This window comes from Perissodus microlepis, chromosome 19 (genome assembly GCF_051167445.1).
Source record: "Perissodus microlepis isolate ML-2025 ecotype Zambia chromosome 19, ASM5116744v1, whole genome shotgun sequence".
In the NCBI taxonomy this organism is placed as follows: Eukaryota; Metazoa; Chordata; class Actinopteri; order Cichliformes; family Cichlidae; genus Perissodus; species Perissodus microlepis.
This window is the reverse complement of record NC_140479.1, coordinates 2339736-2411824: the sequence shown is the minus strand read 5'-3', so window position 1 is coordinate 2411824 and position 72089 is coordinate 2339736. Positions and strand designations below refer to the sequence as shown.

Below are 72089 nucleotides of genomic sequence, written 5' to 3'. Positions count from 1 at the left end.
GACTTTACAGAGAGTTGGAGAGCTTACTTGGTACTGTTTGTTGCCAAAACCTCCTGACGGAAACAAACCAGACGAGGCGAAATCCTGGGGTGGAAACAAAACTCCTTACAGTCACCAGAAATAATCCAATGGCTCCAGCAGGCAGGGGCAGAATTACAGACCAAAAACGTCAATACTCCGACACTAGTCTTCTGTCAGGTAGCTCCTAAAGAACACTTCTGAAGAATGCATCTGATGAGTAACACTGCCCCACCTACCTATACAAAGAGGGAGGCACCAAAAAACACACACAGACAAAAACACCACATAACCAGAACCCAGCTCCTAACAGTACCCCCCCCTCAAGGGACGCCCCCTGGCGGCCTTTCAGGCTTGTCTCCTATTAAAGTCTGCAACAAGACCAGGGTCCAAAACAAGACAGCCAGGGATCCAGGCGCGTTCCTCCGGGCCGTACCCCTCCCAGTCAACCAAGAACTGGTAGCCGCGACCCCGACGACGCACGTCCAACAGTTGCCGAACCGAATAAGCAGGAGCATCATCCACCACCCTGGCGGGCAGAGGGGGTTCGGCAGGAGGGCACAGCGGGCTACGGAACACCGGTTTAAGCTGGGAGACGTGGAACGTGGGATGAACCTTCATCGACGCAGGCAGCTGCAGCCGCACTGACACAGGATTGGTGATGTGCTGAACGGCGAAGGGACCCAAAAAGCAAGGGGCCAATTTCCTGGACATGGACTTGAGAGGAATGTTCGCAGAGGATAACCACACCCGCTGTCCGTGTTGTGGTTTGGAGAAACGCTGCCCTGGCCTCACGCCAAATCCTCCTACTGCGCTGCAAGTGATCCTGCACCGCAGGAACGGCAATCTCCCCCTCTTGAGACAGAAACAGCGGCGGTTGATATCCAAGGCAAATCTCAAAAGGCGAAAATCCGGTGGCTGTCGAGGTGAGCGAGTTGTAGGCGTATTCAATCCAGGAGAGGTGGGAACTCCAAGAAGCAGAATCAGACGAAACAGCACAGTGGAGGGCAGCTTCCAGCTTTTGGTTAGCCCTTTCAGTCTGCCCATTAGATTGAGGATGATAGCCCGAAGAAAGGCTCGCCCTCACCCCCAGAGCAGAACAAAATGCCTTCCACACACAGGAAACAAACTGGAGCCCCCGATCTGATACAATGTCCTGTGGGATCCCGTGCAACCGAAAAACATGATCAACAAGCAAACGGGCAGTCTCCAGGGCTGAGGGGAGCTTAGGCAAGGGCACAAAATGCGCAGCCTTGGGGAACCTATCCACAACGGTCAAAACAACCGAGTGAGAGGCGGAGTGCGGCAGACCGGTAACAAAATCCATGGCAATGTGCGACCAGGGCCACACGGGACACAACCGCCCGGAAGAGGCCTGGTGGCGGCTCTTATTGCGCGCACAGGTCTCACAAGTGAGCACATAATCGCGGGCATCAGTCTGTAGAGAGGGCCACCAAAAGGAGCGCCGCAAAAGAGAAACCATACGCCGAACGGCAGGGTGACAGGCAAAACGGGCTGTGTGGAGCCAGTGCAAGACGCACGCACGCACAGAGGATGGAACATACAACCTGCCGGGCGGGCCCAAACCCGGGTCAGGGTCACAACGTTGGGCACGGCGAATCTGGGACTCGTGACAGCCCCTAACACGCAGAAACCAGGCAAGCGTCAGTGGCCACAGAGTCAGACGAAAACAAGCGAGACAAGGCGTCAGCCTTGGTGTTACGAGAGCCGGGTCTGAAAGAGATGGTAAAAATGAACTGGCCAAAAAACAACTGCCACCTGGCCTGCCTGGGATTAAGGCGCTTAGTGCGCCGAATATAGGAGAGTTTCTTATGGTCCGTCAAAACCAAAAACAGATGTTCAGCCCCCTCCAACCAGTGGCGCCACTCCTCCAGAGCCAACTTAATCGCCAACAGCTCACGATTACCAACATCATAATTCCTCTCCACAGGACTAAACTTATGTGAAAAAAACGCGCACGGATGAAGCCACCCCTCATCGGGTGAGCGCTGAGACAACATCGCCCCTGCCCCCGACTCAGAAGCTTCAACCTCCACGACAAACTGTCGGGAGACATCAGGGTGAACGAGGACGGACGCGGAGCAGAACAGTTCCTTCAATGCAGAAATCGAACACTCAGCTTCGGGTGACCACACAAAAGCCCACGCCGCGGTGGTAAGGCTTGTGAGAGGGAGCACGACGCGACTGTAGTTCTTGATGAACCGCCGATAAAAATTAGCAAAGCGAGGAACTTTTGCAAATCCTTGCGCGACGCAGGGGTCGGCCACTCAGCAATAACCTGAATCTTGCGGGGATCCGGCCTGATCTGCCCCTTCTCCAACACATAGCCCCGAAAAGAAACTGAGTCTGCATGAAAGTCACATTTCTCAGCTTTAACAAAAAGTCTATTTTCCAGCAGCCGCTGCAACACTGCGTGGACATGACTGACATGTTCCTCCACCGATCGGGAAAAAATAAGAATGTCATCAAGATAGACAAACACAAAACTATTCAAAAAGTCCCGCAACATGTCATTGATAAAACTCTGAAACACAGCAGGCACATTAGTCAGACCAAAAGGCATTACCAAGTACTCATAATGTCCTCGCGGAGTGTTGAAAGCAGTCTTCGATTCATCGCTGTGTCGAATGCGCACCAAATGAGAAGCACTCCATAGGTCCAGCTTCGTAAAAATGGTGGCTTCCTGAAAGGTTTCAAAAGCAGAGGAAATCAAAGGCAGGGGATACTTATTTTTCACAGTAATGTCATGGAGGCCCTGATAGTCAATGCAGGGCCTGAGCGATCCGTCTTTTTTCTCCACGAAAAAAAATCCGGCCGCCAGAGGCGAGGAGGAAGGACGAATTAAACCTGCCTCCAGCGATGTACTTCTCCAAGGCCGCCCTTTCCGAAGGGTTGATGTTATACAGCCGACGGGAAGGTAACGGAGCCCCCGGTAGCAGTTCAATCACACAGTCATAAGGGCGATGAGGAGGCAGAGAGCCAGCACGTTGTTTACTAAAAACGAGCTTCAGGTCGTGATACTCCTCGGGAACAGCAGAGAGATCAATAACCACCGCCGCCGGCTCAGTAGCAGTGGCCGTCGGAGACGGAAAGGCAGAGCGCAAACAAGCAACAAGCAGTGGCTACTCCAACTCTCCACGCGGCGGGCTGCCAAGTTAATGTGCGGGTTATGGCGCTTGAACCAAGGGAAACTGAGAACAACAGGCGACTCGGGGGAGGAAAAAACAAAAAACTGGAGACGCTCGTGGGGATTTCCAGAAAGGATTAGTGACAGGGGTTCAGTCCGGTGACTGACCGAAGGAAGCGATTGCCCATTAAGGGCAGTGACGGACACGGGAACGTCTAGCGGACGCATTTGAATGCCAAGAAGGCGCACAAGGTCATAATCAATCAGATTTTGTTCCGCACCGGAATCTAAAAGTGCCTGAGTGGAATGAGATCTGGTGGGTATGTGAATGACAGCAGAGAGTAGCATGCGAGGGGCCTGGGAGGGAGAGGAAATGTCACCCATCAGTACCCCCAGAGTTACTGATGGGCACTGCCTTTTGACAAAGCTGGACAAGAGGCAACAAAATGACCCGAGCGACCGCAATACAGGCATAGCCGTCCCTCAAACGTCATACGACGCTTAACCGGGGTAAGTTTAGTGTGACCCAACTGCATGGGCTCCTCTAGATTGTCAGCGGGAGACGAGTCAGCACGAGCCGGACATTGAGGAGAATGAGAGTGAATGAGAGAGGCTAGAAACTCAGTGCGCATGGGCACACTCCCTCCCTGTTTACCACGGGTCCTGCCCCCCCTGTCTTTCTCCCTGTCTCTTTCGCGCAGCTGGTTATCGATGCAAATAGCCAGGTCCACAAGAGCCTCAAAATCTTCGGGTTCATCGCGAGTCGCAAGCTCATCCTTCATGCGTTCAGTTAAGCAGTTCACACACGCCCCGCGCAGCGCATTATCAGCCCAACCCATCTCAGCGGCTTTAACGCGAAAATTGATGGAGAATTCGGCCACTGACTGACTGCCCTGCCGCATGGCTTCAACAGTGCGCAGGGGATGATGAAAAAACAGCCTTAAAATCACGTGTAAATTGAGTATAGGAAATTGTCTCGAGTGGGTGGAGAGTGAGGTACGACTCAGCCCAACTCAGAGCACGATCGCGGAGAGAGCCTATAACATAAGATATTTTAAAGGCATCATCCGAAAATGCCTGAGGGAAACGTCGAAACAAAAGGGAGACCTGGATCAAAAACCCTCCACACCGACCCAGCTCTCCTGAGAACGGAGTCAGAGCAGGGGGAGCCGGATCGCGAACCGAACCCACAGCTGGCTGGCTGGGTGGAGTGGGAAGAAAGGACGGCTCGCTGGAAGCAGCCGGGGAAGCTAATCGAGCGAGTGTCACCTGAATGGCGGTCAAGGTGTCGTTAACCCGACCCGCCCACTGCGGTGAAGACAGTTTATTTACAGTGAAGGGGAGGTTTTACAAGGACAGAGAATGTACAACAGCATATGAATGGGGATGCGGACCCAGGATGTGCAGGTGACGAAAACACACACAGGAAGTGCACTCGATCTAATAGGAGAGGGACGTGAGAATTAGGAGAGTCTTGCCCGATAACCGACACAAGCTTAAAGTAGACTTTACAGAGAGTTGGAGAGCTTACTTGGTACTGTTTGTTGCCAAAACCTCCTGACAGAAACAAACCAGACGAGGCGAAATCCTGGGGAGGAAACAAAACTCCTTACAGTCACCAGAAATAATCCAACGGCTCCAGCAGGCAGGGGCAGAATTACAGACCAAAAACGTCAATACTCCGACACTAGTCTTCTGTCAGGTAGCTCCTGAAGAACACTTCTGAAGAATGCATCTGATGAGTAACAGGTGTGCCAGGTTCAGTGACTCACTGTCCGGCCTACCTATACAAAGAGGGAGGCACCAAAAAACACACAGACAAAAACACCACATAACCAGAACCCAGCTCCTAACAATGACGAGCGTATGTTGAGGCGAACTGAAGAGGAGGAGCGGGACAGGTGCTGCTAGGGCGAGACAGACATCTCTCATGGAGTCCTTTAGTGCTGCAGCCAGGCAACATTTTCAAATAGCGCACAACTTCAGATTTTTTATTTCTATATGATGAATTCTGCATTATTAAGTGAAAAGAACAAGTAATCTGATGTCCTGTAATTATGACGATATAATTTGAGATACAATAAAAGATACAATAAATAAAACAAGTTTTTGTACAAAGTATCAGTATCAGATCAGTATCGTCGATACCACCCTGAATTTTACTTGGTATCGGATCAGAAAGGAAATCAGTGGTATCGCACATCACTAGTGACGATGTTGTCTCTTGTTGTTGTCCCTGGCTTTCTTTCTCGCTCTCTCCCTCCTGCTCTGTTCCTGTGCTACTGCAAGTGTAACTACCGCCCCTCCCCCCTCTGCTCAGTGCAAGCACAAGGCTCATGTGCCACCTGAAGCGAAAAAAAAGTGAGAGAGAGAGAGAGAGAGAGAGAGGGTGAGAGAAAGAAGAAGAAAAAAAAAGGCGGCTCCCGTCTTTCACTTCAAAGAGCCGACTCTAACGGTGTGTTCACACCGAACGCGATAGACGCGAGCGAAAGCGCCCCAAACGCCCCTAGTTTGACGCGCGCACCTCGACGCGTGTCCAAGAAAAATCCGGAAATGTGGGAGGGATGTGGGAGGAAGTTGTGCCAGACCGGTATCTTTGCTAGATGGCAGCTGTCGAGCTAGCGTTTCTATTTACTGTGGAGAGCAGAGCAGCGGCGTTAAGGACGTCCTCGCCGTACCTGGGTCCATCAGGTCCTCCAGACGGGTGAGCAGTTTGGTGAGTTTCACCACTTGCTCCAGGAGCTGCGCCTGGATGACGGCCGATTTCAGCGATATCGCCGTCTTTCCCTCGCCCAGTTTGAGGACCTGCTGTCCCGCGTTGGTTCAAGAATCGCCCGCCTAGACACCAACTACAGGCGCTCAATCCCACCTGCAGAGCGCCTGTCCGTCTGCCTGCGGTTAGTAAAAGTGTTTAATACGGTAGTCCTTTATTGATACCTGTGCTAATATGCTAAACAATCGTTTATACACTGCTAACATGGATGTGCTATGCTATCAATGAATGCCGTTGGTGTTTACTGAAAGCAAACTGTGGTACGGAGATAGGGTTGCCAACCGTCCCTTAAAAAACGGAATCGTCCCGTATTTCGAAACAAAAGTACACGTCCCGTATTGAGCTAATGAGGGACGCACTTTGTCCCGTAATACAGTGATAATCAAAAGTAGTCTATAACTTTTAATGGAATTAACGCTTTGTTTGAAAACATAATTCCCAGCCCCTCTCCTGCTTTGTGACCAATGAGCTCACAGCACACTTATGACAATTCGAGTATGACAAGTCAGATTACCGCTTATCTCATTGGTCGAGGAAAGGTCGCTTACGGAGAAAATACCGGAAGACAACAGATGACCACAACAAGAAGCATGGCCAACAGGGAAACAAACGCCGACACTGCGGTGCAAGTCTCGGACGACAGTACACCTAAAGCTGGACATACACTGTGCGATTTTCAAACTGCACGATTGACTCGCAGGGGTTAGAAGTTGGTAGGTCACGATGCAGGGTCTCACCCGATGCTCTGATGCGACCTGAGTGCTCACACTGTGCCTCCATAAAATGAAGGTTATAACAGAAATTCTGTCGCTCTCTCCCTCTCTGTCTTTCACTCACACAGACAAGCACACCACCACCATCAACTTTGCTAAATTGCTAATGAAAAACATTAATCAGGCAGCTGTGATTGAGCAGCAATGTAAATCCAACTATTTTCACGGTTGTTGTGGTCGTGATAATTTTGTGATGCCACATCGAAAAGGCTCGGATGAGCTTTCCAAAGTTCTACAAGTTGTGCCTCCATCGCTTGTGTCCAGATCACAGGCTGCACAGCCGTGCTGCTCCGTCTTTTTCACCGACGTTTACGTGTTTGCGCGTGAGCAGCTGCGGTGACACCCTCACGAGCGATTGATGATCGGGAGCTGCTCGAGGTGTTAATCGCTTCTCGTTACCCCACGTATACTACACAATGCACGATGAAGGCCAAAATTGGGCCGATCACCAAATCGGTCGCATGACTCAAAAATCGGCTCAAAATGGGCCAAAAATCGCACAGTGTAAGCCCAGCATTAGAGCAGCAATGTTTGTTCGCTCAGAGAAAGAAAAAAAGGCTGCAAAAGTACAGGGAGGAATGGGAAAAGGAAAACACCTGGCTGGAAAAGTGCACGATAACACCTATAAAGCGCACTGCACTGTGTGCCGGCGCACTTTTTCCATAGGCATGCTTCTAGTGGTGGGCACATGAAGAACATGAGGGGCGTGAAAGCTCGGGGAACCCTTAACCAATTTCTTGTCCACCAGGCCACGGCAGAAGCAGATATGGTATGTAAACATTGGTTTGTTTTTTTAAACCCTCTGGTTAAGGTTAATATGGGCATGTGCAGTGAATATCAGCGCTATGTGGCCAGAAGTGTGATAATATAATTTATTTTGTGTAATAAACAACTGCAAGGATAGATGATTACAACAAATAGATCACTAATACATAAAAGTAATACATAGATGAATAATGATGATGAGTTAAGATGCGTAATCATGGGAACAAGTGGGTTTACAAACAGGAGCAGCTGATTAGCATTAGAAAAGCTGAAATAATACCTCAACTGAAGCCAATTGTACTAAATGCACTATATGTGCACAGTTACAAGAATATTTTTCGTTCTATTGTTTTCTATTAATTTATATAATTTTAAGTTAAGCAGGACAGAGTTCTTTTAAAGAAAGATTTACTTATATTCTCAAAAGATAAGCATGACAGGCTTCTGTTTAAGAAAGAGACCTGTTTTACTGTGTTAATGTTGTCATTTTGAGCTAAAAATAAATGGCTAAATGATCATTTGTTTCCCATGTGTTCATATCACAAAGAATATGCATCTGCTTAAATCAAATTCAAGTCAAATGGTTAAAAAATAATTACACACACAAAAAAAAGAGCTACCACACTGGGAAGGGTGAAGACAACTGGGTTGCCCGGCCCTGGCCACGAGGTGTCCCTTATTTATTTTTCAGGGAGTTGGAAACCCTATACGGAGACGACTGTTTATAATATTTCTAGTGATACTTGAAAGGTCTCATCAAGTCCCGATTTAATTCAATTTATGCTGTTATCAGTGTTTACAATGACAGTATGGCTGTGGTGTCATATCAGTGTATGCTCTCGGTGTTTGCTGATATCAAACTGGTACGAGGACCACTGAGTTAACCTTTGTTGTGATACTCACTCCTTTTTATTTAGACCTGGTTTAATTCTGGGATAGTTGAATATTTGTATATAATCCTCGCAGCTGTCAGACTCTAACAGGGGTCACCAGCCTTTATTAAAACAGAGTTAGATAAAACTGAACAGTTTGGTTCATCTTTAGTTACATGGTTCTATCTTGATAAGCTGTCTTATCACAGATTAATTTTTCAAAAATATTAATGATTTAAGCAAGGAAAGGGCTACATGTCAACATACAACTCTTTATTTCTATTAATGTCTTACTTCATTCCTACCTGATTGACATGTTTAGGAATTATGAGTGATTGGCTCACTGTAGTTGTAAAAGTTGTTACCAATCAAATTATGATATGTTAAAGTTAAAACAAAACACTGACTGTTTTATATTATATCTAATATATCTCATGTAATTATCCTTATAATTACAAAATGTTTTATGTAAGATTTAAGTTTTGTGATTTAAATCTGACATCACAAAAGTATTTTGGAATTTGAATAATGTATTTTGTAACTGCAGTACACATTATACTAATTTTGAACAATTTTGTCCAGGTTCCTTGTCACCGGGGACTCCTTCAGGACCATCGCGTTCAGTTTCAGAGTCGGTGTGTCCACGGTGAGCCAGATCACCCCCATCTGGGACTGTCTAGTGGACGACTTCATGGCTGTGCCTTCACCTGGAGACTGGCGGTCCATCTCAGGGATTCCAGGAGCGCTGGAACTTCCCTCTGTGCTGTGGAGCTCTGGATGGGAAGCACGTCCAGACAAAGGAACCCCATATATCATATAGGAGACACACACATTGATATACACTAAATATTTATTTCATTTCTTTTTTTGTGGTGCCCAAATTTATGCACCTGCTTGATTTTGTTTAAACAATTATTGCACACTTTTTTGTAAATCCAGTAAACTTCTTTTCACTTCTCAAGTATCACTGTGTGTGTCTCCTATATGATATATTTAACTGACATTTTTTTATTGTAACAGGAAAATAATGGCTATTAACAATGTTGCCCAAACTTTTGCATCCCACTGTATTAGTATATTTTGTCATTAGTATAATATGAAATAAATTCTACATGTGTCAAGTCGTGTGACACATGCTGTGTAGTAGAACTGAGACATTAGTCATTATAAAAATTTATTTGAAATAATATTAAAATTCTCACACAGAAAAACATTAAACATAAATATATAAAATATAAGTATTTACAGAGAGACAGGAATAAAAAGGACCCAGCTGCTCTCCAGAGCAGGAACAAGGCTGAGGAGGAAATGCTCCATTGGAGACTGGTGTGGCCTCTTCAGGGACTCCAGGATGGCCAGCTCCACCACCGATGGACCGTCCTGGGACCCGTCCCTCATCTGCCTCGGAGCCGTCCTCCTCTGTGGGCCTGTAAAACAGCACAAAACAAAGAAATGAGAAGGCTGCTACTAGATTTTAATTTCAACATTGAAAGAAAAAAAAAAAACAGGATATAATCAGATTGGTTGTAGATTTTTTAGTAAAGGTGATCACAAGGGAATCCCACAGAGTAAAAAGCTATCAGTGCTTGCTGTACATACCTGTGGGTGCAGCAGCAGGAGCTCAGGGACTGGGGAGCCAGGAGAAGCAACAGGGGATGCTCTGCTGCAGAATCAGTTGGCTCTATCAATACAGTATTAAATGTTAACAGGTTGAATATAATAATCATAGAGTATACAGTGGTCCTCATTTATTGCAGGGGTTCTCAGAATAACTAGCCCCTCGCCACGCACTTTATACACTGTTTTCCCCCCACACACATGAGCATTAGTCACAGTTCTCACAGGCTGATTCTCACAGTGCAAACCTTTGTAGAATGCAAAACGTAAAAGTATTATTATGCCGCGTTTTGTCGGATGAGCGGGACCACTGTGTGCTGTTTATTAATAAACAATAAAATATATTCCTATATGACAACATGCATAAAAGCAGAACGGTATTTGTACATCAGTGGGAAAATAGCGGTGGCTTGCTAGCTTTTGTGCGGCTTCCCCGGGTCAGTGAAAACTTTCAAAAGAGAAATGAATGAACTTACCAGGTTGCCCGATCTCTTCACATATCTTCCTCCAAGCTCGGTCCTTTATATTCCTGTCTCGGTACAGAAAGCAGCTGGTGTCGTACTTTACATGTAAACCTGACGCTCTGGCCGCCTCTATCGCGTTCGGTGTGAACACACCGTTAGGCTACGTTCACTCTGCAGGTCTTAATGCTCAATTACGATTTTTTGATCACATCCGATTTTTTTGTCTGCTTGTTCACACTACAAATAAAATGTGACAGCAAACGCGCTCTAGTGTGAACCCTCAAAGCGGCCGCATGCGCAAAAGAAGACGTCACACACAATGCGCTCTGTTTAGACCCAGAGCAAACAGTATTCAGGGCTCGCAAAATCGCTAGCCCGACATCCCTGAGCTAGCGATATCTCCGGTCGGGTGACCAAAATCTATCTCAGCCCTGGCTGAGATAACCCGACGGGCTATATGATAACCCGACGGGCGGGGCTGAGATAGATTTTGGTCGCCCGACCAGAGATATCGCTAGCTCCGGGATGTCGGGCTAGCGATTTTGCGAGCCTTGGTATTGTTTGACTGATGGCCTTAATATAAAGACTTCGGACTTTACGTTTCCCAATTTTGCTTTAAGTTATTTTGTTATTTACAAATGGCCTAATAATGATCCTTATTTCTGTTTTAGAGAGGAGCGGTGCTTCAAAGGATAGTTGCAGATTTCTGTCAGAATCTGCAGATTATACAGTACAAATAAAATGTTCACGTTTCTCCAACGTTGTCTTCCCAACAGTTTCACTGACATCTACACTGGATGGCCAGGAAGCGTTCACCATGTCTTCTCCGGCACTGATAATTGGCATCTGTCTTGGGGCAGTGATTTAATGTGACGTGACCATTCAAACAGCAGTCGCTTTCTAAATCATCAGATATGTATCGGATTCAGTACCACATACGAAAGTGACCAAGGTCGGATTTGAAAATACTGGATTTGTGCCGTTCACGCTGTCATACCATGATCGGATATGGGTCACATAGGGTCAAAAAAGTCGGATTTTATGCGCTTTCGCCTGCAGTGTGAACGTAGCCTAAGAGCCGCTTCGTTCGCGACCGACACAGCACTAAAAAACACCACACCACCAGCTCCTAATACTTCAACATGAAGATGTTCCCATCTTTCCCTGTCTTTGGTAGAAAAATTGAAAGGTAACTAAACTAGAGGGAAATTTTCATTTGATAGCATGATCAGTATATAGAAATACCACTTTACATGTTCCAGACTGCCAGTTTTCTTTTGATCTTGCAACACATGCATATCACAATAGGCACTAAATCTAAACCCCAGCCCAGAGTTTACATAAAGGTAACCTCTTCTGTCAGTAAAGAAGGCAGAAGACAAATATACTGCCAGCTTTGTGCAGTCTTTGATGTGATCCAAATTCATAGGCAAATCAGTGATTACAAGCTCTCTGGTCTTTGTGGCATTATGTAAAATCAAATCATAGCTTTTTAAGGGAAAAAACTAATACAATCTCTGAAGTATGGTAAGAAAAGTAATGTTTTCTTTATCCCCAACAAGGCCAACTAGTGAATATCAGGTCCTCAGGCCAAACTCATGAAGTCTAATTGTTTGGTTTGGTTTGAGATATTCACACCAGTGGACTGCTGGAGAGCTGTAGGGCTTAGCAGTGCTAATCCCGTTCCTCCTTTAACAAAGGAGCAGATACCAGTCATGCTGATGGGTTAAAGACCTTCTATGGCATGATCCAGCTCTCCTGGCTGAATTGTCCATTTCTTGGAATATCTTCTATGCCGTTGAGACTATGCTGGGAAACCCAGAAACCTTTGCAACCGCTGTAGGGTCCAGATATCACATAATGCAACCAGTAGGGACACTGACCCTAGCCAAATGCAAAAAAAAAAGTGGTAGATCAGTCAGGAAAGATGAGAATGACAAAAATATATGTGGCCTATTAAATCACTTATAAAATAATTTCTGTTTTGGGCATCGTCTCATTGATGCCAATCTAGTACAAAATTTCAGTTCAAATCAATTTCAGTTTTATTTAAATAGCACCAAATCAACAAACACCTCAAGGTGCTTTCTTTTATAAGGTAGACCCTACAATAATACAACAGCCAACTGAGTCAAATAACAGTTTAAATTCAGTGTTGAGGCTGTCATTTTTAGCATCTACATGGACTTTTAAAATCACCGACAATAATTATTTTATCTGTGCTGAGAACTAAATCAGATAAAAAGTCTGAGAAATCAGAAACTCTGATGATAACAAATAAGACTGGTTTAGAGTCTTAATTGTTGGAGCTTTCCACCTAGGTTTGACAAGGCTAACCATCAGGCATTCAAATGAATTAAAAGTCTGTCTGGGTCTTTGGTTGATTAATAGGCTGGTGTGAAAAATTGCTGCCACACCGCCCCCTCGGCCTGTGCTTCAAGGTTTCTGGTAGTTAGAATGACTCGGGGGTGTTGATTCATTTAAACTAACATAATCATCCTGCTGCAACCAGGTTTCTGTAAGGCAGAGAAAATCGATTTGTTGATCAATTATTAATTCTTGTGCTAACAGGGACTTGGAAGAGATGAACATAATGTTTAAAAATCCACATTTCACTGTTTTACTCTTTGGTTCAGATGTGGATACTATATTTTTCTTTCTTGTGATTTTTTTTAATGTTCAACTTGTTTTTGCTGATTTTTGACTTTGTCTGTTTTGGACCTGAGACAGTCTTTAAAGGGATGGGGTTTTGAGGGGATAACAGGAGGAGAGAAGCTGCAGAGAGCCGTGTAAGACATTAAGACCAAAGCTGCTGAAACTGATTAACAACCCCCTCTGCTACTTAACTGACCAGATGAGTATCTTGGAAGTTTAACTGGCCTGATCTTATACTCTGATTACAGTGTTTCTTTAATGTTCTTCGTTTCTTTATTTTCTTTATTTAAAGTTCTGAAACATGGTATCTGCTTTATATAGTGATTTGAGCCACTGCCCTCCTTTTTTTAGTTTCTTAAGGTGAACATAAAACAGATATTGTTGAAGCATTGTTCTTTACTTGTACCACTCAGCAGAGTAAAGCATATCTATATTTTATATATACAATGCTGTGCTTATGTTGTTACAGGGGAGTCCAGTTTTCTAATATATATTTATCCAGGCAGGAGGGCAGTCCAGTGTTTCCAGCATAATTTGTGATAGAAGTTTTTGAAAAACTCATCTAGACATGGACCACACAACTCCTGAAGTGTCAGGAACCAAGATGTCCACAGTACCACAATTTTGTATCCTTAAACTGAACCACAAACGTAAGGCTTAAAACAAATTGACATAATACAAGAATCTTTTTATACAGTCTGCACATATCATGTTGATTCTATACTTAGAAATTCAGTATTCGTTTTTTAATTTAATTTCTTCTGACTGTCACAGCTTTATATCTATCTAGCTATTCATTTACCATTTATCCAACTGGAAGCAACAGACTGCAACTTCTGGGGCATTCCAAAAATGCATGCAGCAGTCAGAAGGTCAGAAGTTGAGCTGCAGCTTTAAAGCGTGTGTGTGTGTGTGTGTGTGTGTGTGTGTGTGTGTGTGTGTGTGTGTGCAGACTTGCTGGGTAGACAGGATGATAGAGGAGAGATGGAACATGTTTGGTGCTGCTGTGTTGTTTTGACTGCAGTGGTCTTTGTCACACCTGCAGCAATAGCAGTCATGGAGCTGGATTTTTAATGTTGCTATTCTGTCTTTTCCATCAGACATTACAAATGGAGAGACAGCGAGATTGAAATGCAGTATTTTAATCGAGGACATTTACCAGGCGCATCTGCATTGTCAACAATAAAACTCCCTCTAAACAGTGGCATACACCTTTTATGCTTCTCCCTTCCCATCTGACCTCAATTTGTGGACTTCATAAAAAGGTGGACAGATAGCTGGGCCTGTAGTCCACAAGGTAATTATTAATGTTACCACTCTTCCTTAGGGAGGGAAGATGTGATGCCTCAGCCCGTGCTCCCATTTGGAGTCGGGCCAGTTATTTCCTGTGGAATCAGGCAGCATTAACCTCCTGGATGCAGATCCATTTGGTTGTAAATTAGTAACTAATTAGAAGGTGCCTGTCATCTTCCAGAAACACTAACATGAAAAACACATCAACAAATTACAGTGAGAACAAATACCCACATTGGTTTGTATTGTTGGCATTAGTAACATCTCTGTATTCTGTTTAACACTTTTCACCAAGAGCTCACCAAAAGTTAAGTCATCACCTTGGATAATTATCACATTCCTTTTTCCACAGACCACTGAAGATATTTAACATGATTAAAAAGGACAATGCACCAACTGACCACAACATTAAAGGCAACTTACATGGTTCATGGTCTCCAGCTGAATTCCTTTTTTACTTCTAGGTCAAGTCAAGTGGTTTTATTGTCATTTCAACCATGTGCATTGGTACAGTACAGTGAAGCGAGACAACGTTCCTCCAAGACCATGGTGCTACATATAACAGACCATCAACACAGGACCACATAAAGTGCAAGTGGGAAAAAAAGCTCAGTCACAATATCAGATTTTCACCACACTATTATTATATTTAAAACAGATAATAATATGATATCTTGAACAAATTTGGAAAAAAAAGTCCCATTTGTCCCAGTGTGTTTTGTGGCTAAAGAGTTTTGATATCTGCACAGTATGAACCAGGTGTATGCTGGGTTGTTGTTTTCTCTGTTTGTAGTTTCTGCATTAAACTGTAAGCAGACGATAAATTAGTAGTTAGAGAGGGTCTTCTATTAATCTGAAAGTTACTGTTTATTCTCCAGCTTCTCAAGTTTACCTGTTGAAGTGTTGCTGGGCAAGATACTGAATCTCAAATGGCACCTATGTATCATAAGAGTGTGTTTGTGAGCCCTCAGAGTAGAAAAGCACTAAAAGCTTCAGTTCGTTTAACAAAGCAAACAAAGTCGGTGCTTAAAGAGATAAGAAACCAAAGCGTTTCTCTCTGAAGACGTCATACATCTTGTAGGTCAGCGCTTCGTGTTTCTTTCCCAACTTCAATAAACATTTCGGTCCTTTAATATAAAGTATAGATTTTTCAGAGCTGGTTAATCAGTGTTAAAAAATGTGGAATACACATAAGAAAAGTTGAATTATTTCTAGGTCATTTTAAAGAATTACATTTTCCCAAATGCGGTAGACACCCTGCAGGCCAATCAGGGCGGGATACATTACCTCTTTAAGTTTCTCCAATTCTTTTGCCATAGCATTTCTGGCCTCTTAAAATTTGAAATTTTGACCTTTAATTAAAAGGCACCTCCTGCCAGGTCAATCAGTGAAATGTGGGAAATAGAGCAAATATACTATCAGTCCTAGTTTTGTCATAATAGAAGCAGCAGCCTGATATCATTTAGGTTAAAATGCTGACATTTAATCAGAGCGCCCTCATTAGGTCTCTCAGTGCAGTTTTGTTTTTTTGGGTTTTGTTTTGTTAAGTAGCACATTTTGTCTTCTAAGAGTTTCTAAGATTAGACTCATCATTTTTCAAAATCATCTGGAACAAAATCATGAAGACACACCAGCTCTGCCCGAAAGTACATTAATTCCAGTTAGTGGTTTCATAATACTGCAAAATAGAATCTGCTCCGAAGTATGACATTACTTGGAAGCTTGGAGGTACATGAGCTGATCATGTAACTTGTGTCTATGGGGAGCTGTGAGGTTGTAACAGACCAGAAGAACGCTGTGCAGTACTCTTGTTACTCACACATCTGGAACAGGCAGTTACGTATTCTCTCATATCTTTTTTCCAAGGTTGGCCAACAGAAACGGCACCTAAGGAGCGTGTGGAGGAGCAAGTATTTGCTTGTCTACCTTCATAGGCTTATTAACATGAGTGACATACCATTGTTAATCCAAAGGGGTAATGTGATGTCTGCCCAACCTGTATAGTTATAAGAGCTTCATCTCTGGTGGGAAGGCTTTGCTGGAAAGGACCAAGACTGTGAAACACTCTCCTGTCCCATGTTTAGCTGACTTTGTCGACTTTCTTTTTTTAGAGCAGTTAAAAATATTTCATCTAACAGGGATTTTGTTGATATTTTCAATAGATGGTGTCTACCTGACACAGAACCTAGGAGATTAATCTTGCCCTTCGGTTGATCCATCTATCATATGCTCAAGTTTATCCACAAATGGTGTAAGTCTAAGCATGGCTGTCAAGAAGCCATTGTTAAGGAAATGAGAAAAGACTGAGGCCTGCCAAATTACATGAGGACTGGACCGAAATCAGAGATCTAGGGATGAATCTAAATTTGAAAACTCTGGTTAAAATTGTCATCAGTATATACGGAGGAGATAAGGAGAAAAATGCAAGAGCAAATGTCCACAGCCATCTGTAAAACACACTGCAAGCCCTGTCACAGTTTGGGGCTCCATTTCACCCACTGGTGTTGGGGATCTTGTCAAAACTGATGGAATTATGAAAAAGTGCCATCTGATTTGGATGTACTGTGCAATACCATCTGGAAAGGATTGGAAATGGCTTCATTTTTCAGTGTGGCAGTGATCTGACTCACACTGTCAGTGTATTAAAGCTTGGATAGCATGTAGATGCATCCTCAATCATCCAGGTAAGAAAACCCTAGAAAGTTGATTCTGTTCATCTGGACGTAGCGTTTTCAGTTGGAGAAACATTTCGTCACTCATGCAAGTTACTTCTTCAGTCTCCGCTGACTGCAGGTTTCCCCAACTTTATAAACATTTGCATAAATAGTACATACACACAACTTGATCAAGCAGAGAAAGACATCTTTACAAAAGAATTGAACTTTACTGTCATGCTGAGATAAATTCTACTAGTGGAACTGATCACAGTCACAGAATCAGCTAAAGCAAAAAGGTTTTGGTCTGTATCAGCAATGCAAAGCATCCAACATAACATCAAAAAGGCACTTGTGTAATAAGGACAGTGCCATCATCGTTGCAGCAGATAAGGGTAGGTGCACAGTTTTGTTAAACCATACTGAGTATCATGAGAAATTTTTGCCACTGCGTAGTGACAACAATAGTTGAACCCCTGAAGCAAGACCAGGTGGTGGCTACAAGAAAAGGGTGATACATTGTCTGGAGCAGGTACAGGACAATGCTACTGACCAGAACTCATACCAGATTAAACCCAGGAGGCGCTATACAAGGTCAATATGATTTACCTAAGATTCATAAACACCTGTGTACCAACTTTGTTAAAATACATACAGTATCATACAATACACAGCTGGGATTGGCTCCAGCACCCCCCGCGACCCTGAAAAGGGTAAGCGGTAGCGAATGGATGGATGGATGGATCATACAATACAATAGTTTTTGCCCATTGGTAGGCAAGTCCAAACACAATGTTCAGAACACTTTGGATTTAGTGGAGAAGGTGATAGAACATGACCATTATGAAACAATGGTCTCCTATGATATTAGAACTTTCTTCACTTGTGTTCCAGTAACTAAAGGAGTTGAGTTAACTCATAAGAGATTATAGGAGGACCCACCCGCACCAACAGGACCACACTTAACACTGACCAAGTGTGTCTGCTCTCAGAACTGTGCCTTAAATCCACAGATTTCACATACAGAGCTTGTACTGCAGGCAGAATCGTGTCTTTTCTGTTTGTGGCCAAGTTGGAAAAGAGGGCTCTGTCATCCTATCCTAGAACACTACTGGTGTTCTTGGTTCTGCAACTGAATACAGTTCACTTTACTTACTTAGCACTATACCATAACAACAGTTGCCTCTATGTGCTTTATATTGTATGGTCTTTACTAGAGATGGACCGATCCGATATTACATATTGGTATCGGTCTGATACTGACATAAATGACTGGATCGGATATCGGAGAGAAATAAAACATGTAATCCGATCCATTAAATATCAAAAAAGCACCTCACAAAACTGGCAACACGGCGTAACTCGGCTCATAACCGTAGCACGTCGGAGCAGTGTGGTCACATGATAGAGCGGCTGTGTGTATTTGTAGCCTCGCTTCCAAACCAGCATTTCATCTCCGAGGAAGTGATCCCAGAGAGAAGTAAAGCAAGTGTGTAAGTTCATCTCTGAATGTTTGTAAAGCATTCCCACGTTAAGCTTAACAACCGATATATGGAGCGACTGCCTCTCTCTCTCCCTCTCCTGCTGCTACTTCAATCATGAAACTGATCAGTGATCAGCTGATCGGCTTTTCTGTCGCGAGTCTCTCTTGTTTGTTTTTGGCCCACTTTGCACCAGAAAGAGGAAACCAGCGGCTGAACAACAGCAGCACGTTTAAGCTTGATAAGCTGTTGTTAGAATTTATTTAATATTACTTTCTACACCAGGATCCTTTTCTGCGCAGCTGACGGCTGGTAACTGTGCAGGGGCGGATCTAGCAAAGTTTAGCCAGGGGGGCCGATGGGGCATTAACAGGGAAAAGGGGGCACAAAGACATACTTTTCTTTCTTATTCTCATTTAAAATGTCTAGCTTTTAATAAATAATTATCTGAATCTTACACCCAAAGTTTTAATCTGATGTTAAATGTATAGAAGTCCATTACTGTATATAGTAACTGTTAAGTCTAATATACCCTAGTAAGCTATAGTACTTTTTCCTTTGGGAAGATACCATCTGTGCAGTCTGCAGTTCTGTTGAAGAAAGATGTTGAATCTATTTAATTATTCTTGAAAAATAATTTATTTCTGTGCATTTTTTTCTTCACACTGCATCAAATTAAGGTTGATTACGTCGATTAAACATCATGAGGTGGGGGGTGGAGGGTGGTTCCCTATTTTTTTTTGCTGGGAGTTTGCAACCCTATTGGTTAGGCTGCTTAATATTTCTGCTAAGTACTCTTTAAAATACCAGAATAGGGAGGATGGAGCAGGTTTAAATTTATTAGATTGATCAGTTTTGCTGAACTATGAAATATTTTGGGTGCAGTGTATTTTTTACATACAGGTGTAACAGAATAGCTTTAGTGTTGTTGTTTATTTAAACTTGAGTATGAACTTATACAAAAAGCAGCAAGATATTAAAAAAACAGTTTTATTGATTAAAAAACACTATATCGGATTCATATCGGTATCGGCAGATATCAAAATTTATGATATTGGTATCGGACATAAAAAAGTGGTATCGTGCCATCTCTAGTCTTTACCCTACAAAGAGAAAAGGGAGACCTGAGTAAAAATCCAATCTGAGTGAGTACTACAATTTACAGAATCACACATGCTCAGTGGACAAGCATCAAATAAACCACAGAGGATACAAAAGATGACAGGCTAGTTTCTCAGCCTTAGCCTTCTTAGTTTCTTTCTTTAATCTTGCCATCGCTATTGGGGAATATTAATTTCCATGTATTATACGTTGGGGAAACTAAACAACCTCTGGCTAAGGCGATGGCACGACACAGAAGAGCTTCCTCATCAGGCCAGAACTCTGCAGTTTATGTACACCTACAGGCAGTGTTGGGAAGGTTACTTTTAAAATGTACTCCACTACAGATTACAGAATACATGCCCCAAAATGTATTTTGTAACGTATTCCGTTACGTTACTCAATGAGAGTAACGTATTCTGAATACTTTGGAATACTTAATACATTATCATGCTTTTTACAACTACATGGATGTACTATTGCTGTGTGATTTATTACTATTACTGAAGCCCAGATAGCAAGGAGACATTGAACAGATGTTGATTTTCCATCTGAGCCATCAGAATCGTCAGGATTGAAATGTCAACACAAAACCAATGTTGAAACAACATTGAAATACTGATGAAACCTGACACTGACATTGAACTAACATTGATTCACTGTTGTTCTGTCATCGTTGATTGTTGATCTATTTATAGTTGACAAAGTGACAACAATCACGTTGAAAAACCATCAATTTATGGTTGAGCGGGAAATTAAAGCTGCTACCACTTGGACTATTCCATAGCACCCCTCTCACAGTGGTACATCCCTCCAGGTAACCATTGTCTTGTACAGTAGAGCAGGACATTAGATTTACTCTCAGCGCAATTGACCAGAGAAGGCATCAGTTCATGCACTGCACTGGCCTGCCACGATTAGTATAAGGTAAGAATGAATGACTTTTGTTCTATTCGTTATTTCCACGGTTGCATTTGAATAACAGTTAAAAAAACAAAACAAACTTGTTAATGTAAAGTTTCGGACAAAATGTGGGAGCCTGAAATTGTGTCTACTTTCATCTTACAATCCGGCAACAAATAAATTGCACTGCGAACAAAGTCTATCAACAAAGAAAACATTTTCGTTTCATACTTTTCCGTTATATTCCCTTACAAAGCTAGCTTTAACGCTTCGAGGGCTCCTTTGTTCTTGCCGTCGCCTCGGCGCTTGACCCAGACTTTCGCTCTGTAGTTGCTTTTTAGCATAGTACTACAAAAAATTGTAAATCTCTGATATATGATTGATAAACGTAAAGGTAACTGTATAAATGTGTTCAATGACTTTGTTACTTTTAATGATTGGAGAGCACCCGCTTCGATTCGCACTCAATTCAAACTTTACGCTGCACGCTCACCTACCTTGCGTTTGCACCTTTTGTCCACACGTAAACTGCGTTCTCGTTAACTGAAAACTGAGATTTTTAAAGACGCCTGCCAGGGTGGATATTTTCGAAAACTCCGTTTTAGCATTTACGTATGGACGAGGAAGACGGAGAAAACGCAGCGTCAAAGGTGTGCGCCTATTTTGACGCCACACTGTGCGCCAAGTTTTTGTCTCGGTGCCATGAATTCCTACAATGGCAGACTTAGACAAAATGCTGTTAATTTTATTATCTTCAGTGTTTAAATGCTTACATATACACACGCAGTTGTATGTAAAAAAAAAAAAAAGAGTTTGTTTTATCAGGTTTGCTTGTAATTGTTGCCTAGATACATTTTAAGCTATTATTTATTATTTAGTTCTATCAATAGATCAAGTTTTGTAGTGACTATGAAATATATTGTAATTATCTGTTTCCTGTTTATCCTAGACAGGGCAAAAAAAGACTCCAAATTAAAAAAAAAAGATAAAAATTAAAGACTGGTGCATTGTGCAGTTCAGCACTGGTGGTACAGAAATAGTCCCTAGTTCATGGATAAATGGGGAGAAATTGTCATGGCCTCCATATCCTCCGTGAGACACATTCAGGATCCACGCCGCAGTAAAGAGGAGAGTTCATCCTGGTGCAACATGGCTCACCTATGCACCAGTCCGACTTCTAATAAGCCATGGTGGGTATCATCTGGATTGGTGTTGTATAAATGCAACAATAACAAGTTTTTCGTGTCCTAATTTATGTCTGGCCATACATTGTGTTTGTACTTCCAGACACATTTCACGAAGCAGAATGCAGTCTCCAGAAATATCTAAGTGAACACTGTGATACGTCTGACCTTCAGTCCGAAGCTGAAACTCAGACCCGTCATAAAAGAAAGCACAAGTAAAACTTTTTTTATTTCACAAACATATCTGTGATTGCTAAGAATTTATGATCTTGTCTTTTATACATATCTGTGGTGCTTGCATACTGCAATATCACCACATAATATAGTCCAAAAAGTGGAAGCTTGTAAACTTTTTATAAATGCAAAGCCGTGTACACTTGTGCACTTCAAAAATTCCTTGTATACTGTACCTTCTTGCACATCTCCGTTTCCTGTGTGTGTTGTTATAAATCAAACTGTAACTTTAGGAAAAAATATTCCAAAAGCACATTTGTAATTACTTATGACCGTTTTCAACTTTTTTTCTTTAGACCAAATCCCCTATACACATATAGTGACTCAGAGGATGAGCAGCCCACAAAAAAACAGTTTCCCCAGGCCCCTCGAGTGAAAATACCAGGTAATAAAATACTGTCTAGTGTCTTTGTACATATCTGTGTGTGACACAAGGAAACTTTTGACAAGTTGTCTGTATTCTTAAATACTTAAAAAAAATTATCTTTTTCTGTCAGACCTGACGAGAGCTGTTAACGAACTCTGTGAGGAGGTCAGAGCCATCCGCAATACCGGCTGCAATGAATCGGTAGATGCTGGGGTACTGCCTCTGGATTTGCCCTTGCACAACATTGAGGAGCTAAACAATGCAGAGGCAGCTCTTCAATCACAAGAGGCAAATAAGGCAATGGTAAGTATATAAAGGTTATGTACACTTTGTAACTATAAAGTGTAATAGCTGTCAGATGTGATTTAAATACATAACAACGGCCTGTTGATTAAACACACAAGCACTTGCATACACATTTAAGACATGAGACACGCTAATTCCATCTCTTAAAATGTGTCTATAGGTGAGACGCTTTGCCTTGATTGGAGGGACCACACTGGAGGTGCGAGTCCGCCGTGTAATGGCTTATGCCATTACAAACGAGCTGGCCTCGGTACTAAACTGGGCAGGGGAAAAAACCAAGGACCAGACAAAGCAAAAAATGGCATTTAAAGATACAGCGCTCTGCAAATGCATATTTGGTAAGTTTTACCGTTTTTTTGCTATATTACTTTGTCTTTCTTAATAACAAGACTTTCATGTCCGGTTAATCTGGAGATGGAGTCTTTGGTCTTTGGCTTGTTTAGTCCTCGGGTTGTAGTTTGTACAGCCCGAGGATCCCATGTTTATTTTGTTTTAAAGGATACACGGCACACCATGCTAAGACTTATCACTTTTTTCCGCTCATAGCTCTTTGGGAATCAAATGCGGCAGTTTGCAGATTTACGCCTGGTGACTTTCATGTTTATCAGCCTAGGAGTTTACATACTTTCTCCCCGCTGAAGACAGTTAACAAGAGCTTATTCATGTGCTCTAATTCGCTTTTTTTGTTTGTGTGTGTGTATTTTTGTCCTAGATGGCCTGACGCAGCAGTTAGGGGCAAACTCTATGTCCGAGTTTGTCTTTGCACAAGCAGTGCAGAAATGGCTCCGATACGCCCCAGATCGTTTGGGTGGTGCAGGACGCACATCATGCATCCCCCATCCCGGAGTAAAAAATTACAAACATATAAATGTAAATAGGAAACTGTCTTTTAATAAAGTATTTAGCAAACGAAACATGCCTATTGAACTTTTTTGTTTATTTTTTTTCTCTGTTACATCACATGCAATGCTTTCTTATTTTAGGATATTAATATTGACATGATAAATTGTGAGACATTTGGGGTTTTTTTTATAAAGGGTGTCCAATTTGAGGAATAAGTACAATTATGTGTTTAGGTGGTTTAAGTATTGATGGAAACATGCAGTAGTTTAGTATTGGTTAAAATATCTATAAAGAAAGGTAGATTTCCAGTCATGATTTAACTGTTGTTTTAATAAAAAGCAACTGCGAAAGGTGGAAAATCAACACCATAGCTCAACAGTGTTTCAATATCAGAATCTGACATTGTTTCAATGTCAACAGTATTAGAAAATATAACGTTGAATCAATGTCATGTTTCAACATTGATTCAACATCAAAACCTGACATTGTTTCAACATTAAAAAAGGGTGCAAGAGTGACGTTAGGTCAACGTCACACTTCAACGTTGATTCAATGACATCGCCTGATATTGACTCAACATTGTTTCAATGTTTCCTTGCTATCTGGGAGGTCCGCTGCTCCGAAGCGTAGTAAAGGGACCTCTGGCTAATACGTCGGGTTTGTGTCGGGCTCGTAGCTGAAAACTAGCTTTACTTTGTTGTCTGGGTCAACTTTGCTAGCGAGAGACAGAGAGAGGCGTTGAAAGGCTGCTCCAACGGAACTTATTGTTTCAGAGGAAAACAGGAACACAGTGTAGAGTCGAGTCTTAATAGCTTACTTACAGCTGGGCTCGTCAGGCACTCTTCTTGGCTGCAGTGGTTATTATTATATTTACATGCTTCCAGCTCCCGCTCTCGATAACAACTCGTACTTTTTCCACTCTCCTTTTTCTCCCTCCTCTTGCTCACAGACACATAACGTGTATGGCAGTCCATTCTCCCTGCAGCACGTACTACACTGCCTATGATGCTACATTCTTTAGAGCTATGCCTGTAGCATTCTGCCTATTAGCTTAGCACAACAACAACAACAAAAAGGCGCAGAGAGAGAGCGTCACCCTGTAACCATGGCAACCGTAACGCTGCTGCCTGGAGCAACAGAACATAGCTGTCAAACAAAACCCAAACAGTCCTGACCCGCCACAATATGAAACAGGAAAGTACCGCCGTGTAATCCATTTATTTCAACAAAGTAACTGTATTCTAAATACCACCTTTTTAAACGGTAACTGTAACGGAATACAGTTACTCATATTTTGTATTTTAAATACGCAATGGCGGTACATGTATTCCGTTACTCCCCAACACTGCCTACAGGCCAGTGGCCACTCTTTCAGTGGTGAAGATGTGCAATTCCCGGACAAGGAGGAACGCTGCTTTGAGCGCGGAGTCAAGAAGGCCATTTATGTGGAAAGGGAGTAAACATCTCTGAACTAAAGGTACATCTTTCATCATCTCACAATTTTGTGATTGCAGCCATTCCCCAACTCTCTGTGATTGGTACTCTAGGGTATTGATCAATGGTCGTGACAATTTAGCCTAACAGCAGTAATGAGATGAACTCATGCCACATTGTTAGTTTTGGTCATTACGCAAATGAGATATTCTAACATTGAGGAAACCTGCAGTCAGCCTGCACTGAAGTCACTCGGATGAGTAACGAAACACTTCTCCTAATGCAAAGAAAATGTGCTTTCTGGCATCACTAAATAGAAAACATACTCAAAGCCTGGACCTCAATATCATTGAATGTGTGTGGGATTATCTTGACAAAGAATGGAACAAAAAACAGCCAACATCAAAGGAGAGTTTTAAAATGTTCTTCAAGAAGCCTGGAGAAGTATACCTGACAACTTCAAAAAATTACAAGAACACTGTCTTGTCTCAGAGAGTTCAGGTTATGTTGAAGAACAAAGGTGGTCATACCAAATACTGACTTTCAAGCTTGTTAGAATTACATACACATGGGGCGATCGTGGCTCAAGAGTTGGGAGTTTGCCTTGTAATCGGGAGGTTGCCGGTTCGAGCCCCGGCTCCGACATCGTTGTGTCCTTGGGCAAGACACTACTTGGTGGTGGTCAGAGGGCCTCTGTCAGTGCGCCCCAGGGCAGCTGTGGCTACAATGTAGCTTACCATCACCAGTGTGTGAATGACTGGATGTGTAAAGCGCTTTGTGGTCCTTAAAGACTAGTGAAGCGCTTTACAAATACAGGCCATTTACATAAACTGTGTTCTTGCCTTACATAGCCTACTGTATTTCCATGTATGTTTACACATTTCAAGAAATTGCTGCACTTGTTTCCAAGTTTCCTCACAAATTATAAAGCCTTTTGCATTTTCTGTAGTTGTAGTCAAGTCATTTGACATGACCCAACATCGGACACTGATTCTGTCAAGGCCAATAGGCAGGATGAACTCAAGCACAGGACTCTGGAGATCAAAGTTGAGTCCATTTGGATATATATCTAAAATAACAAGGCGCAAAAAGGGAAAATAGTGCTCCAGGCGTCCAAAGATACTATTTTATTATTCTCTTAACATGCATGAGTGACCTGTTTAGGGTTAGGTGTCTACCTGGAGAAATTGCAGCTCCATAAACTTTATAGTATGTACAGGAAATATAAAGAAGAAATATGAGGAGGAAGATGCGCAGGAGAGAATGTGAGACAAAAAGACATGAAGTCGAGGTAAGAGTAACATGAAGGGAAGATGACAAAGGAGAAAATAAAGAGGGGCATGAAAAGACTCAACCAAACAAGAGAAAAGATTCCAGAACATCAGCTCGCCTCCATTCCTTAGCTTCCTCACTCTCTCCGTTATCAGATGAGTCTCGCCTACCCTGTCATGGCTGACTGATCGAGGCAGCCCATCACAATTGCCACCAGCCCGCTTCCATGATGTAAATAACCTCCCTGCTGGTTCAAGGTGGTACGTCACTCCAGCTCCATTAGTGTATTTTATTATCACATGAATGGGGGATAGAAGTGGGGGTCTGTAAGGAGGACATAGAGTAGAACTGGGGGTGTTGGGGTATGGGTAAGGAGAGAGGATGTCTACCACACTGAGAATGAGGTAGGAAAAATAGAGATGACCAAGAGCGATTAGGAAAGATAGAGGAAGAGTGAGAGAGAAATAATGCCGAATGACAGAGAGAAGCAATCTAAAGGAGACAGATGGGCTTGAAAACAGAAAAGGAGGGACGCGGCTGACATGGGAAGGTGTGTCCATCTGTATGTGTGTGTGTGCTGGCCTTGACTGCATTGTCACTGTGACAGTGAATAATGGGAAAGCATGGCTTCCTCCAGACGTGATCAAATATTTTTACATCAGTCTTCACTTACCAATAAAATCTATCTCACAGATTTTTTGGTTAAATCAGCTGCTGAACCACCAGGTACATATTTATTTATCTAAAACACTAAAGGCTTTTACAGCTTCCACTTCCACTAAGACTCTGCACTGATAACTAAATGTGTGGATTTCATATGTTTTGTGAGCAGCTGCGTTGTTACATTGCTTGTCTAAATTATAATGTACCTCCTCCACATATATTCTTGTATTTGATATGATAATGATCATTTATTGTCAGTGTGTATACGGTTCAGAGAACACTGTGGCTCACTCCCTGCTCGTATTTTTCCTGAAAAGCTTCAACAGGGCCAGTCTGTGAAATAAAAGCAATGAAACAAGGTTGGAGCACAGCGATAATGCTGCTGATAGCGTCACTCATGCTTCACCTCTCTGTCACTGTCTCACTTGCCCCATAATCTGGTCCCCATCCTTCCCCACCACCAGAACCTCCTCTGAATTTCAAAGGGAAAAAAATTGCCTTCAGTGGTCAGATCTATCTGATCCTATCGCTTTTCTCACTGGCTTTAATGTAAGCAGATTCTCAATCAGCCAGGATGAATCCAATCAAGGAGAAGGGGGGAGGCGCAACAATCTAGGCTACTTTTTTCCAGTGACTGCTGCAGGCCAGGAGATTAGAGGACAGAAGGAGCGAGGGGAGGGGGGGTTAAAAGACAGAGTTCCTATGTGGAAGAAGAAGGCTTTCATTCAGCGACACAACACTAAATCACACACATTCATCACCTTCACCTCCATTTATCTAACCTCCTTTTGACCCCTTTTTAGATATGGAAATGCTAATTTCCTATTTCTACTTCTACCACATGGACACCAACTAGAATGGGAAGAGGCACAGTCTTCGTCAAATCAACATAACTACTGGTTGATTTATCCTCAAACTTTCCTCCCTCCTTCCCTCCGCCACCGACGCCCGGTGACGGCTCTCCTTCCTCTCATCTCTCATTTCTAAAGCTTAACTTCATTGTCTCAAGCCCCTCTCTGCTTTCATCTTAAGACAAAGATTTATGTAAATCTTTGGGCCAGCGTTAATGCGGAGCGCCGTGTGTGAAATAGCATCCCTAAATCGTGGCATTGTTGTTGAAAATGACAAGGCAGGCCCGTTAATCCTACAATGCGATCATCCAAATGTGTCATAATGCTGTGTGTAGGCAGGCAAATCTGAATATCAAAAAGACACAGTGCACCTCTTATACTGCGCCTTCAGGACTTGCAGCGCTAACTCCCTCTTTTTCCTTCTCTGCCATTTTTTCTTAAAGAAGTCACCCTGCCGATCACTTTCCTAGCATTCAGAACAAGGACTCAAATATATAAGATGTTACAGAGCATAAATCCTCATCACATTTAGCTGGTTTTCCCACATATGGAGATTTGATTCAGTCAGACTATCTGGGTAATCACCTAAGTGGCTGTGATTGTGAGCTGAAATAAATCGATAGCTTCTCCTTTGTCACTAAGATTTATTTATTTCAGAGACAGCGATGTAAGGCTTTGTGTCGGAACAATGCACAGATACAATAAGAAACAAATGACTGCAGCAACACGCTGAGTCAAGTCACTGCACGTATAAAGCACGTAGCTAGCAATTAGCTAACTTCTCTTCCTAGGTTTGCAATGTGAAGATGAGGCAGCGGTGCTTCTTCCTCTTATTTGTGAATCTGGGAAAAGTCTCGAGGGCAGAAACTGACAGTGAAAGTGTGGCACAGATAGCTGTGTTTTTGGAAAGAGCCGTGAAATAGGCACGACAACCGATTGGACAAGGGACGAGGCCGGTGAATGATAATGTTAATGATTAGCAGACACGTTGAGAGAATCCTCCTCGATTGGCTATTAAACCTCTACCATAATTAAGCAGATGGCCCCAGGTTCTCTGCCCCTTTCCTCGCAGCTTTGTGACACCTTCTCATCTGACCCTTCTTTTTCAGTCTCCGCCACACCTCTCTACTTCCATGCTTCATTCCTCTGCCATCCAATCAGGGAGGAGCCCTCGGGGGGATTTTGTCAGGGAGAATAGCACCGTTGATCTTAAAGGCTTAAGACCCTACTGTACCTGTCAACAGTGTGGCTTTGGTGCTGACGACCAGCAGCTTAAGTCATTTGAAGTTGCTTTTTTATAACAAGAAGGGAGGAGGCGCTGCGTGTGCTGACAGCCAGTCAGGGTCTTGAAATAATTCCATCCCTCGGAATAACCAGAGGTGTCTGTCTGCCTTAATCCCCCCCACTGCTCACACACTTTTAGGTAGTTCTAAAAGCAGGTTAAGGGGTTGATAATAGCAGAGAGGGGAGCAGCCTGGTCTGTAGTTTTGTAGTCCAGCAGAACTTGACATTCGTTAACTCAAATTAAAACAATAGTGTATCCCAGTTGTTAGGATTTGTGATAACATAATATCCTCTTAACATTCACCAGACCCATCTAGGGCTAGAGGTAAGGCTTGGTTAAGATCCTCCACATTTATTGTATTTTCATTGTAAATGGAAAAAACTGTCAAATTAGAATAAATGTAACATTTTCTACTTTGTGTTCCTATGTGGCTACATCAAAGGGCTACAACATTGCAAGGAGCAATTGAAAAACAGTAAATATGTGTGTGTGTGTGTGTGTGTGTGTGTGTGTGTGTGTGTGTGTTAGTCACATTTTGTCAAAAAAGTTTGTTTTTTTCCACCTTTTCTCCTTTTCTTTCTGACCAGATGTTCCAGAGACAAACTATTCACATCAAACACAGATATGTCAGTAATATCCACTCGATCATCCTCGATTAATTTTATGTCAATTAAACCATTAATTAAATCACGATTGTTCAATGTTTGCTTGGGAGGCCTTGGAATTTAGGCATTATTTTGCCTGCAATGCATGCCTGTGTTAAAATGAATGATTAGATTTTTAATCTCTTTCCTCAGCAAGCCTTCACTCCTTCCTTTTCTCCGTTTCTTCCCCTCTTATTGGGTCTCATTACTTTGCTTTCACTGTCTTTCTCTTGGCTGGGATAATCCCCCCTGTAGGGGACTTCAAAGTGCAGGCCGGCCAGGGAAAAGCCTTAATTACCCATTTGCCTTGAAACTCAAGCCAAATCACAACTCGCTTGGGTCTGTCCAATGCCGCATTCCTACCTCCCTCGGTCTAATTGTGGGTCTGGATTTCTTTTTCACCCTCTTCTCTGCTGTGGAATTGGAAAGAAGAAATTAAATCAAAATAAGAGGGAAAATGTAAAAATTTTGAAGCAGGTGATGAGAGAATTAATGACCTCATTTTAGGGACTGATTTTCCCCGTGTGTTGCCTTTCTAAGAAGACGGAAAGGCTGATGCACAGCTGTATTATCTTAGCAGCTATCGTGTAGATTTTTGTATTTTCATTGTAAACGCTGTCACTCACAGTCGCAGGAGTGCAGGGCTTTGAGAGATGGAAACAACAAAACGATCTCCTCTTGTCTGGTTTGCGCTTCTTTTATTAGAAAAACAACACTTCCTCTGTGTCTTTGAATGCAATTTAATTACTCTGACTTGTCATTTGTTCACTGTCATATCTGAAACATATTGAGCCTCTGTGATTGATTACAGTGTTCAACATTTTAACAGGTAGCAGTGCCACCTCTTGTGTGGCACACTCGTTTTGACAAAGGATGTGAGTCAGCAGCAAGAGAAAATATGGTTATTGTCAAATTCAATGAATAAACTGGATGTTATATTTTCACTGAAGGTTCCAGGTGTACTTGTAGTAATTAAAATGGGGATTGAAGTATGCTCCCACGTTCAGTGATTCTGTTTCCAAGAGCACATAATAGGGTAATATGTTTTGTCCACTTTCTTGATAAATAAATGTAGTGCTTAAAATGTTGTATGTATGTATAGTTTATCTGTGAAGGCCTGTTTGTACTGTTACCACTGTAGTTTTAACTACAGATGCAAAAAATTACACTTGACAACAAAACTAGACTAAATCACAATATACGATTTTTACTTATTGATTATCTTGGTCCAAAAAAATAAATCAGAGCGCCTCTGCTTTCAGTTGGTGTGTGTGTGTGTGTGTGTTTTGTCAAATTAAACTGAAAAGAGACTGAAAATAGAAGTGAAATGAGATGAGAGTCTATAACTGTACAGTTATTTATGATATTATCATTTTTCATTATTTACATAATTTTCAGTTCATTTTTAAATACGTTATTATTCATTTAAAATACTATTTTATATGCTGTGATCGTCCAGTGTAATCATGTCGACAGAGTAATAAAGTATATTGTTTAACACTTGATTAAATTAGGTAAAATATTAAAGTTATTTATGAGTTGCACTGACATTATTTTTTATTATGTTCTATAATTACATTTTAAATATTCAATAATGACTCAGTGTGGAAAATAGCAAACAAACAAACTTTGATGGTTTCAGTGGTCTTGATTAAAAAAGAAGAAGCAGACAGAGGAAGTCTGAAAGTCACGTTTACTGTAATCAGCCAATGGCATCCACAGGCCGGACCTCAGTGATGTAACAGCAGCCTTTGAGTTTGTGTATTTAAATAAAGGAACTTTGAAAACAGCATTACAACCCTACTCCAAATAAGCCCCTCCCCTCTGCTTTCAAACATTATTACATACCAACAGTGACAGTGTCTCACTTCATTCTGCATTGTATTTTCAGAACTATATTTATCAGTGTGTTTCAGTACAAACATGTGGAAAGCTGCCAGTATGGCATTTTTGATTGATTGTGAATACAAACAGCATCTAAGGAAATGTGTGCTATCACAGCTCCAAGCATTTGCTTTAGCGCTGTGCTCGCTGGCAGGTGTTCCTGGGATTGTGGTTTCTGTGGTCCACTGCTGCAGTGCTAATTGTGCGTAGTTGTAATTTAGACTCAATGTTTTCAGAGCTTTAGTAAATTAGTTAAGAATGCATGAGAGGCTGATGACTTCATTGTGTTTTTCTGTTGGTGTTTTTGTTATTTGTTTGACTTTTTCCTGTGGTCACTTTGTGTTTAACCAGCTCAAAGAACAAACTGAGACAAACAACCAAAGGATAAAGAAACGTAACAGCTTGTATTTGTGCTCTGTTCTCATGCCGAGAAATATCAACGTGGGAGGCGTGTGCCTGAAAACTGACATGGAGGTCACAAAGGTCAAACAGAACAGCCACGTCCACCCTCTTCCCCAAAACACAGGGAATTCACTGCCAGTGCCAGTTAGAAATCACAAAAAGTCAAAGAAAATGGAAAACAGCGTCATCATAAAAAACTATGTACAACCAATGGAGCAGTAAACAAAACATCAGTGTGTGTTTTTGTCGCAAAAAGGCTGCTTAACAACCTTTATTTGATCCCATTCTGTACAACATGATTCATTACAACAGTACAAATTCATCAGGTTCTGTTTGTCCCACACAGCGAGAGGAGAAACAGGCTGTGACAGCCCGTCGTTGGATTGGGATGTGTCATTAAACTCACCGGCCCCTCTGCATCCCGATATAAGATCAACACATCTTGAGGTACTCACAGTACCCTATTCACAAAGGATGCACATAGTCTACAAGGTTTTTTTTTTTTTCAGTTTGTTTTTTTAAAAGACAAGCTCCTTAGGAATGACAGCAAGTGCCTACACATGTATTTCAAACCATCCATGAAGAATACTCCGTTCCAGAAGAAGAAAAATAGATACAAGTCAGGATTCTCAGTGTGTTTTTTCCTGAATAAAATGGGACCCACCCTCCACCCTCACCACCCTACTGTCAAATCCAAGTGTGTTACAGCTCAGTATTTTTTTAATTCATTTATTTTATAATTTTTTAATTTAATTACACCCAAGGCAGAATAAAAGTTACTAAAATTGAAGACTTTTACAATTACAGTGACAAAAACAGTTTAAGAGACCCACAATTTAAACTGGACTGTAACGTAAAAAGAATAAAAAAAACAACCTTTTTATAGTCTTGTAAAATGCCCAGGCATTCTCCAATATTACAAGTACTGGTATACTTTTACAGTAAACAACAAAAATGTAATATATATTCATATATATTTATATACTAAAACCCCATCACCAAAAGAAAAAAGAACACAAGAAAGGAAAAACAATGTACACGTTGCCACTTTGGCATTCAGAGAAAGTTTCAAAGCAAACCTGAAAGAAATGTTTCAAACTCACATACACACACATATTATTTTTACCCTTGTATCAATACTGTAAACTTATTTTAAGACAGAGTGCACTAAATTCTGATCTTCTTAGTTACTGCTTTTCCTGATTTTTGTCCAGTCTCTTCCCTAACTCTTTGTGTGGCTTTTTGTCCTCTTCTTGACTTTTCTGTTGAGGGACAGACTCGTTTCATATAACTCTATATATAGGTTTGTGCCTTTATATGTACATATGAATACATATATACACACACAGACACACTGATGTTGTGCTGGGTACTCGTCATTGTAAACTCAGCATTGTTACGTTTGTATTAATTTAGATTTTTCTGTTTAACGGTCACATTACACAGTAAAGTTGATACGTTTTAGCTTTCGTTTAATTTGTTACTTCATAACAAATGTTGCATTTGTCAAAGATAATAAATAGGAAGGTCATTGGTCAAGGCACACTCATGTCAATTTGAATGGCAGTACAAAAACTGTCCCAAATAAATCATTATTATTCTTAATTTACAGTGCCAACATTGGGAAAGACAAGCCTAGCAACCTTGGGCACTTTAGTACCAGGTGATCCCAAGCTCGAGGCCCTTTAGTACATTTCTGTACGTGTGCGTCTGTTGTTCAGAGCTGCGAGTTCGTACACTGACAAAAGTGCCATTATGAAGGTGAAAAGGGCTTAAAGAAAACTGATTCATGGTTTTTAAAATAACAACAGGACATGAGGCAAACTGATAAATTAATTTTATTATTTCAGCACTCAACTAACAATCAATAATTTAAATTTCTAGAGAGGTGGCTTCATCAATCAAACTGTACAAGCACTAGAATGCAATAAGTCCAAATTTACTACTAATGCAAGTTCAACAAATTGTCATGTATTTTAGCACAAAATGCATAGGGATCTGGCTATTATTATTATTTTTATTATTTTAGAAATAAAACTTTGAGGTCTTAACATCCACTAGGTTGCCAGTGACCTGTTTAGGCTTCACGTGTACTGTTTCTATGTAATTTTTGCTTATGCAAATCTAAATGTAAATTTCTTAATGACCCTTCCATTACAAGATTGCCATCCATGTGTGCCAAATACATACAGATTCCATACAAAGTGGAAGAATTGAACGTAATCATAAGATTAAAGAGGACACTTGTGAGCTGGTGGATGTTAAGGCTAAAACTTTAGCCACGTGAGGGGTAAAACTGTCTCTAATGATTACAACCTATGATGAAATAAATGCTTTGCAAGTTGTTTGCCAAGGGCCAACACAGGAGTGAACAGGTAAATAAAGGAAAGTAGTACAGTTTCCCCTGAGATGTCCCTGTGTTCTCTCGGTCTCATTGTTCTATTTCTTGCTACGCATACTCGTCATGGCTTCGTGCTCTCTCCTAATAAATAACACAGATCATATGGCTTCATGCAAAAGAGTGCATGGGTGTATGAATGTAGATGAGATGGTATTAACACAAAACAAAGGGAAAGATGTTGTAGCGTTGTCGGAGCTCGGCACTATGTACCAGTCAGCAGCTGCCTTACCTATCATCAGCTTCTTGTGGCTGGTTAGGGTGTTTTCATGAGGAGACGGGTTTACGAACCTTGGGATCCTCTTTCATTTTACATTTATCGTCAAATATGACACTCGGTGCTATATATCCAATTATATTGACATGTTTTACAGTCAGTTCATGCTACAATGCCAAAGGATTGTTGTTCGCGTATCACATAAAATAGACTAATTCTAGCATTCTCAGTTAACACCACTTTCAAATTGAAGATTGATTCAGCTTTTCAAGAAATTACACATTTAGCTTAATATACAATTTCCTACAAGAAGTGGCCAAAAAAAAAAGAGACAAAATGGATTTGTGTCCTCTAAGGAACTCTCAGGATATCACGTGGGTTTAAAAAAAACAGTAATGCAAAAGAAAACAATAAAAAAAATTCTAATAAAAATGTACCTGCACATGCCAAAATACAAAATCCAATAAATACAGAAATTATTGCACAGTTAAAGGCTCCATATATTTTATAACTCAACTGACGGATTGTTTAAAAACGAATGCCACATAAGGCAGTTTAGACAGCTTCAGTTGATCTCTGTTTTCACGTTTTTTTTTCTCAGTTGGCAGTTTATTTAATCAAAGACACAATTAAAATGAACCCAAAATTAATATCTTATAAAAAAAGTATCCAGCTACCCCTTTTTGTTATTTTGAAGTCAAAGAATACGGAAACAGGGAATTAGCTTTAGGCCCTCTCTGTTTGTTCAAGTTTGACCTCACTGGTCATCAAATGTTCTCCATGCCACTTTTTCATATGTTTCTCCAGGGTGCTGTACACGCTGAAGGGCATTTGGCAAATGTCACAGCGATAGACCTCCTTACCAAGCTGGCCATGTGTCTTCATGTGGCGCGTGAGCTTGGAGCTCTGGGCACAGGCATAGTTGCACAGCTCACACTTGTAGGGCCTTTCACCAGTGTGACTACGCCGATGCACCGTCAGGTTGCTACAGTTCTTGAACACCTTACCACAGAACTCGCAGGTGTCGCACCTCCTGCTGTCCTTGGAACTAGGTCGACCTGGACCAGGGCCACCACCTAGATGAGGTGTGCTGCCTCCACTGGCGGTGCCGCTGCGGCCAGACAAACCCCCATCTAGCAAGTCACCTGGAGGGGTTGAGAAGCGCAGGCTGCCATTCTCTGAAGAGTGCTCAGAGGAGGTGGCAAAGGGCGATTGTCTGGAGTCACTGAAGCCTAGAAAAGGGTCTTTGATGAAGTGGCGTGAGGCAGCATAGCCAACCAACCACTGGGAGTACACATTCTCAGAAGGAATGTGGGGTACAGGGGGAATGTCCAAGTCCTTTTCTATCTTGATCCTCTTATTTGATGAGTTGGACAGGGTTGGGCTGGTGATGGGGGTGGGCTTACGGGGGAACAGACCTGAGAAAGAATCACCGGAGCCACAGTTCCGGCCATTAATGGTTGTCCTCTCCTGTTGGTGGTCATCTATTTCCCCAGCCACTGAATCCTCATCTCCAGTATCCCGCTGGCCATCCAGGGCTCTCTTAGAGAAGGGCATCCTTTTACGATTGTCAACTATCAAATTATTGTACTGCTGTATAGAATTGAGCCCCCCAACTTCCACTATCTTCTCAAGGCCAAGGGACGACTTCTCCTCTGACAGAGGTTTAGAACCATTCTCCCTGTTCCGGTAGAACTCAGACTCCATGCTGAAATTTGATTCTGGTCGACTCTCATTCTCAAGCTCCTCTTCCTCTTCCTCCTCTTCTTCCTCCTCGTTGCCTTCCCCCTGGAAATCACCATCACGGTTTTTCATGCCCTCACCTGGCACGTCACTGGTGCCTGGTTCTGGGGAGCTCGTGGTGGATAAGCCATCATCTGAACGCCCCGTCAGGGATCCAGCCTTGTGCATGTGGGTCTTCATGTGGCGCTTCAGCTTGCTTGCCTGAGAGCAAGCGTGGTCACACAACTGGCACTTGTATGGTTTTTCTCCAGTATGGCTGCGCCGATGTACCACCAAGTTGCTCTGAAACTTGAAGGTTTTACCACAGAACTCACAGGACTTGATCTTGTTCTGCGTCTGGGGAGGGGTGGTGCTGTTTGGGGGCATTGGTGGCAATGGAGGAGTGCTCAGAAATGGCGATTTTGGCCCAGGCTGGAAGGGATTAGGGTTTAGTAGTCGATGCATAGGGTTAGGCCTGTTGGGTGATAATGGTGGTGTGGTGCTGTTAGTGTTCCCTGCTAACTCTCGTAACCGCCTGGAGAAGTCCATAGACTGGGACTCCATGGCCATAGGTGTTAGCCGCATCACCCTTTCAAAGGCACTGGGGTGCTGGGAGATGAGGCCCATTTCCTCTGCACTAAGGCGTTCCAGGCGATGGGGGTCCAGGTGATGGCGGGGAGGTGGAGTGACAAATGGAGGCGTACTGGGGAGACGGTTCTCTACAAAGCCTGGAGGAGGTTCACGGAGCAGGGGTGCTGTCATCCTCAGTAGGTGGAAAGGGTTGTTATCCCCTAGAAAGTTGGTGAGGGGGGACTGTGGGATGGAGTCGTTGCCAATGGGTGGAGGCATAGTGAGGCGTGGGGTGAGGGTTGCGCTGGAGGGGCTGGACTCCAGGTAAATGCGAATGCCGTGGGTGTTCTGGGCATGCTGCAGCAGAAACCAGGCGCTGGGAAAGGGTTGCTTACAGGTGGTACATGTATAGCTTGAGGGCTCATCCCTTCCACCTGCAACAGACACAGAACCAATAAATTAAATATCTGAGCACAGATTCTTTTCTGTGAGATAGGCTACATTAATGTGACCTCATTCATGATTTTAATTGATTTTAACAATAACTTTTTAAAAACGTGTCTGCGTTGTGTAAAATTTTCTTGGCTGGAAGGCAGTGAGGTGCTGGAGTGTTTTATATTCTGCTTCGGACTGCTACTAGCTGCAAAGACTATGGGTACTCAGCTTGTCACATAAATTCTAATACTAATCATGTTTTGACAAGTGCATTTCCACAGTCACATTAGATCAGCACACACTCAATCCATGTACCAAGAGGTGCTCACTTAGTCCAGGGGCTCTCTCACTAACAACTGCTATTACAGTGTACTATATGTGGCTGCTGTGTGTTTGATAGATAAACCGTTATGTGTGTAAGCAGGCTAGATGATTTTTCTCCAAGGATGACAGAAATAAATTGGCTAAAGTCATATTAGTTAGGACAAGAATACTCATAGACAGAAAAATAAAATCATGTGTTTATCTGAATAAACTAATCTAAATCCTCAGTGTTTTATAACGTGGAGCAGAAAACACTAAGTTGTGATTTCCTGTAACACTGAGCAGTCCAAGATTTGTTAAACCCTATTTAGGGCTGAACCTTAACTGTGTAGCTGGGCAACAACCAAGAGGCAGCGATAGCTGATGATAACACTTTTTCTTAAAATTATTTTATAATATAATCATAGTTAATAAATGGTAAATTGATAAAGTAGGTGAAGTTGTATAATTCATTACTTATATTTATTATAAGTGTTAGCAGAATGACAAATCTGTCAGTCATGCAGCAGAAATTAAGTGAAAAAAATAATGACAGAAAACCACAAAAAAGAAACACACACGTTAAAATCAACAGATTTTCAGAAGAAACCTTGTTTTTTAATTTTTTAACAGATTTGAGTTTCAAATATTAAAGAACCACTGATGTGCCATATAACTAAATCCAAACAGCAAACCTTACACACAAGTATAAACACACACAGAGATAATGGTAATTATACGCTTGTTCTTGTATTCAGTGAAGTGTTGACCTAGTACACTCATTTCAGATACTGGGCAAAACATATGCTGCTCTAATTGTTGCCCTGTTAGCCTTATTTGGGCGTGTGTGTGTGTGTGTGTGTGTGTATACATGGCCATGACTCTTTTTGGCAGCCAAAGACACACGCACAAAATCACACAGACACACACACACACATATATATATATAAATACTGGTTCTAATGTAGATGTGTTTTTATCAGACGTCACAGAGAAGCTAATATTTTTTAATTTCACATATCTCCAGTATAAATACAGTTTTCTCTATTTGCCTGTTTAAAAATATATATTTTAGGAATGTATGAAATGTATTATTAGTCTACATTTTTAAAATTTCTGTGAAACACAGACAATATTTTATCTTTTTTTTATAAAAATCTACAGAAAGAAAATAATGCTTTGTTAGAATTCATCAATTTAATCATTAATTTATTCATTTATATTAAAGAAAAATACTGCTCACCATCTCTTGCTTGCAAAAGATTGTGTGTGTGCATGTGTGTGTGTGTGCGTTAAGTGGCTAGAGGTGGAACAGCTGTTTAGCTCCACAGTCCTGTATAGCCTTTTGACTTAATTATAGCAGACCGCACGCACACACACACAATAAAAATAACAGCTCCCCGTGTCTCAGCTTTTGTTGGCAAGTTTCTCTCACAGACACACACACATGCACACACACAGACACACACGCGCACACACACAGACACACACACAAGCTGTTTTAGTGCTGAATCTTAAGTGAATCTTAAGACCCTTAACACTCAAAAAAAACCAACCACCTCCAACCCCACCGTCTCTGTTAGCTTGACCCCCTTCTCTTCTGCTGACAGAAGTCATTGGAATGTGTGTGTGTGTGTGCGTGTGTGTGTGTGTGTGCGCACGCACGTGTGTGTGTGCGTGAGCAAACGAAACAGGGAGCGAGTAATAGAGAACACGCCATTTCACTCTGGCCGCTGTGGAGGGAGCGGGTCATGGTTTTTGCTTGGGGGAAGTGTGTGTGTGTGTGTGTGTGTGTGCGCGCACGCCCTCCCAGGGGAAAGGAGTCTAACGCAGATGGCAAATAAAGTATGCAGCCTGAGGCGAGAGCACATTATGCTAATTCTAATGTCAGCTGTACTTTAATATACGACTCTATTTAATCACCCCATTATTTCCTATTTCCATATGAAAAAACAGAACGAGCGAGGGAGAGCGAGGGAGCTGCTCATCACTTTATTTGGTAGAATGCAGAGGGCCGTGCTTTATGGAGGGGATGAGAAAACACACTCCCCTCCTCAGCATCTGCACAGATACACTGTGCCTGTGTGTTTGTGTCGAACGTGCACACACACACACGGCTTAAGTTACGACCCACTGTACGTCTGTTTACAGTAAGTGTGGACCGCGTGCTTCAGTAAAGGTTATAGTAGTTCATTTTGAGCACCTAGTTTTGTCCTTTATAGAATAGATTATTTTCCATGACAGATAAACTTTAACTTAGCTGAATTATGTTGCCATGTAAAAAAATACGTTTGCTTACTTTGCTGTTATTTAACTCGACTTTGCTGGTTTTACATCTCACTGTTCAGTGTCCATCTGTCAAGACAACACTACCTTAATGTGCTCCTGCTGTTCAAATGCCCTCTTCAGCTGCCAGACAAAAGCAAAAACTGTGTGAAAATCCTCTGACTGCTCTCACCGCAGAGATGCGGGGCAACAGCAGCGCTGACACATCAGAGGACAAAATAGTATCTTTTGTGGCTTAAATAGACTTCCAGATCGAGAGGGAGTGTTTGGTCTGTGATGTGACGAGAATGAGGGATGTTAGTGTTTCCTGTCTGAACTGGCTTTATTTGAGTGAAAACTCCCATTTGAAATGATTCATGATGAAATAATTACAGCTGGAGTTTGGTATCCAGGCTCCCAGCCTGTCACTCTCTGCAGATATGCTACAAATAAAATTGGGGAGTGATCCCAAATATCCCCCGATGCAGCTCATCGTTCATCAGATTGGACGAGTGATGGTGCAGTTTGAGTCGCCTGCTGAGCTAACTTGCAGCTTTGCTTTATTTGTGATCAGATGTTTAATCACACGATGTAGGCCAATGTGCCATTTTCTTTCAAAAATGACCAAATGAGGTCAAAAGCAGGAAAGTGTACTATTACATCAGAGCCACTATTGGCCATTGGCCTTACTGTGCAGTAGTGGCAGCTGCATCAAATATGTGACTTGTTTGTTGAAATAAATAAACAATAAACCTTAATGTAAGTTTTAAAATCGATTATAGTTGGTTCTAAATGACAGACAACAATAGCTCATATATATGCTCTGGAATCAGTTCACGTTTCGATCACAGGAAACAGAAACAGAAATAATTATTTTTAAATGTGTAAACCTCAGAGGTGCTGACAAAACTAAGCAACCTAAACTCTCCATTCAAACCCATTCGTCCATAAACTCTAAGACGAAAGACGCTGTGTGCAGTCTGGCTCTCTGCCTGTGTTTAGTTTGGCTCACACACACACACACACACACCTTCAGTATGTATAATGTTACATTATTAGACACAACCCTACGGACACCAAATATCATCGACCCAGTGTGATGAGAAGTAAGGAAGATGAATTTTAATATGATTTATTTCCTCTCAAACAAATACGCAGCGATCAGGTCGTCTGGACTGGAAGGATTCTCCCAGTTGAAACCAGTGATAATGGTGTCTGGTTTGTGTGTGTGTGTGTGTCCAGCGGCACATATGCAGCAGCCACGTTTTAAGTAATCTCTCTTCTTCATTTCTCTTCCCGGGTTCACTTTCACACAGTATAAAACTCTCATTACTGTCAGATTCCAATTTTCACTATGATTCAATTTGCCGTAATTACTGTTGCTGCCGCTAATAAAAAAAAGGGAAGAGTGGGAATGTCTAGAAAAGCAAAGGTGCAAAGGTCAACTGGCAGTTAGCAGCATTCATTTTCATCTCAGTGTATTCATCTGGGGCGGCTAATGGCCCAATTTTCTCCTCCTCGGTCCTCAATAAATATTGCTGGAATTACAGGTTAAATAGCCAAATTAAATCACAGCTATTACAGTTGAAGGAGGGAGGAAGAGATGTACAATTAAAGCAGACGCACGGATCAACACAAATGTGTGCGATAAATGCAGCGAGTGTCAGCCGAGGCTGTGAGGATTATTGTGTCAACTTCCTTCAAAGATCCTTTTCCTTTATGGCCGACACAGAGTCAGACTCGTCTTTCCAGTGTTTTCTATCCTCTCAAGCTGCAGCTATTCCTTTGCTTTTCTTATATAGAGAAAAATATCAAATGAATTTTACTACAACTACAGTTAAATGTCAGCAATACCAGCTCCAGTCGCCCCGGAACTTTATAAGATCAAAGTAAAATTCCTGGATCGGAGCAAATTCCCGGGGGGCTCCACCCACCCCTGCTTCTGCTAAATTATTTTTATCCTCAGTGGGGTTACATTTCTATCCCCACCCTCTGATTTTTACACTGCAGCACAAACAATACTCAAATCAGAAATTGACTTTAAATTGAATTTCAAATTGAATTTCCGAGCTCACGAGGGGAGACTCGGAGATCATGTTCTGACTTTGCACTGTGCCGTCAAGCATCGCTGTTTCAATGTATGTAGAAACGCAAAGGATTCAGAGCCTGACAGAAAAGTCCTGGAAACATTCCTTATGAGTCTAAACTGCACGTTGGATAATCTACATCACTCACAAAGATGAGATCTGTAGCTTCTAACTTCAGCTTATTGAGCTGCAGTTATGCACCGAGGCTTCTGTCTCACAGCTCACAGGTAGAAACGTCGCTGAAGGTTTCTGAAGAAATTTTATACACACAGTTTGTTGACTTTGCAAGTGATTGAGCAGCCACGCTCAGTGTGAAAAGAGTTTCCCCATTCTCGACTTAATTCACTGCACCACTCAAAGTTAGAGCCTGTGGGCCACGATGCTGTAAAACACATTTCAGAGCTCAAAGTCCAAAAGATGCTGTCCACAGATTTGCAGATGAGGTTGAAAGAGATGCTGTTCTGCAGCAAAGCAGAAACAATCAATGCACGCCGTTTCTTTATTGTTTTATTGTGAAAGACCAAATCTAGCCTATGATGTTCTTGCAAACTGCACCCTGCATATATGGCTTTATAAGTATTTACACACACTGAGTTACTGAAATAACCCGCGGCAGGTTTCACAAAGATAGAGTAGACTGGTATGCAGCATCAGGCCAGTCTTAATTTTGCTCATAGATAAAACTAATGCAAATTAGGCAGCTTTACAAAAATAAAGATAAAGTAATTTTAGGCCTAAAAGTTTCCACTCCACTTTACTTCATGCTAACTCAAACACCTAATATTATTCGTTGCAATAGCAATTTCTGCAATAACCTAAAAAGAAGAACAAAGAAGGCTGATCTGAGGGGAAAAGCTCCCTTCATAAAGTGTGATTCATCATTAAATCTTTAGCTAGTTTACTTAAACCATCATCAGGAAAAAACACAGTTTGTTCCATTGTAAAGATATCAGCGCAGAGGTGCCGGTCCTCCCGATGTCTTCTTTGCCATCATGTTTGAATGTTCAACACCTAAATATGGGTTTGTTCGAGCCACATGCTGCTCAGCAGCAGAAAATGTGCCATTTCAATAAAGGTCCAAACATTTTGATGTTTTTTCTCTTAAAACCCTTTAAGACCTACCATAGAACCAAGCTTATATTACATGTTTACATGCTGTAGAGCCATTTTTGGGAGCATTTCAAGTTGCTATACATCAATACAACCATTATAGCCCAGATTTTAATAATATGTATTCATTAAGTGCATAGTAATTACATAAATTGCAAAAAAGTGCAATAAACTACAAAAAAATTGAAAATCATTTTTGCTTTTTTAACATATATTTCTAGTTAGAGAAATTTAAGAGGCTTATCCCTCAAAACTGTAAATACAAAAAAGTTGCACAAAATAGTTTCCCACCACAGGAAATTTATTTTAAGTGTCTTCATAGTTTTCTTTTGAAATACACCAATTTTTATATACTGCAGGAAAAACGAAAATAAATATTATACTGCAAATTTGCAAAAAAGCAGCATATGCATCAAAATAAACTATTTCCAGCAGTGCAATATGAGTCCTAAGCATCCCAGAAACGACACAGAAAGTCATAAAGTCAAAGATAACTTATAAAAACACCAGTATAGGCCCTGTGGCCCTGATGATAAAAAAAAAAACTACATTTCCGCGAAAATGACGTCACTTCCGGTTTCGGGCAGGTAATGGCGGACATGCAAAAGTTCGCGCTGACGTCTTTCCAACGTAGGAAGTGTTACAAACAGCTGATCAGATCGGCAAAGCGTGTTTCTGGAATATTATGTTTTTGTTGCTGCAAGTGCTTTTTATGCAGTTTTTGCAAAGCTATATGTGGAAGGAAACTGTGACCGAGGACAAGCTGATGGCATAAGATGTAAGTACAACTCCTCTGGCTTCATATGCAAAAAAAATTATTGCACTAGCTTACGTGGTTGCAATGCTACTGGGATTTAAAAATAGTTACGCAAAACAGAGCGTGCCCGCTCCGACCGGCTCTAAAGGGTTAAAAGCTTTCCGTTTACGTGTTAACAGGAACAAAATAACACATTGACCAAATCCAACCACGAACTCCGACCCGACAGTTTAGAACAACCTGGTTGATTTTAACTTTACGAGGTTAAGCAACCGTTTAACACGTTTGTTTTACCTTTGTGAGGCATTTCCACACCAAAAAACACGGAAGCTGTGACGAGTCGGGAGCACAGGGACTCTGTGTGTACATCTGTGTGTACATGTTCTCCTCTTGGCCTTTTGTCCCACTTGTAAAAAGTTTCCTGACATTTTTTTGCATACTTAAGCTGCGTTATTATTCTTCCATGGTGCCCCCTGACCTCACACCCAGATATACACACAGAGCTCTCGTCCTGCACGGCTGATTCACTATCATAGCATGGCAGCAAAGCAAATCAGGCACCGTGTTTGCCCACTCTTACATGTGTGGACACTCTACATACCTCACTGTCACGGTAGAGGACACTTTTTTTCTCTAAACAGGTGTTTATTTGGTGTGTGTGTCTCCAGCCAATGAGATCGTTTCAAGTTCATTTGGTGCAGAGTTAAAGTATTCTGTTAGTTTTCAATGACGTGTGCAGAGTGCAGCTTTTTTACGCCGTCCACCATGTGTCCATAACTAAAATGACAACAACACCACAGCAGCAGCTGTAATTAAATCACTTTAGCTGTGCAAATATGAGGACCTGTTCTTTTCTCCAGCATCAACCTTTAGTGACTTTGTTGGACTGACTCACCACAGATGCTGGTGGCTAAAGACCCAAAGTCTAAACTCTTCCTACTGTCAGCCTACACGCTCAGCTGGGTGATTTGATTTGTCCAAAGTGAAACACTAAATGGAAAGTTTAGTGCTTGGTTTGGATTTTGTGCTAATTTCATAATAAGTGATAGCCTTAGTTCATAAACTGGTGATAAAAATGTCATTTTCTTTGGAGACAGAGTGAATTTTCTCAGAAACTATTTTCTCAGCTTATTTGTACGAGCTGCTTATAACCAACTGTTTTCAGTAACAACACTTTGGCTACGTCCTCACGTACACGGGTGTTTTTGAAAACTGAGATTTTCCATTTCCATTTTTTTTTTTAATCCCGTCCACGCGTGCAGTTTTGGAAAAATATCTCCGTCCACATGTAAACGCTAAAAACAAAATGTTGGCCAATCAGAAGTCTAGAAGCCTGGGAGGGAACGGCTAAACAGGGTTTTGTACCCTCACAAAAACTGAAGTACTAATGAAAAGTTTGTGTTTTTCTGGAAAATAAGCTAATTTCGTGTTACTTTTCAAGTGCCTTCATCATTTCAAATGTTAATAACAAAAGACAGTATTTGGCTGTCTTAGGAACTTAGGAATAAATCAAATGCATACAGTGTACATACATAAAAAATTTTAAAAATTAAATTTATTTAAAACCGACGTCGGGATTTGGGTTGTGAGAACGTCTGTGAAGTTCACTCTGACTCCAGTAACTGTGTGTATATGTAAGTGTGTAAAAACTGCCGATAGATTAACAGCAACAATATTTTCTCTTCTTCTATTGTAGAAATAAATCTCATGTAAACAATAACATTGCGTGACATCAAAAATGGCGCACACCTTTGACGTTACGTGAGTAAATCTCTGTTTTCCTCGTCCACACGTAAACGTAAAAACAGAGTTTTTAAAAATCTCAGTTTTCCGTGATCGAAAACGCCGTTTACGTGTGGACGAAAGGCCCAAACGTAGAAGACAAAGATGATGCGTGACACATTTACACTTATGTATATTTGAAGAGGCAAACCATGACTTTTACTGTATCACTGTTTCAAAGACTGTACTCAGCTCTCAATAGCTGGGTTGTTTTTACCAAATACTACATGAGATTACTACAGTCACTGCTGTAAGTAGCTGGAGGAGCCTTGTTTTGGTTAAAAAGCAACACCTCAAAAGTCCAACCTGACAGTTGGAACAAAGTGCATCGACATCCAGAATCAACATTATTTAGACACTGCTGCTGTCTGTTCCCTCACTCTGTCTCAGCATGTGCTGAACTTTAGCATTACCCCATCTTCTCTGCACGTTATCCAGCCAACAAAGGATTATGGTTGTGCAAGGTGTGCGCACACAAATGTGTATACAAGCCGTGCACTCATGACAAATCAAGGAGGGGGTGGGAGGGAGGGGGCTTTGACATTCTTGGAATGTTAAAGGAAGGCTTAGCTCATCACAGCCAAATTAGAATGCATTTAGCTCATTAGGGAAGTGGAGCAGCAGTGAGAGAAAGAAGAGGACAAAGACGAGATGCTCCGTCCCTCTCGCCACATGACAAGTGGTCCTGTAGTCAAAATGAGGGGGTGAGATGCAATCCAAAACAAACTGCTGCAGCAAGCTGTGTGTGTGTGTGTGTGTCCCTGTCTCTGTGCCCTGTTAACAAATTAGAGGGATTACCAGAGGAGAGTGCCAGAGCATACCAGCTAATCCCACACACTGGCCCGCACCGCTGCACCTGGGGAGCGCGTATGAAGCTGTGTGTGTGTGAGGAAGAAGCTCTTGCTGTCACCAACAGGCTCTACACAAGGCTTCATCCTGCCCAAACACAGCCTCTGAAGCCTGTGGGGGGTGCGCCTAATCCTGGACACACACATATGCACATGGCATGGAGGAGCACCTGATACCTGTCACTCTTTCAGTGTGTGGACTTTGTGTTTACAGTTGAAAGTAAGCCGGGACCATTAGCCTTACAGGAGCAAGGATGATCTGGCAAGTGGGAGGTGCACTTAGTTACAGATGTGGCACATAAAAGGTAAATCCACCCCAACTCTCCAGGACAACAGCTGATCCGTCCGTGTCTGTGCTGCTTCTGCTAAACGGAGAAACAAGAACAAACATGTTTGCATTACTTAAAAAAATGCCCAGCGCTCAGGATCGTGGAGAGTCTGGGTTTTGTCTGTGGAGGTGAAGTCATCGACATCTTGTCAGGTGAAGACTTGGTTTGGTTTCTGTAGCCACAATAAAGAAACGCTGCCACGAGCTTGATTCCACTAAGACAGCAGTCCAACACATTTTTGGAACCCCTCGCCATCTCCTCTATGTCTCCCTGTCACCTGTCCCGTCCAAATCCCTCCCCACCCATCCTCCACCTCCTCCTCTTGCACACTGCCAAGTGGGAGTCTCCTGGAACACACAACACACACATACGCTTGCAGCTCCGTCCAAGACTATGATGTAGCGGCGCACCTCCTGTTTGAATAAGACATATTACAGCTTTGCCTGACACCAGCATCAAGAAAAGAATTTCTCTCTCTCTGTTGTTCTTTCTCCCTCATTTCATCACAAACCAGGTTCATGACTTTAACACTGTTCCTCGTGATCAGCTTCACCTTTTCACCTACCACAGCAAAGCATCTGAGTGTAATCTTTAGCAGCTATTTAAACGTCTTCTCCCCTAAAACTGCAAAACAGGAAAAAGGAGACATATTTGACTCGACCAACTTAATCTGTGGACGCAGAAGCAGAAGTACAATAGGGGGTTAATGGTGGAGGAGTGTAGACTGGGCTTTGAATGTTTTGGTCAGACTCCACTTGTTTATACAGAAACAGCAGTGAGAAGTAGAAGCAGGAAGGAAAGTGGGGCAGGTCGAGAGCAGATCCAGACCAGAAGGGGGTTAGGGGAGGACATGGATGGAGGGATGATGAGACAGGTCTGTGCTGGAGGCCCTTATAAGGGCTACATGACTGGAGAGCTCCGGAAAGGCTGCGTTGTTAACGCTCAAGTATATACCTGCAGGCAGGGGGGCCCATCCAGCAATCGTCATATTATATAATGTAGCAGAGTCATACTGATTCATAGCATGCAGTGATTTCAATTTCATCCACCAAGTTAGCACAGAGCCCTTCCAGGATACACTTACACCTACTGGTGGCATGCTCCGAGTGAAATCTTATAACGGAAAAAAGGCTAAAATGCCAAAATGCGCGTAAGTGAGCTGAAACATAACAACTTTAGTTTGTGGCTGAAATGCCCCCGAGTGGTGACTGGGTGGATCGTAACAGTTTCACATGTCTGTATTAAAAGCACATGAAAACTAGTTTAACTGCAGCTTAGAAAATCTAACAATCACCACGTGACTTACACAGAACCAGTTTCGACAGACAGTAAACTGGTCGGCCATCTGTGAACAGCTGACATGGTGTGACTGGTTGTTACCATCAACACTGGTTAAGTGCTAAAGTACAGCAGCTTGTTAGCTCAAGTGTTTTGTAGGAGGAATGCACGACAGCCAAACATGTATTTTAGTAGTTAGTATTGTACCAAAGCCAGGCCTCATTTACTTTGTTTGTTTTTCATTGCAGGTTAGCATGAAGAGAAGTTTGAACATCAGCTAACTTACAGAAGGAAAAGGAAACTGAGGAAAACTATCACTCAATGACAAAGATCATCATTACCTTAGAAACTGTGAAGAATGATTCCTCCTGCCATTCCCAACGCCCACTGACTTTAGCCCCACGTTAACAAACCTTTCATTCATACTAACTCAGACCCTGTTATTCATCCTTCAGTTGGAAGACGATGTGAATCCTGTAGGTGTATGTCTGCATCTATATGTGAGGTTTGTATCAAAGCCCGAGCAGCTGTTTTCTCTCTTACAGACATTATACAGGACAGAGAATCAGAAAACTGCGTGGTTAGAGAGTTGGTTGGTGTGAGCCATCCTCATTAGACTGAAGTACGGACCATTTAGTTCAAGGCTGCTGGTTCTGCTCTGCTTGGAGTGTTTTTGTGCATGTGAGGGCTTTATCTTGGTTTTGCTAGCACGATCGCATCAGGATTCACTCGGCACATTTCCCACGCCATTGAAGCTCCTCATTGCAGCCAGTTTAGGAAGTCCACACAGGTTAAGGCCACCTGTCACACTTTATCCACTGACCGCTCACAGCTGAAAAAATCCCTCAGACTCTGCAGTTTTTGTCAGTGGGGGTCAAATAGCATTTAGATGCCATAGTAGCGTGCTGTGGGGCAGGGGTAGCAAATGCAGTGGACAAGCCCTTTGATGATTAGACGGGGTGTGAGGGAACACCTGCCAAATTACAATGATCTCACATGCCTTTAATTTGCCAAACATTAAGTGGTGAAAAAGGGGGAATTTAAGGATCCTGCAGGATCACAAACACAGGAGTGCATATGAAGATGATCCTAAAATTAACGATCCCAGTAACTCAGTGCACGAGAGAGATTTAAGTAGTATACCTAACAAGGTGGGCTTTTATTTTGAAGTGCCAGTGCAGAAAGGCCAGAGAGAAACGCTGAAGAAAAGATCTGCCTGTTTCTCATCAGAGGGCTGCTGCCAGTTATTGGCCTACAGCCAGCATTGTTTACTTGGCCGGCCCCCTCAGCCTCGCTGTAAACACCAAATTATCCCAACAATTGGTAATTTTAGTCGAACCCACAGGTAAGAAAGGCCGTTCCTACGGGGGGAGATGCTCACATGTGCTCTTGCTGCCTAAATAACAACAAATATTTATGAATGCATTACTCGCGTTCCTGTGAAACGGGACGTGGGCTGTTTTCTCCGAAGAAAAACTCCACGTTATTGATTTATTTACAGATTTATTTATTTTTTAAGGAGAGTGAGCATGAGAGATGGCAGCAGCCGAGATTCTCTCCTCCAGCCCTCTTTTTGTTATCTGCGATGTTGCCCAGAGAAATCAATAGAACAACTGTAGCTAGCGAGCTTTGTTTATCCTTTCCTCTAAGTGAATAATTCAGGGGTGTCAGCAGGGGTGAGGCAAAGCTTTGATACAAACGAAAGGGTTTGCTGTTTCTGGGAGGGGGAACTCTAACTCTCTTTGTCCCCCCAAAAGTCTGGAGGAGATGAGACACTGAGAGCAGCTAAAGGGTCCAAAGACTGAGAGAGACCACCGCTCTGATTCTGCAGCACTAGAACGTCCCTCACACAAAATAAGTGAGTGTGAGCACTGAAGGCTGAAACATTGGACGGTGTAAGAACAACACAACAAAGGAGAACGTGTTACTGTGGCAGAGGAGGTGCACTAACTGGTTTTAAGGGTCTTACAGGATTTTAAAAAACACAAAGGGAGAAAAGAAAACGCTCTAAAGCTTCTGTTGTGAACTTTGTTTGGCAGTTTTAAAGGAGATGAAAAGTGATGCTAGAAGCTTGAGCTGGTTTATATTTGGTGAATTTTAGGCATACTGGTCAAACTGGCTGCAGCTGAGGAGGAAGAGCAGTTGGAAGGTTGTTGGTTTGATGCCTGCCTGCATGACAAACGTCCTCTGCGGTTCATCCGTCAGTGTGAATGAGTGAATGAGGCATGTTGTACAAAGGGCCAAACAGCCCATTTAGCATTTTAGCCTCACAGATCTTCTGTCTCTGTTTGGAAACACAGGTGCAAATTCAAATAAAGGAGTAGATCCAGGTTTAGGTCACCAGAAGATCTCAGCCTGAACCTAAAGCTGCAGTTGTAGTTTTTAAGAAATACTTAACCTATGCACAAATGCATTTTTCCATATTTCCAAAGTGTAGGTCAGGGTTAGGGTTACCCTCTAACCTCAGAGAGTTACAGGAAAATGCAGCAGCCACACAACAAAACAGCAGCACTTTAGTTTCTGTCATAAAACACAGGAAAGGTTTAAATTGCTTGGATTATGTGTCCTACCTCCTCATGTAAAGCCAAGGCAGTAAGTATGTGAAACTGGAGAGATTTAAAGCCTTCTAAACAAGGGGATCATCATGTATTTGTCAGGCTATGTCACCCTCAGCTCTGCACACACACACACCTACATGCACACACAATGAGGCAGCAAACATTTCCAGCAAAGTGGCTAAACCTCAGCGTCCCACCTTCGCCACGGATGCACAAAAGTCCTCGCTCGCTTGTAATTGAGGTTTAAATCTTTTGCTAACATCCTTCCATCCCTCACTCTTCACCAAACATGGACTGCACCAACACAGGGCCCCTAATCCTTCCCAGTTTAACCAAGTGAGAAATTAGCTTTTGTTAAGTGGTGATTTGGCCAGTGTTAAATGCCGACAGGCTATTATAGAGAAGAGGGGCAGTCATGAGTCTCCCTCAAACTCAGCAAAACACTTGGATAATCCCATCGTGTCCGTGCGGCTAGACTGGGAATGCTGCTGCCTGCTAGTGAGCAGTGACAGTGCTGTCAAATTATTTTTAGTCAAGAGCTACGCCTCTCCCTGTTTGGTGTAAAAAGGTTTGAAGCATCACTGGGCTGCTGTATATGTTACCTGTCTTTGAGGTGTTGTGTCTGTTTTGCAGCATGTACATGCTTCCCCGATCCCCCAAAGCCCTCTTGTGCTACCATCCGACTTCACAAAATCAAATCTTGGATGCAGAGTTGCAGCAAAAACCAGCAGTGTCAACGTGACACTGGTGGAGATTCAGATCCTCAAAGCTGGTGAGATAAAGTAGGTTGTTGTGGTGGTGCAGACAAGACAAAGCACAGTGCTGTCTGTGAGACACAGCAGAGACAGCCCTTGGTCTCAGTCCGAGCAAAGTTGAGCAGTTAATTCAGAGAAGTCTGGGATTACTGGTGTTATGACAAAGCTGGGAGGCATATTCAAACACCAAATATGAATAATAATAAAGTTCTGTTAGACTAAACTGACGGTGACTAGCTTGCTAGTTTCCTATGACCAGTGTCAGCCCAGATGACTCGTTTCAGGGGGACAAAGTTCGTCCAGGCATATGCTTTACAAATGCAAAAATGTGTCTTTGCTTCACCTTTGTTGCTGCAAATTAGATGCAAAAATCCAGTGTCTCATGCTAACGACCAAGTTCTTTTATTTATTTCAGCCCAAGTGGAGTTTCCTGTACAAAGTGCGCTTGTGTGGAACACTTTCCAGATACCAGAAATAGAGCTTGACAAATAGGTGAGTGTGGAATTTTAGTGCTATTCTTTCTATTTTTACACTGCAGGGATGCACTTCCTCTCTACAAGTGCATGAATCCCAGCACACTTATCCCACTTTGCTGTATTTAAATTTTAATTATGGCTCCAGCATTGAAGTGATTCTCGTACATTTCAGGCTTGCAAAATTTGAAAGCATTGTCTGCATATTTCGATGTTGCAAAGGCTAAATATATTTTATGGTACTGAACACATAGCACTGAACATACAAAGAAAACACAAGCATCCGTGTGACATTAATATGTTTCACACTGCTGTGAACTCTTTATGAACCTGGCAGTTTTATCTGCGAGCCCTCTGCAGTGCGCCCTCGTACACACATGATTAAAGACTGGTCCTTTACCAGCACTGTGACAGTTTCTTAACACAGATCAGTCACAATGTTGGAAAATTACAGATAAATAATTCTGACCAGTGTCACTAAACCTTCCTACACGTCTAACTTAACACAAAGTTGATACTGACAGCAAAATTACTGCTGCTGTAATAATACGATAATAAACGGCTGCGTTTGACACGATTACAGAGGTTATGTGTTTATAAAATTGCACACACACACAGACACACACACATAGACACACACACATGCACAGACACACACACAGACACACACATACGCACAGACACACACGCACAGACACACACACACATGCACAGACACACACACGCACAGACACACACACACACACACATGCACAGACACACACACAGACACACGCACAGACACATGCACAGACACACACACACACACAGACACACACACACACACACACACACACACACATTGCAATGAGTGCCACTGTATCCCTTCCTTGAGGGGCTCGGTGCTCAAATATCATCAGTCAGTCAGTGAACGCACACGCACGTATAGCTTTGCATCCCGTCATTGTCACCTCCACAAAGCCTTCCAGTCCACCTCCTTCGCCTTTCTCGTCTCTCTATTCACGTCTCTTCACAGACTACCTGTCTGACAACAGCTCAGGCACACAACAGGAAACAAAATGATACCAAGTGCTTTATCGCCACCCGATCTGATCTGCCATTGTCAAAGAGGCCAACACGCTATAAGAGAGACTCTCCCATTAAATGAGGGCTTATTCACCGAGAAACCAAGACTTTACACAGACGATCGGTTCTGTGCAAAGTGATCCTTACAGCTCTGACGACACGTGCAGTGACTGGTCAGCATGCCCTCACGTGCTTCTGTTACCTGCCACAGTTTTCACAGTAACCACCTATATTTAAAAGTGAAGTACTGTTATTATGTGATAATATTATGAGTATCTGTAATTGTATTGTTGTATGTCGTTATGAACATGGAATGAGAGACCTCACTGTCCACTATAGGAGCATGTCTGTGGCCTTCAGCCTTGTGTGAATTGATCTTGTGTCACTCGCACACTGTCAGAGCTGTGACGCAGCAAGAGGACATTTCACATATTTGTGTTTTTCAGAAAGACCACACATGATTTTAGATTTCAGGACTTGTGCGCTCAATAAAAAACCTAAACAGTGTTTGACACGGAGACTCCTAAAAAGTCAAATCATTTTTAGTAAAGCATCCAGCCTGCGGGTCGACACTAACAGGGTCCGGCTTTAATTTGTTGTTGTGTTCGAAGGAATCATGGAAAACATAACGTTTCTCTCCTTGCACTTTTGCTTGATTTTTGAAGAAAAACACGATGCTTACATTAAAAGCTCGATATGAAAATCTTAGCAAAGATGCAAAAAAAAATAAATGAATGCCTGAAATGGAGCAGGAAGAAACTGTAACTGTGAGGTTTGTTGAACCTGATCAGGTCTGTGGGGAATTCAAATAAGCCAAGAAAGCTTCTAAAATCAGCCTTTGTTCACTTATGAAGATGCTGTTTTATACAGCTGCATTTCTGCAGCTATGAAACAAGCCAAAGAAAAGAGCTGACATCACATCTGTGTCGTCGTTACAGCCTCGACAGACACGGTCACCCAGGAAAGCTGAGGCCATGCCGTGGCTTTATTACAGGTAGAGTTTTATCACAATTATATTTACAGATAAAATGTAAAACTGCAAATCAAATGACATCACATATAAAAAAGCATCAAGTCCTGATCAAACCCAGCACAGTCTGAGGAGTCTGCTGTTTGAAATGTAGAACCCAGAGTAAACAATAGACTCACAAATGGCTGCCTGCCAGGCTCTGTGTGTGTGTGTGTGTGTGTGTGTGTGTGTGTGTGTGTTGTACAGTAGAAGTAGGAGAGGATTTTACTGGAAAGCTCTTTTCACTAAGATTAAAAAAAAGAAAAAAGTTATAAGCGGAAAGAGAAATGGCGCCCGAAAAGCAAACCACACCAATCTGCCATCTATTCTGCTTTGATAAAGCCCCAAACACAGCCGAACGCTCCACCTTCATCATCTCCACATCCCTTCAGCCTCACTTACACACAGATACAGAGCGCCTCCTCCACCAATCTCATCACAGGCGCCAGGACATCAATTTTTGCAAGTCGCCCAAAATTACCATGCATGAATGCAAAAAAGGCTGATCAGGAGTAATTAACATGGCTTCATATGCAAATTTTATTAATGCAGAACTACAAAGTCATTATGCAAATGAAGGTTTTGCCGAGCCTCTTGACAAATACTCCAGCCATCTCAGCCGGGATGGATGACAAGCCTGCTCGCTCAGTTTAGACTGCAGGGATGCCTGTGTGTTTAAGTCTAGTTAGCGGATTACCACTGGTTAGTGCTGGTGGCTACCTGTGTGTGTGTGTGTGTGTGTGTGTGTGTGTGTGTGTGTGTGTGTGTGTGTGTGTGTATAAACTGTGTGATTAGGGAAGTGGCTAATGGCTAGCAGCAGAGTAATGAACCTGAGATCCAGGGAATGGGGGGTGGCTGGGGGTATGAATATGCATGATGCATACTGGCTTTGATGATTAAAGAAAATTTTAATATTTAAATGAGTGCATGCAAAGTGATTAACAGCAGAGCGAGGCGACATGGCAAAACTCGCAAAAAGGGATTTTGAGCAGGCAGAGAAGGACGAGATGCTCCGTTAACGATAAATATGCTCTTTCTTCCTCCGTCTGCAGGTCTGTCCGTCTCACACAGTGTCCACCAGAGTTTCTTTACAAGAAGTGGAGAAACACGAGCAAGCTTAAAGTTCAGCAGGGCCGATGGAGGCTTGAGTTCCTTAAACGCGGTGAGTCCAGCGACACGCTGCTTCATCTGGATTCTTATTGGTCTGTTGTCCAAAACGGTATCAGGACAAATTCAGTGAGACTCAGAGCGCTGGCATGACTCGGCCATCGTTTTAGTGTTTTCACGCTGCTTTCATGTCCATTACGGCCACTTTGAGGTAGCAGCACTGTTTACACCCAACCAGCTGTCAGTAAAAATAAGGGAAAAATTAAATGTTTCAAAATGATTTTAACATCATTCACGATGATACTAATATTTGAATATGACGAGCATCCCCACACTACACCATGTTCACTGCACAGCTTTGAATCCCACTGAGATCCATAATGATGTCACTCAGAGCTTGTTGGATAGCATGAATTGTGGTTGTTTGGAGGGTTTTAGCACCGTATGAGTTTCCTGTTAGCATGCAGCATCCAAAGGTCAGTGAGCTGTAAGTACTGCTAGCTGCTTGACAGTCGCATTGGTTGGTTTGTCTATTAATGTTAAATAGAGTGTGTTGTTTGACGTGTGTGTGCCAGTGTTGATGCTATTTCCAAATTTACGCAGGGACAAAAAAAATATGAAGAAGTTTATCATGAAACTTCCACCCGTCTTGTGTGGATGTTTCAGGGTGGAAGCTTTAAGTGAAACTGACTGTTGTGTGACTGGTGACCCGTCCACAGTGGAACTCCTCACCCACTCACACTCACAGCCCGGCTACAATCTTCTATCACATAGAAGATTATGAGTCATAATCAGTGATGGCCGGCACTGTGCGACTCATTAAATGCACTTTCTTTACTTCTTCAGTTGTGTGATTCCACACCTCTTTGAGCCTATTAGAGATGCGTCAGGCCTGTGCGATGTGAAAACAGCCGCATTCACGTACACAAACCCGAACTAGCCAAAGCACACACACACACACACACACACAGTGGGCAGGAGAGGCAGAACGAGAGTGAGGGAGAGAGCGCGCAGCAGTACAAACCAGAGTGATTACCACTTCAAAAAGGCCGTCGCTCCATCCGAGAGGCCTCCCAGCTTTATTGAAACAATGTGAAAAAACAAGAGCAGCAGGGACCGCAATGCCTCTAAAGTACAGGCTGTTATATCAAACACACACACACACACACACACACACACACACACACTGCACCGTAGCTCTTTGTTAAGTCTTTGTACAGTTTCATTTGGAAGATAAATAAGCATATGGTAAATATTTTAGGGACATGCCACTGTGCTCAGTCATTATTTATTGAAGATGTGTGTGTGTGTGTGTGTGTGTGTGTGTGTGTGTGAGAGGGTGTGTGTCCATGTGAAGAATATTTATATGAGATTCAAACACAGACAAACACTCCTAAAATGTGTTTTTTCAATATGTGAAAAATTGCACATCCCCAATGGAAATAAAGTGCATTAATTATTCTGTTTTCTTAATCTCTGTGTGTGTGTGTGTGTGTGTGTGTGTGTGTGTGTGTGTGTGTGTGTGTCCCCACTCCAACTGGACTTGGTTAAATGTCTGAATTAAGCCCGAGCTAACGAGGCTTCCGGCCCGGCGCTGTGTCGGGTGCTAAACACTCGTCAGTGATAAGTGTACGCAGCATGACGGCTGAGTGTGAGCGCCTCATAGTAAAAATGACTTCCTTCTCTAATCCAAACTGTCAGTGCGGCACCTCTGTGAAGCCGCCAAGAGACCTCACGCCTGGTCACCTGGGAAAGTCTGGAGGGTTTTGGACTTCAGGGTTGCAAGTTAAAATCCTAAACCCTCCTACAAGCCGAGGTATCCTGTCAGCGTGCACCGGCTTACACAACGCTGACAAAAGGTTGGTTCAGCTGTTCGAATGCATCTCTGCTGACGTATGAAAACTCGGCCTGGTTAGTTATCTAATGCCTTTGTTAGAACGCTGGGCTTATTGTGTTTTGGGGTGTTTTTGCTTTATGTTTTTGAATATTCACTGCTTGTGAGGAAGGTTTAGATGATGCTTCCTCCGAGCTGTGTCTGTTTGTCTGTCTGGAAGGAAGCCGTGTGTGACGAGAGCAGAGAGAGCAAAAAGTACGCTTTCAAATTTCTCTCTGCATGGTTGTATATGTCACCATCACAGCACATCCAGTCTTTAACTGCAAGGCATGATGGTGATTCTCCTCATGGTTATAAAATCAGACACGATGAAGCTTCAGGCTGATTACTACATGAACTCAAAAAATGAGAGAAGATTTGTGTCATTTAAGCAAAAACAAAAATGATTTTTTTTTATCCTTTAAATTGGAGGAACGGCTTTTTTTATAAGTCTGGGTGAGTTTCAGCTACAGACAGAGGAGAGATGGGTGTGAAAACCGGAAAACTCTTATTCATTCATATTGTGGTAAAAACAAACTGCACTTTTTCCTTTTGATCAGTGTTTCCAAACTGAATCAGGAGGTTTTTAAACAGGGCTTCTTGTGGGGAAAAAAACAATAGCTGAAACAGAACAACACTGTGTATACAAACTAAAGCCGTTGTTCGTAATCCTTCAGCACAATAGCAGCGACGTGTTTCACAGCCTGAATGGAAAAGCTAGGTGCTGTGTTATTTCTCTGCACGCTGCTACCTGACAGACGGAGAGAGGAAAAGGAAAAACCCAGCAGCTCTCGCACAGCACAAACACTTCTTCTAATTTAGGGGTTAAAAGAAACTTGGCATGATGCTCATACACGTGTGCACACGTGTGTGTGTTCCATTTCACATGGAGGACAAATGAAAGTGTAAAAGCTTAACAATAAACAAGTAGTTTGACCTGCTGGGAGCCAATTACAAAGAAGTGTCGTCCGTCATGTCCCTGATCGCGTTCCCCATCTCTCTCTCCTCCCTCCCTGTGCTTCTGTCCCTCCCTCTTTCACCAGGTAATGAAAGGTGCTAAAAAAATACGCTGAAGAAAAAGCCGGTCTGAGTTACAAAGAGAAAATTCCACCTGCCGCATTTCAATCCCCCAGTAATGACGAGAGGGGCTGAGAGCGCGCTCTCCAAATTAAACTCCAGCTTGATTAATAAATTGTTCTGTCTCCTGCTCGTGTTAATAAGGTGCTAGTTGGACATATTTCATGTGGAAACACCGTGGGTAATTTTCAAACATAAAATGTTATTGGAGCAATATAGTTTACAGTTGCTGCAGTGCACGTCCAATTGAGTCGCTAATATGTTTTTGCTTTTAATGTGAAAATTATTGCAGTTTCTGCTATAAAAAATATTGTGCAATTATATTTTCCAGTCTTCCAACGCAGCGCACGTGGGGTTGATTTCATGGGAGGATGGCAGTTCGATACATTGCATGCATTTAAACACAGGGTGGATATATATTTATGCACATAAATGTAATAATGCCGACCCAATAGCATGGCCAGTGCCACTCAATTAGCAGACATGCCTGAGCGCACAGCTCTGCACACACTTGGGGACTGCGCTCCAGCTTTTTGCACCCCACAATTCAGACAGTTGCATTAAATGCAAAGCTGGAGCGTCGTTCCACGAGCTTCACGAGTACAGGCAGCTGTGCTGTCCACAGCAGCAATGCACAGCTGCCCGGCAGAGCTGTAACAGCCTGGTAAAATATTGATGAAGTTCAGGCCCAAACACAGTGTTTACAATGTAGGCGAAACCGCAGTCCTGCACACTGAGAGGCTCACCTGTGAGCTTCCTCACCTGGCTTTAGGCCAATACATTTATTCATGTTTCCATCCAAATGTCATAACCATTTTACACATTAGAGACGTGATGTCAGTGGTGTTATAGGACATAGCCCAACCCTGTGTGATAGTGACATGTTCTCTGACATCGTTCATGTGCTGATTTCTAATCTACCACTCGATTCGATACATAATGGATGCTGATCACATGTGACGAGATTTCTTAATCAAGTTCATTTCAAAATAAAAATAAAATATTATAGATCATTTCAAAGCTTTCAGAACTGTTTCAGTCAGGTGAGCCGGCACTGAAACATCCCTAAACGTTGCATTTGTATTTGTCTTCTGTTTCAGCTCCCGTTCATGGAGCGTTTAAGCTGATTCCACTAATCAGCTCGGTTCATATGTAGGTCTACATATAGTTGGTGAGATTATTGAGGAATGTGTAGGTTCACAGGAAATCAGTCTTTTATTATTTAGTCATTCTGAATAATGCATGCAGATAGTAGCGATGCTAACCATGCTGCCTGTGCTAACAGACTGCTAGTCTGCAGACCGAGCCTGCGATCCTCAGTGCTGCTCAAACTGACCTCTAGAAAAGCACGACAGGGTTATTGTCACAGGCTTCTTTACGAGTGTCTTGACTGGTTTGAGCGATAACTGCTGGTCCCACACACACACACACACACACACAGATGCTCTCCTGCTAAACTGCCTCTTTACTTCACTGAATGGGGATGAAACTAGCCTCTTTTTAATCCCTCTTTCTGTCTTTTCCCACTTTTTCTTCTCCTCTCGTGCTGTTTTTTTCTGCCTGTGCTTATTTGAATTTTAATGAGCTTTTCACCTTTTTAAGCAGATGGCTTAGACTGGATTTCTCCATGAAAGTCGGGGTGAGTCTCTCTGTCATGTTTTGCTCAATTTGTTTCAACCGAGTCCTTGAGGGGGTTTAGAGATTTGCCTCCCTAATTTGCCTGTCTCACCCCTCTTCCTCGTCTGTCCCTCTGCTGTCCATGTCCTCTAATAAAAAGAACGTCTCTCTTCCTCTGCTGAACGAGAGGACGCCATCACACAAACGAAAACTAAAACAGGAATATATTTAGACTGATGAAAAAATTGCTGGTTTGTTACTACCTAAAGATTTTTCTTTGGAATTAAATAGTTCAGCATTTCCGGAAAACTGATCATTACCTATAACACATCTGGATAACAATGATAGTTTATTCCAGGTTCTGGCAGGCCACAAACTCAAGCTCATCCCAGCAGCTGATTTCAGTGCCAGACCACATCAGCTGATATCCTTGGATGCATCCAGCTGATAAATGAAAAGCTGTTGTCAGAGGGGCCTCGTGTCCATGTGTGAGCATTGTGAATATGAGCTGATTCAGATGAAATGAGCTTGAACTTTCTGAGTCAGAGGGACTAGCCTGGGACGAACCTGCTCACACCTCTAAAGGTCACAGATGCTACATATGCGACAAAGAAAAAGCAAAAGTTGTGGTTGGTTTTTGAGGCTCAGACTGAAGCGTCACTGGGAGGATTTGAGCTTTTCCCCTTTCTTAAAGCAACCAAACCTCAATCTGAATCTGGCAACATGCTGACGAGTCTGCACAGCAACGTTGTTCAGCAGAAAGTGAAAATACGGTGCTCTCAAAAATGCTCCATTCCTGATGGTTTTTCTTTTTTCACATTAGTTTCACTTAAATTCTGTTTAAATCATCCAAAAATGTTCATGTTAGCCAAAGAAAACCAGAGTTTTTAAACTGTGGTTTCAATTATTCATGAAAATGATCTATTTACACCTACCTGGCCTGCCCTTATGTGAAAAAGTAACAAACGCAGCTGAAGCTGAACTGACTTCATGAATTTAATTAGACATAAAAGTGACATTTATGTATTTGTGCTTAGAAAGAAGAGGCTTTAGTGTGTTTCCCTGCGTAGGTCACGTCTACCTGATAGCATGTTTTCCTGCTTCGGGAAAATTCCTTTGGTTGGTGTCTTCTCTCCTCTCTCACCTCGTTCCCCTCTTCCTCCCACCTCTTCCTCCTCTGGTGTCACCTGGATGCCGACCTCTACTGGCTCCAACACCTTTCTTAGCTCCACCCTCTGCGCGTAGTGATGAAGGCTCTGCAGAGTTGGACTGTCTCCTTGTCCTCCTCCTCCTCGGTCGTTCATCTTGTCATAACAGCCGTTGGCCAGCAGCGGTGTTTGGCACTGCTTCTTCTTGTGCTCAATGAAGAGGAGTATGTCGCCCAACGGGAAAGTCATCTGGCACTGGCCGCAAGTGAGCAGGTCGTGGTCAGAGTGGAGGCCAGGCGGCAGGGTGTGAGCCAAGCTGGGGTCCAAAGGATGGGGACGTAGGCCAAGTGGATTGGAGGGCAGGGTGAGTGGGTTGGAGGGTAGGGATTCGGAGAGCAAAGCGCCATCTGGACGCTCCACCTCCGCTGCACGAGAAACAAAACAGAGGAGACACGTCAGAGTTAACCTGGGTGTATGTTTGCTCATCGCATGCTGAAATCTATACATGACGCAAACGTGTAATTAGGTTACCACGTGTCTGAGCGACACACTAAAAGAGCTGCTCGTGCAGAGTCGTGACCAACGACCTGTTACCTGTTAGACCAGGCGGCACTCACTTAACATAAGGCTTAATGGTCAATGTGTGGTGGCTCCGACACAACAGTGCAGCTTCATATGTGTGCAGTCACGCCTCCGTCACGCTTCGAAGCTTTTTCAAGACATCTAAAAGTCCAAGAAGGTGAATTTTCAGCCACCATCTCAAACACACCACAAACTATATATTTTAGAATTTTTCAATCTCAAACACCAAAGTACACAATATACACCGCATACTGCTGCAGTGCACACACACTTATTTAGCCTCGCACCTCTGAGGAAGGAAGGAAAATGAGAATTCAGCAAAGGTGTAAGTGAGAAGCTCTACATTAACTAGATCTAACCCCGGGTTGTGTCCACGTCTTTGCATGTATGAGAGTTCAGTTGAAACTTGTCATTTCTGAGAATGTGCTTGTTTAGTATGTGGTTATGACCCAAAGTGGGTCCCCGTACATGTTAGGAGGTTAGGAGGTTAAAATGCAGCAGATGTCCACTAATAATGTTATTGCATGGTCTCAATTAAGATACACGTATTAGTCGTAATCAGGGTTTTTTCAGTGTTTGTGAGTGAGCAGATGGCTTTGGGCAGGGTTCTGAATGTTGCTGTGAAACAGCAGTAGGAGAGCACATGTGTGGTGTTTGCAAAGGCCAACAGCTTCACGAGCGAACGAGCTTTGTAAGTGAGGGCCGTCTCCAAAAGGGACGAGAGGGTCTGAACGAGGGTGGAGGAACAACTGACCCTCTGAGGTAAAACGGGAATGCTGATGATGATGAAGAGCAAACGCATCACCATCACCTCTCTCTGTCTCTAATACAAGATGATGGATTAGCAGCAGGCTGGCCGTTTGTCTCAGCCTCCACATTAGAAATGCAAACAGATTTGGGATGTCAAACGTGGATGAAGGCTCCAGATGGAACACCCCACCCCTCGCTACCGTATACCTGTTTTAGGTCTGCTGTTAAACATTCAAAGACCATATTGTACTTGTATTGTATCATATATAACACAGTACAAATATTCATCTGCACTGGAGTGTATGTGCTGCACTCATTATATGTTAGAGAATATCAGTCTGTGCACCTCTAAGACTCACAGTGCGTGTGTGTGTGTGTGTGTGTGTGTGTGTGTGTGTGTGTGTGTGTGTGTGGCCTGCAGGCTGCAGCCATCTGTCCTGTACAGTGGTAGCATGTTTCCCAGTACTAAACATTAGAGAGAATAAAACCAGTGAGCTGACCTGGAACAAATCCAATCTCCATGTACGGTGACCCCCCCCCCCCATGCAAATCTCACTTCATATTAGAATTATTACTAATAGGATTTTTTAAAGAGCTAGTCTAAAGTCTGCATCAGTTTAACGAGGCTTCGGTGAGTCGGGTAAGAGCGATACGTAGATATCGTTTAGCAAGAGACAGCGGACAGGCAACATATCAATACTATAACATAGCAGAAGGTTTACTCTCTCCACATTGACCAGAGAGTTTTGTTTTAGCCGTGCGCTGAATAGATGAATTTATTTCATTGTTCTTCTGCTAAATGTCTTCACAAACAGGTGTGCATTAACAAGACCCTAACCTACACGAATCACCAGCGACCCGACGGATCTGAAGAAGTTGGACCAGAAGGATTTGGAAATTCAGTGTTTGTAGGTTCTCTTAGTTTTGAATTGAGAGCAAATGTTTTCCCTCAGCAGGTGATCATCTCTGGGTTTGGTTCCCTTCGTCTCACCACCTTTCACCACACATGTGCTGTAAATCCATGGAAATCTCTCACACGAATCCTCCACACAAACGGGAGAGCACATTCCTGGCCACATGCCAATCGAATATTTGTTTCCGCCTCTCCTCGAGAGCTGTTTTCATGATTTTACTTTTATCTGCCGCCACAGTTAGGCTGATGGGAAAAGCACCAAAATTGCTCCCAGAACCAGAAAGATTCTGCCAGTTGAGACCAGTGATAATGGTGTGTGTGTGTGTGTGTGTGTGTGTGTGCGTGCGTGCGTGTGTGGGTCTCGACTAAAATGATCAAAACTCGACTTGGCTTCTGTGTTTTTTTACCATTACCACGTACACACACACACACACACACACTTAAATCAAGATATAATGTTTGTGGCTGAGACTGCACATCACACACACACAGAGCAGAGGAGTAACACACTCCCTCACGGCACGCACTCAAAGCTGACAGCGGCTCGCTTACTCGTCGACTGATAAACTGTTTATTTACCCGCACTGTCACTGCGTACTGTTACACACACACACACGTGTACACGCTGCTGCACCGCACACTTTATTTATCTAAAATGATGAGCTTTTTATTGTTTTGCAAGAATGACTTTTATTTGTGAACAGCCGAGGCTGGTCCTGGACGTGACTCGCACACACGGTCGTACGTGATGGACCGTAGATGTCGGTGATAGCAGACGAGTGAAGACTCAAAGTGATGAAAATAATCTGCCACCGCAGAGACTGTCAACATTAAGATGTGCCCTCAGAACACTTTCGTCTAAACAGGAAGTGGCTTTCCATACAAAGTCAGTATTGAGAATACAGTTTTTAAAACTTCAGAGTCGCGTTTGTGACGTATATTTATTGTACGCTGACGACTAAAAGTTGTTTCATTTACTTTGTAGATAATCCAGCCTCTTGTTCTTTTTTATAAAAAATCCATTTTCAACATTTATTGTAACATTTTAAACTGCACTCTATACTTCTGCTGTAAACATGTCGACGCTGTACGGGAGCGCTTTGTTAGCAGGTGTTAAAGGAAGCAAACGGTATCACGTCCCCCCCAGTTTCAATCTTCACTCACTTCCTGTCACCTCTCTTCTTCTAGCTATGAGACTAAAAATGCCTCAGAAATGTTTGGCTTTTGTTTTCTTTTAGCTGAAACTTCAAAGAATCATTTTCAGTGTTTAGGCGATTAAAAATATGCGAGGACGCAGTTTTACTTACAACCTGTTTTCAAAGTCAGTCGAGTTTGAAATAAACATCAATTTAAGCTAATTCAAAGTAACTCCTGGGTGAGGTTTGGATGACCATGTCGAGCCAATCAGGAGCGCGCTGCTGCCAAATGCACAAAGGATTGTAATGGTGTATTTGAGTCCACCGCCACAGCAGCGACAGCGAGTTACAGAGAGATCCGAGCAGAGCCACCTGCCCAGGAGGTGCTGCAGCGGAAAACAAGTGCTACTCACAAACAAGCAGAGCAGCTGTGTCACTGGCTCATCTGCCAAAGAGCATAACTGAGTGTGAGGTGTACTTCAACATCTCAGCTTTCACCTCTGTAAGGTGAAGATAGTGACTAATGTTTTTTTGTTTGTTTGTTTATTTTATTTTTTTTGCAACATGCAAAAAAGGCTAATTTTCAGAATCATCAAAATGACAGCACATGCATTCATTTTAATACTACAATTATTCTTTTACTCATTTAAATTTAAATGTTCCAAATAGACAAAAATACACAGAAATAAAAACAATCAAATAAACTTATATTTGTAGATTTCTAATGAAAAACGAAATATTATGAAATATGTTTTAAAACAAAGTGCACGTTTGTCTGCAGAGTAAGAACACACAGGACAAAAATACATGCAGAAATATTTACACACAGGATTTACTACAACTTTAAAATGTGGCTCCAGTCATACGCAATGGCACACACACACACACACACACACACATGAAATGTGTCAGTCACTCATTACTGTGAATTCACATGTATGCTCTAAATAAGAAGTGCCACGGAGAGGCAGACAGTCGAGTGTGCAGCTGTTGACAGTTAAGAGAGGTGAATGTGGTCTTTCAGCGCTGATGTCATCTGATTAACACGCACACACACACACACACACACACACACACACACACTCAGAGCACATTTCCACTTCTCTCATTGGCAGAGCACTGTGGCTCTGACAGCCTGAGAGCTCCCCCTAGCAGGAAGAGGCGCAGAGACAGAGAGAAGACAGACAGCTTACAAAGGTATGCAGGATATGTTGGAGTGTGTGTGTGTGTGTGTGTGTGTGTGTGTGTGTTATGTAGTGGTGTGAAACTGCGTGCACGTTAAATGAGTTCAGGCATGCTTTGGGGGAAACTTGCTGCATTCATCCGCACACACACTCCACCTTTAAGGTTACATTTATATTTTTTCACATAAATGTTTAAATGTTTTCTAATTTCCAGCAACAATAAAAAGCTCTTAAATCATAATTTACAGGGAAGGAAAATTGTGGGAAATTTAAGGAAACACACATTTTATTTTTAACCACTAAAAAATGTGGTTGATGGTTTAAAACCCGGCAGCTGCGTAAATTACGTCTGTTTAGAAAAAACACACCACATCACCACGGACATTATTTATGTCAGTTTACAGTCGCCGTGGAAATAATATGATGATACGTTTTTTTTGTTTGTTGTTGTTGTTTATCCTTTAAGTCAGGAGACGTTTCTGAAAATAATGAGCATTAAACTATTTGGATTTTCATTACGTATCGTTCACAAACGTGATCCTTAATGAGCCACAGTGAAGCAGTGCATTTTCATTTGTGCTATTTGAACCACACCTCATCCAGAGAACGCTTAAAAGAAGGAGATGTTGACTTCTTTCTTCCCCTCTCTCTAACAAAGACATAGCCCCAGCAGGGTGCGTGGCTATTTGACAAGCCGAAAGGAAACATGCATCTCAAGTGGGCAAGTGCAATTTACACACAGCCCTCTGTGTGCGTGTGTGTGTGTGTGTGTGTGTGAGAGAGAGAGACTACAATGGCAGCTCTCGTCCTGTTTGTGTCTTTTCATGCTTAAATCAGCCTCTCAGAGCAAAGCCAGGCTTATTTGGAGTGAATGAGAAGCAGAAGGCACCTTCAGGTGTAAACTGTCTGCTGCTACGAGAAGAAAAAATGCCCCCAAATCTGTGAGACAAACATAACAATATAAAGTCCTACTGATGAAGCTCCTGCCCCTGAGGGAATAGTTGCACCAAATTCCGCTCTGGGTGGCTTCTTGTTTGATTTTACTGTTATAGGGAAGCGCTGGGTTTGGTGCATATTTAGTGTAGAAGAAGACGATAAACATGCAAGTGGTTCTTCCGTGTTCAGTGAGGGCAATGATCAGCTGATCAGCTCCAAACTGTGATCGCTTGTTGATTTAATCAACTGGAAAAAGGAAAGAAATGGAGGATTTTTAAAACTGTGTGAATGATCTGCGATCAGAATCAGGAAGATTTGCAGAAAACTGGGAGCGTCGGAGTGCACTTTGTGACTCCAAAGTGCACAAAAATCTACCTCAGTGTTCCTGGCTCTTCCTGCATATATACTAAGAAGCAACTCTTCTTCTAAAGTGCACAGCTATTATTTTGTGGTGTGTGTCATGTTGCAAAATCCAAATTATAAATACACGGCACGGAGAGCCAGGTCAGAGGGATTTTATCACCTGACAGCTCCGGAAGAATTCTTTGAAAATTTTGGCACGAGTGGAGGATTCACTCACGTGTGTTCATTTGCATATGTGTGTGTGTCTGTTGACGTCTACGCTCACATAAATAAATGCATGTGTGTGTAAATCATAAATTACAGAATGTGCAGAAGCATGTTTCGTTGCTCATTTATTAACCTCCACCTTCATATTTCTTGTCTATCCGTCTGCTCTGAGCAGCAAAGGCTGATATCACAATGAGCCCCATTAGAAACGATGCCTGGGCCTGCACCAGTGCTACCTCTGTCTGCTCCTAATGTGAGGGCACATTTTTAATCTAACTCAGTGACTTCAGGTGTTGGTCTCTGTTTGGGCTGACACCACGATGGCCTCGCAGCAAACAGATGCCTGTGTGGCCTCAAACCCCTGCATGCACTCAGGCTGAGAGCTAAATGTTACACACACTGATACACTGTAGTGTAAGTTGATCTGATCTGGCAGCCTTCACACAAGAGAAGTCTCCCCAAATAACCTGCAGCTGGAGCACAGAGGTGAGTAAAGTACCAAACATACAGATCTTAAAAAATAAAAATAAATAAAACCACTGCTTTGGTGGAAAAGGAGATCAGCGACAACAGTGAAGATTTACTGTTTGTCTTGGTTTAAGTCCATCAACAAAACTGATCTGAGGCCAGAAAATATTATTTGACGCTGAGAAGTTTAGTGGCAAAGTGATCCTGTCACTGGAAATTAATTTGAGTAATTAAGACGTTAAATGTGTCGCATAAGTTTGTTTAAAAATAAATGAATAATAAGCTAAGAGGTGTTGGAAATTAATCTTCTGTAGAATTATCTCCGAGACGCCGTCACTCACTGTGTTCCGCATTAACGTGCCGTGAGGGAAACCCTGAAACCCTTTTTCTTTCTTTCTTTTTTTCTTTTTTGCAGACCTATTAAATAATCCAAACCTGGCATTAATATTACAGCCACGGGAGGAATGAGCTTTGCATGCGTGCGGCAGAAAACAGCATGAAAGAGATGGGCCAATTAAACAGACGAACAGGACGGACTGGAAACTGTAACGTGCAAAATTCAGAAGACGGCGATAAAAGAAAAGAGATGTAAAACTGAGCCGCTTTAAAATGTGCGCGAGGAAATAAAATTACGATTTTTTTTTTTGACAACCCTGTTTGTTGAAAACGTGTAAAGTTCTCCGACGCTTCAGCGTGAAGGATCCACGCTGTCTTCGTGAAAAAGAAATTAGCAGAATTAGCTCGAATGTATTTTTTTCTAACATGAGGTGCGTCGTTTGTTTTTTTAACCTTTGTTTAACGTGTTCCGGGGAGCGCGTGAAGCTGAAAAACATTCCAAATAAAGTGTAATTATCCCCGCAGTGATCACGCTGCCCGCCCCTCATTTCAAACAAGAGGTGGAAGAATAAAGTTTGAAAAAAGTACAATTTCTCCACGAGCGATTTTTACAGTAAAAGTCCGACGCGGCTGTGGACTTTTTTTTACTCTAAATTCACTGTAATTATTTATAGAGAGTAATCGTCGGATACGCAAAATAAAGCGTTGATCTAATTTTGTCCGTAAACTGAGAGAGAGGAGAGGATGGCCTCGGGGAAGCAAACTTTCTGTTCCAGCTCTGAAAATATTCATTTTATCACCTGGAAAAAGTACTTCAATAAATCAGCTCCTCTGCACAGTCACGCGTGAAAAACTGAACGTGTCAACACTTACGCGTTATTTCTCTCTGGGACAGGTGCTGCGGATTCCCCTGCTTGCGTCGGGACATCGCCCTGGCATTTACACTGGCATCGCCCGGAGAGCGGCGCTGGAAGGGTCGGCTCTCCTTCTCCTCCTCCTCTTCCCGCTCCGGCTCCTATAACCGACCAATCCGCCCACAAACAGCCTGCTTGTTGCCCCCCCCGAGCTGACCACTAGACGCTGGGCCGAATCTCGCCCTGGAGGTGATCTCTTCAGCGGGCAGTGGCTCCTGCGTTCCGCGGTGGCCGGCCGTGGCGCAGCGCCGGGCGCTCGTGCGGAGTTTGGTGCCAATGTGTCTGTGCGCCTCCTTTCTTCGATCTGAGGTGAGGGAGGGGGTCGCTGTTCTCTCCGTCGCTTTTACACCATCTGTCAGCGGCGAGCCGAGAGAGGAGCGGAGAGTGAAGGATGGAGAGACGGAAGGGGGCGAGAGGTCACCTCCTGATGGTCAGTCTCTACCTGTGTCCACTATCCGGCCACGCCGGACACTGCCCGCTCCTGCGCGGTGGAGTGCGTAAAAAAGGAATCCAGTTTTCTTCCCGGCACTTCTCGAAATGTGGCCAAGTGGCTGGCACTTCTACTGCACTGACAGCAGCGGCCGGGCGGGTGAGACTTTAACTGTTCGAGTCAAAGCGAAGCCACTGTGTTTGCTCTCTGTGAGTCCCGCATCCCCTGGACTGTGCGTGCGGCTCTGAGCGGCTCTGTGTGGCTCTCTGGCTTCTACGATGGGAGAAAACTCAAGTTCAAGTGCGGACGTGACGTTCAGTCTGCGGTGAGAAGGGAAAGTGGAGACTGAAGAGCACTGGGGGCGACTAGTGGTAGCTTTCACACACACACACACACACACACACACACGCACACACACACGCGTGGGTCTGTGGTGCGCACGGCAGCAGTGGTCAGAGTCGCTCAGGTAATCTCCGCCAATAAAGCCTCACTGCCGCATTTATTTCTGTTAAAGAGTGACCCGAGGGGCTTCCGTGCTGGACTCTTTGCGCTCACATTTAAAATCCACGCACTTCCATAATGTCTCAACGTTACGCTACTTCACTTTGTCGGATCCACTTGTCCTAAATTCACATTTTTATTTGACCATCCTAAATTTGGTGACAAGTGCATAAGGTGACTTTTACCGCATCAGAGGCCTTCCTGCTAACTGTACAGCTCTTCTCTCCTTTCAACGTGCACGTGTGCAAAAACAAAAGTACTCCTTAAATATTTTCTGATGCGCACCCTTTATTAGCAGACCGCCTGAAATGTCATTTCACATTTATTTCACTCCGACTTGGAGTCAGATCAGTGCGTCGCTGTGGCCTAAATTTACCCACAAACGTATCGATCACACGCACATGTTTGACGCGTTTTTCATTCACATCCAAATTAGTTAATAATAACCCGCGTGGGTAGCTTCTAGTTTGTAAATACACGCCTCATTCTGTCGGAACTGTTTGATGGCATTACAGCATTAATCAGTTATGTAAGCGATATGAACGTGGGGATTTAATTCAGGCGCTCAGAACGAGACTTTCAAAAATTGGGCAGGTTTGTGACCTCACGGTGACTTCAGTGCCAAACTGGAGGAAAGAAAAAATGATGGTAAGGATTTAAGAGGATTTCAAGTGAACAATAGTTTGATGTAATTTGATAATTTAGAGAAGAATTTAGAGAAACTGATTATTATCTTGTTGTTGTTATTTAAAAAAATACAGTTAGATGAAAAGTGTGTGTGTGTGTGTGTATTTTAGTTTCCAGGCTGATGACAGATAAACGGTTTGCTGCAGCACCCACTGTTAAACAGAGAGGTAGGCACAGTAGAAAAGCCTGTGATTTCCACACGTCGTCGGTGGGAGAGGATACGAAAAGAGGAGCAAGTAAAATTTGGAGAAACCTGGAGGTGAATGTGTGTAAAAGGTGTCAGTCTTCCTGATGAAACACCACCTGACAAAAAATATCAGTGTTATTATTATTGTTGTAGTTTTAAAGCAGAGGCCATTTAGCTGAGAATCCTTCATCCTGCAAACACATCCCCCCAACTTGGGTCTCAGTCTCTCTCCTCAAGCCTCACAGTAGGAATGGTCGTGGCGAAGGCCTCGGGGTTCTTTTTATTCCTCCCTCCTCGCCTGCAGCCTGTAGCTTGTTCCCGGGCCAGGTGTTGTCAGTACCACATATTTCAGCGAGAATGCCTCTCCCCATCTATTTGGACTTTTTCCCTCGTCTGTCCCTCTTCTTCTCTTTCTCAAATATATCTTCACGGGGCTCATCTCGACTGCGGCTCGGGCTGTCTCCCAACCAGCCTCTGCTTATTTCACCAGTATACTGTAGGAGGACATAAATAGATTTCCCATGCTCATTTACGAGAAAAAGAAGAAGATGGCAGGTTTGTCCAAATGTCTTTGTCGCACACACAACAGAACACCCACTTTCATTTGGGAGGAATACGTGCAGCACTTTGTCACAATAACAGGCGACAGAGAGCATTATGTTGAAATGTAAATCATTGTCAGTTTTAAGGCACCACTCGGTGCCAGCGCCTTTTTTTTTTTTTTTTAAATGAAGATGTGTGCTTAAAGCTGCTTTAAGCACCTCGTAGATGTAGGAGCAGAAAAGAAGAAGACGCCGTCTGCATCGTCGCTCAAATTCAGTCCACACGTGCACACAAACTTCAGAGATGCCTTTGGTTCTCAGGTTTCTGCTCGGAAAAGCCTGCGAGTAATAAATCTGCTCTAATTGCAGGTTTAAGAAGCCGTGTTGACTTTTTAGGCCATTTTTTGTCATCATCAAAAGCAGTGAAATACTCACTGTTTTGGAATCATGAGCACCTTCAGCATGAAGTGACACTCCAGGCCAACATCACGATCTAGATGTGCCTCCTTGTCCTTGCAACCTGATTGGCTCATTAGTCAGATGGGCGACAGGTGCATCATTCCACTTTCTTATTGGACATTTTTGGAAAGCGATTTCTCACTTAAAGGCCATCAGTGTGAGTTATGGCGAATGGCTCCTGGCATCCTGCTTTTGCCCTTCCTTCATTTGCATATATATATGAGGCTGTTTGTTTTTATGTTAATGCTAAATAAGCCCCCACCCCACCCCCATCCTCTCAACCACTCCTCCTATCGCCCATCACCTCGGTTGGGTGGTTAAATTTTAATTAGAGGGACATGGAGATGTCCTTTAGAGTTTTAAGATCACTTTGCCAACAACTGTTTGCTGCTAATATTGATGTTGATCTGTTCAGATGCTGGCTGGCAGATAAAACAGAGTGTGGAGAGAAACAATGTGAGATCAAACATGGAGAGCTCACTGAGAGAAGCCAATCAGAAGCTTCTATACTAAAGCTAGATACACCCAGTAAATGCTGTTTTTTTATCATGGAGTTATAAGCACACACTTTTTTCCATCTGGACCTAGATGGAAAAAATGAAGTTCATTTTATGAGATTTGGTAAAAAGCTCCAATGACCCCTTTAAAAAGAACAATCACACAAAGATTTCACCTCTCAGTGACCTGTTTAGGTGATCGGTTAGTTTGGTCTCTTTATATTCCATTTTTTTAAATTTAGAAACCTTTTTAATCTCCATGTGGAGAACTGTAAAGTGAAATGGTCACGTCTCTAACATCTTCTAGCTTTTGACATTGTGCTTGTGC

General features: G+C 42.7%; 2 protein-coding genes across 2 annotated transcripts; one reads left to right on the top strand and one right to left on the bottom strand.

Annotated features, from left to right (window-relative positions):
* Window positions 1-22428: 22428 nt before the first annotated feature.
* LOC146365183 (uncharacterized) lies at window positions 22429-24911 on the top strand (the record flags this gene model as incomplete). The annotated part of the gene is made up of 4 exons (XM_084915505.1): window positions 22429-22605; window positions 22769-22946; window positions 23321-23454; window positions 24807-24911. Coding segments are annotated over 4 exons (594 nt in total), but the record flags the coding sequence as incomplete, so codon positions are not given.
* A 6958-nt stretch (window positions 24912-31869) lies between these two features.
* On the bottom strand, window positions 31870-69194 carry bcl11ba (BCL11 transcription factor B a). Its single transcript, XM_084913951.1, has 3 exons — window positions 68418-69194; window positions 60603-61094; window positions 31870-37227 (listed from the first exon to the last, which is right to left on the bottom strand). Exons 1-3 carry the CDS (start codon window positions 68470-68472, stop codon window positions 35228-35230), a joined length of 2547 nt encoding a protein of 848 aa, XP_084770077.1. The 5' UTR covers window positions 68473-69194; the 3' UTR covers window positions 31870-35227.
* Between the last annotated feature and the right edge of the window lie 2895 nt (window positions 69195-72089).

Bases quoted from the DNA above. Each gene is read 5' to 3' on its own strand.
- bcl11ba (XM_084913951.1), bottom strand. From the start codon at position 68,472: ATGTCCCGACGCAAGCAGGGGAATCCGCAGCACCTGTCCCAGAGAGAA. The intron at 61,095-68,417 runs GTAAGTGTTGAC...TTTCTCGTGCAG, and splicing joins GTCCCAGAGAGAAATAACGC to CGGAGGTGGAGCGTCCAGAT. The intron at 37,228-60,602 runs GTAGACGTGACC...TGTCTGTTGCAG, and splicing joins GCAGGAAAACATGCTATCAG to GTGGAAGGGATGAGCCCTCA.